General features: G+C 40.4%; 1 protein-coding gene across 1 annotated transcript; it reads left to right on the top strand.

The window, feature by feature from the left end:
- Positions 1–19,305: 19,305 nt before the first annotated feature.
- On the top strand, positions 19,306–67,573 carry LOC126457880 (eukaryotic translation initiation factor 3 subunit D-like). The gene is made up of 10 exons (XM_050094549.1): positions 19,306–19,531; positions 19,635–19,680; positions 19,958–20,180; positions 21,220–21,402; positions 24,349–24,629; positions 27,565–27,695; positions 35,279–35,491; positions 37,495–37,637; positions 39,799–40,067; positions 67,439–67,573. The coding sequence occupies exons 1-10, from the start codon at positions 19,373–19,375 to the stop codon at positions 67,465–67,467; spliced, it is 1,677 nt and encodes a 558-aa protein (XP_049950506.1). The 5' UTR covers positions 19,306–19,372; the 3' UTR covers positions 67,468–67,573.
- The last annotated feature ends 4,516 nt before the right edge of the window (positions 67,574–72,089 follow it).

The following is a 72,089-nucleotide window of genomic DNA, read 5'->3' as shown; positions in this document are numbered from 1 at the left end:
GCAGCCAGCTGCCCCGCGTGTTGGTAAACATTCCCCCTCTCTCGCACACCAACCACGTGATTTGGTGGCCATCACTGTTCCCCACGCGACACGAATGCTTCTCTCGCCCGGTCGGTTACTAGAGGCAAAGCGAACAACAGACAGTCGCTGTGTGCCCTGATCTGCTCCATGCTGTGTGAGCAGCTGGCCTCTCCATACAAGAGAACGCCGCTCTCACACAATAGGCATGCGATTTTCATGCTGCCTTTTCCCACTCGCACTAAAGGCTACGCCTCATCTGCCCCACTCATCCCAAAACTTCACATCAGGACTTTACTCAGTCTCGTGCGCAGTTCTCAATCTCTTCCGCCACTGACAGAACGACACACAAGATAATTACCACTGCCAGCCCTCCTATTAGGCACAAGGCTAGATGCCTCAACCCCATCAAGTTACGCGCGGCCTGGCAAAAGATTAACAAACTTCTGGAGGCAGACATTCTACAGCCATCAGACAGCAATTGGTCTTCACCGATTCACCTCATCACCAAACACGATGGTTCTTTTAGAATGTGTGGTGATTACAGACGCTTAAACGCTCATACTGTCATTGCCAATTACCCAGTGCAGAAAATAAACGATTTCACTTGTATGTTATCGGACGCCACAAATTTTCAATGTGATTGACTGTAAATGTGCCTATCACAAGATTCCTGTAGTGCAGGAAGACATTCCAAAGACTGCTATCATCACGCTGCTTGGTTTGTTCCAATACAATTTCATGCCATTCGGCTTAAAGAATGTGGCACAAACGTGGCAACGTTTCATTTGACTCAATCTTACAACAGTTGGAGTTCTGCTTTGCATACCTGGATGACATCCTCATTTTCAGCAAGTCGACTGAGGACCACAAAGATCATTTAACCCAGGTCCTCCAGACCTTGAACTCCAATGGTGTTGAGGTCAACAAAGATAAATTCCAATTGCGCCATTTTTCTGTGACATTTTTGGGTTACACCATCTCTGTAGACAGAGTACAGCCTCCTAAATCCTGCGTGCAGACTATCACGTCATTGCCACCCCCGGCTACATACAAAGAACTCTGACTTTTTGTGGGTACTATAAATTACTACCGCTGACATCTACCTTCTGCCGCTGCCGTGCAGGCCCCGCTGATGGACTCACAGTTCGGCAAACAGACTTCGGGTCTTAAGCCAGTCAGTTGGACTGAACCTATGCTAGAGGCCTTCAGGGCTCTAAAGACAGCATTGGCTCATGCCGTCATACTCGACCACCCCGATCCGTCTGCCGAGTTGTTCATCACTACGGACGCCAGCGACATCGCGCTTGGGGCAGTATTACAGCAACGCAAAGGCGACACGGTTTCACCCCTTCATTTCTTCTCTAAAATACTGTCTACAGCACAGAAGAAATATTCCGCTTTTGATAGAGAACTTCTGGCGGTCTATGAAGCCATCAAACACTTTCGCCCTGACATCGAGGACCGTTCTTTCTTCATCCTTACTGACCACAAACCACTGGCGGACGCCTTCTGCAACACTCACAAGGACCCAACCCCTTGGCATTTCCGCTACTTCGACCTGGTCTCTCAATTCACTACCGACATACACTACATCAAAGGCACGGAAAACATCCCCACTGATTTCTTTTTGCAGATCAATGCTGTCTCATGCATCGTCGATTTATCCAACCTCGCCACTGTCCAGGCCTCTGATGAGGAATCTCAAGCTATCCTCACAGATCCTCAGACATTGCTTGTGTTTAACAAAGCCAAGTTCCCTGGCGTTTGGGACGAAGTGTGGTGCTACTCTTCTACTGGCACTATACGGCCGTTGCTCCCTCCCACGTTGCGCTGACAAGCCTTCGACACCTTGCATAATCTCGCCCACCCTGGCGTCCATGCCAACACACGCCTCCTCACTGAGCGTTTTGTTTGGAAAAATGGTAAGCAGGACTGTCAAACCTGGGCATGCAGCTGCATTTCCTGCCAACGCAACAAAATTGGACGCCACACCTCTCCACAACTTGGCAAGTTTGACATTCCACAAAGATGTTTTCGTCATGTACATATCGATCTCATCGGCCCTCTGCCACCGTCAGAGGGCCACAGATATATCCTCTCCTCAATCGACCGCATGTTTCGTTGGGTGGAAGCAGCAGAAACCATGGCCACGTGATTTGTCTCATCATGGATCACTAGGTTCAGTTGCCCGTCCAGCATCACCACTGACCAGGGTCGACAGTTCGAGTCTGCACTTTTCACGATTCTATGTAACTTTTGCGGTGTTAAAAAAATTCATACAACAGCCTACCAACCACAAAGCAACGGTTTAGTGGAAAGATGGCACCACACCCTTAAAACAGCACTCAGGTACCATGACTGCCTCTGGTCTGAGGCGCTTCAGTGGGTGTTACTCGGTCTCCAGTCGACCTTTGAACCTGACGTACAGGGAACCATCTCCAAATTCGTTTTCAGCGAGAACCCGATTCTACCTGGGAAACTTATCCTGCCTGAAGCAGTTGAAGATTCCCCCACCTCCCCAGACTTTATTAGTAGAATGCGCACTCACTTTATACATGCATGGCTACACCTGTCAACAGCACTCATGACATGCTACCACTTTATGCTCAAGGACGATTCCGTTAGATAACCCCTGCAACCCCCATACCTCGCTCCCTTTGAAGTACTCCGGAGGGGTGAGACGACGTTCGATATTATGGTTAAAAATCGCCCACAGACTGTTTCGCTACACAGGCTCAAGCCTGCTTTCATGGACTCTGACGCCTCTCTGCCGTCCTAGTCCGACCATCCAGACGAATTTGCCATTGCTAAGTCTGATAATGAGTTAGCTCATCCCATGGTAGAGTCTTCTCCTTCTGATAATTCATCACCGCAGTTCACAGGTTTCCCAAGCATGTCGTCATCAATCCCATGCGCAGGTTTTGACGATGTTTCATCTACTGGAGGGACTTGCTCCCCGACTTTCAACTTGCGCTGCAATGTACCACCTAACCGCGTCGACGACGTGTTGATTGTCGCTTTCGACAACCGTGTGCTAGTGCTCCTTACAGACACTGCAGACTCGACACTCAATCAGGAACTAGATGTCAAGATAGTGCATAGCCTGTCCCTCTCCCGAGAGTGCGATCTATCAAGAGTTAGTTGTTCATCTCCCTCAGATGGCTCGATCTGCATTAGGGGCAGGCATGCTCGCATGCCGCACCCCTCCCCACACCTCTACTCCCAGGCCGTCTGATGCATCGTCCGCCCCTGCTGGCTGTCTGATTATGATATGGGCCTGCAGCCCATCACCATGGCTTCGCACGCCGCCCTGACTAAGATGAAGCTTCCAGTCGTGCGCCTGCTGCCTGGCATTACTCACTCTGATGCCAACGCCCACATGAGCTCCCTTCAGGTCTCACAGGCTGTATTCCGTACTGCGGGGGAGGGGCTGCGGTGGAGGCGGGTGAGGAGGCGGTGGAGGGGGCGGGAGATTGTGTGGCGTCGATAGGTCTCATCGACCATGTAAAGCATGATCTTTGAAGTCTAACTGGTCTGACGAGTCACCATGTTAATGTCCCAGTGAGCCTTTGTACCTTGTACAGTGTACATGTGTATCTTTCTTTGTGCTGAAATATATGTATGTATAGACATTTATGAGAACAGTTTGTTGCATATACAGTTATATGTATTCCCATTTCCCATAAAAGTAATTAAAAGAACAAATGCTTTCATAAACAGCTAGTATAAAAGAAAGTCTACTGGCAAAAAAAGTTTTTTCTGCGTTTATGAAAACCTGCTTACTAAAGAAAAGACGTGGAGAATCCCCAATACGAAAATTGAAATTAGCTACTAGGCACCGAACAATAAGCAAATAACAAGCAGAAAGCAGTGAGGTACCCTCTTCATCGCATGTGCGAGTTACTGCTACCTTGTGCGCTTGTGCAGATTGACGGCAGTTTAGAACTGCTGTTTATTCTGGTCCATGGATAATGTGTCTACTAATTTCGTAGTTTCGCCCGCTCTACAGCTAGATGGCTGTCACGCTAGATAGTACCATTAACGGCAGGTCGTCATGTAATACCCGCTTTACATTAACAGTGTAAAAGAGGTATTGTAATGACATCTGTGGCGTTTAAATCTGTTACCCTTACGACATCAACACAATCAATCATCCACTGGAATTCTCCACACAATAATGCCAAACTTAAGAGATATGCAACAAAGTGGAGAAATGTACTTTAGTCTTTCTCCCACCAAAAAATTAAGTCTCTTGTGGAAGCTGAAGAAATCTAGCAGTTTTACAAATCTCACATAAAACTTGTGTAAGCGTACTCACACTTTCCTCAAATGGACTATCTCATACAAGAGTAAACAAATCTATGACATTAAGTATATTTTTGTGTTGTATTACAAGGCCATACACTTATTCTATGAAGTGAACAGCACAAGAAAGTAAGCTTCGAATTTTACATATAGAATTTTTTAAGCTTATGTATTAGTTCATACTACGAAAGACAGTTTTTAAAATTTCACATAAACAGTGCTGTGGGGAAGTTCTACGTACTTCATGCTGCAGCTGCAAGGATAATATTAGCCACCGATAACCTACATACATATAGTTTGAAACACAAATAACCGTCCAAACATCAACTGAAATGTACCAGACAGTGAATTAGCTAAGGTTATGGCACGATTCATACGAAATTCCTTCCACTTTGCACTAATAACAGTTATAATTATACTGATAACTAAACTCATAGAGTCTACTTACTTCATTATTTGACTGTAACCCCACAGTCTAACAGAGGGCTGGGCAAATACTTTTTCTCCAGTGCGGGTGCTCGCAGATGACTGCAAGGCCTGCCCGCGCCTCTCCCCCAGTCAGCCAGCCAGCAGTACCCCCACCATCTAATCAGCTAGCCAAGCACGTCATTACATCACATGGAGCCCCTCGGTTCGTTTACTTCCCGTCATTTCTATTGTCTGTGAAGATATCCCATTCGGCGCTTGTGATAAAACAGAACTAGTAGGTAGAAAATGGCTGAGGAGGACTTGAAATCCGTGAAGCGAAAGTCCTTTGAACCCATACTCGTCAATCCGCAGTGGGAAGGAGAGAAATTTTTTTTTGGAACGCAAAGCAGACCTCAGTGTTTGATTTGCAACGCAACATTGTCTTCATGAAAGAAGTACAATATGAAGTGATATTATCAACTGCTTCATGAGAAGGATATAGTCGGTTTGAATAATAAAGAAATAAAAAACAAACTTATCGAACTGAAGCAGAAAAAGGAGAAAGACGTATGTATACATGTAGATAATTATGACATTATTATTATTGTTATTAATAATATTTTATGCGTATTTTCTGTCACTTTTACCTTCTCCTGTACATATTTACAGGATGAATACCTCATCATCCACAGTGATGCAGCGATGCCAGAAAGCTATCATGTGACTCTTAAAATAGCTAAAACAGCACAGCTCTTTGGCAGTGGAGAATTTGTGAATGACCACTCCCCTTTCACAGAGAACCGTTTTCAGGCATATTGAAGAAATAGCACACGATGTGTAAGCTCAATTGAGAAACAGTATCAAAGATTTGGTTTTCTTTTCATTAGCATTGGACGAAAGCACTGATGTACGTGATGTTGCTCAACTTGCAGTCTTTTTGCAAGGAGTTTGATGCTCAGTGCAATGTGATTACAGAACTCCTCAATTTAGTGTCAATGCATTACACAACAACAGCTGAAGACATATTTTCATGCATAGAATGTATAATAGATAAATACGAGCTATGTTGGGAAAAACTTTCATCGATTACAACAGATGGGGCTCTTGCAATGATTGTTCATAAGTCTGGTGTCGTTGCTTTGATACGAAAAAAGTTGAAGTCAGTGTCCGAAAGGAACTACCAGCAATACATTGCAGTCTTCACCGTATCAATTTTCTAGCAAAATGTGCCAAACTAGTTGCCTTCATGGATGTGGCTATAAAGACAGTTAACATTCTCAGATCGCAAGGTTTGGGGCACAAACAATTCAAATCGATACAAGCAGATCTCGAGTGTGAATACAGCGGTGTTCCATATTTTTGTGAAGTATGCTCGTCGAGTCTAGGTGTAGCTGTAGAGCGATTTTTTAATTTACGTAAAGATATAGCGGTATTCATGGATGCGAAAGGAAAACCAGTAAAAGAATTGGACGACCACAGTGGATTTTAGACCTTGCGTTTTTAACTGACGTAACCAAGCATCTGAATAGCTTGAATGTAGCTTTGCAAGGTAGAAGTAAGATAATTATCGAAGTGTTCATTTAGAACTCATTGACTCTCAATGCAGTCGTGTGCTGAAGGAGAAGTTTCACACTGCAGAAATCTTGGAAAGCTTCTACACATGAACAGTTTCCATTGTTATTTAAAACAGCTGCTCATGTGTATAGTTTTTTTGGAACAAAATACCTGTGCGAAACTGACAAAATCGAAGCTTAGGAGTAGTCTTACTGATGTTCATCTGACTGGTGCAGTTAGTTAGTTAATTAGTTAGTTGCATGTTCCACTGATCAATCGCACGGTATGGTAGCCATTATGATGTGGAATGTGCCAAGTGCACAAGAAACGCACATATGAAACAAGATATTTTAATATATATATATATAGTTAAGATTAATATTTCTATTATTTACTCCATTCCCTTAAATGGCCCAAAATGCATATACTACATTTATAGATTTATTTATTTCTATTCAAGAATTCATCTACTGTATAGAAGGAGTTGTCAAGGAGATATGACATCAATTTATTTTTGAAGCTATTACTGGTGTCTGTCAGACATTTTATTTCATTTGGTAATTTGTCAAAAAAATTTATAGCAGCATATTTTACACCTTTCTGTGCTAAAGATAGGTTGAATAAAGGATGGTGTAAGTCCTTCTTTTTACTGGTACTATAATCATGAATGTCACTGTTGTTTCAAACTAGTCCATGTTGGTGAGAACAAATTTCATTAGCGAGTAAATGTACTATGAGGCTGTTGTAAGAATTCCCAATCTTTTAAAAAGATGCCTACAAGATGTGCAACTATGAACGCTGCACATTATTCTAACCACTTCCTTTTGAATAGTGAATACTTTTTGTCTAAGTGTTGAGTTACCCCAAAATATTATTCCGTATGGCATCAGAGAATGAAAGTACGCAAAGTATGTTAGCTTACTAATTTCTATATCCTCAAAATTGGCAATTAATCTGATTGCAAAAGTTTCTGAACCCAGTCGCTGTAGGAGAACCAAAATATGAATTTTCCAATAAAAATTCTCATCTATGTGTACACCCAAAAACTTAGTATTCTCTACCCTGTCTACTGACTTCTGTTGATGAGTTATATTTAGTGAAGGAACTGTACTTTTTGCAGCAGAAAATTGGATGTACTGTGTTTTCTCAAAGTTTAGAGCAACCACATTTGCAGAAAACCAATTAATGACTTTTCCAAAGACCATATTTGTATCATTTTCAATTGGAGTTTCTTTTACTGGATTAATAATGATGCTGGTATCATCAGCAAATAGTGTCAGTTCAGCTTCCTGTTTCAGATAGGAAGGGAGTTCGTTCACATACATCAAGAACAGAAGGGGACCCGTGATTGAACCCTGTGGAACACCTAATGTAATTTCACCCCAATTAGATGAAGTGGCAAACTTATTGAAATCACTTGACCCATATAAGGAAACTTTTTGCTTCCTGTTATGTAGGTACAGCTTAAACTACTCATACGCTATTCCATTTATACCACAGAACTGTAATTTCTGAAAACATAATGTCATGGTTCACACAATCAAATGCTTTGGACAAATCACAGAAAATTCCTATTGGTGACATTTTGCTATTTAAAGACTCTATTATGTGGACAGTGAAATTGTATATTGCTGTGTCAGTGGAACAGCAGTTTTGAAACCCGAACTGTGATTTACTAAGTATCCCATTACTGTTGAGATGGCTAACCACTCTTAAGTAGATTACTTTCTTGAAGATTTTTGAAAATGCTGCAAGCAAGGATACTGGATGATAATTATTGATATCTGTGGTGTACCCCTTTTTATAGAGTGGCCTGACAATGACATATTTTAACCTGTCTGGGAAAATATCTTGATTTAGTGATGCATATGGAATTGAAACATGAACGATAAATAGTTTGGACAAGAAGAGAATAGAAGCTATCGAAATGTGGTGCTACAGAAGAATGCTGAAGATTAGATTGGCAGATCACATAGCTAATGAGGAGGTATTGAATAGAATTGGGGAGAAGAAGAGTTTGTGGCACAACTAGACTAGAAGAAGGGATCGGTTGCTAGGACATGTTCTAAGGCATCAAGGGATCACCAATTTAGTATTGGAGGGCAGCATGTAGGGCAAAAATTGTAGAGGGAGACCAAGAGATGAATAAACTAAGCAGATTCAGAAGGATGTAGGTTGCAGTAGGTACTGGGAGATGAAGAAGCTTGCACAGGATAGAGCAGCATGGAGAGCTGCATTAAACCAGTCTCAGGACTGAAGACTACAAAAACAACAGTGATGCATTACATATGTGACTCAGAACATCAGCTGTAATTGCTCCACATTGTTTTAATATCTTATTAGAGATGTCATCTACTCCAGCAGAACATTTAATTTTCAAAGATTTAATAATTTTACTTATTTCACAAGAGGTTTTTAGGTGAAACTTAATCTGACTAATTTTTTTCAAAACAGATTCTTCCATGTACTGCCTGGCCTTTTTTTAACTGTTCTCACCAATTTTTTCTCCCACACTTAAGAAATGGTTGTTAAATACATTAGCTATTTGTGTACTGTTGGTTAGGATGGTCCCGTTCTCCTTAATAGTAATCCTACCTTTCCCAGTGGTTACTTTTCCTGCCTCCCTTCTAACGACATCCATATTGATCTGATTTTATTGCTGCAGTTGTTAGTTTATTCTCTAACACAAATATTTCTTGATTTCCTTATAACTTTTCTCAGTGTGTTACAATAATTTTTATAGTGTAAAACTACTTCCGGATCTTTACGAGTTCTTGCTGTCTCATAAAGTTTTATTTTTCTTTCTGAAGACACATTAATACCTGTAGTAATCCAAGGTTTCTTTGAAAAGTGTGTGGTGTTACATTTAGTAATTTTCTTTGGGAAATAATGTTCAAAAAGGCATATAAATTTATCAAAAAATATGTTGCATTTATCATTAGCATTTGGCTCATTGTATACATCTTCCCAATTAACATTTCTTAAGCTTTCTTTGACAGGCTCTATAGATACTGGATTGAGCGACCTCACACTTTTACTTAATTGTTTCTGAACTGTACACCCTGTTAGGTTTTGTAAGTTAAACAGTTGTGCATCATGGTCTGACAATCCATTTACCACAGGGAAAGCATGTGTTTCTTTTACATCCTCTCTCTGTACAAATATATTATCTATTAGCATGTTACTGTCTTGATCTATACGTGTAGGGAAATTGATCACTGATACTACGTTATATGTTGTTAATAACACTTCCAGTTCACTTTTCCTCTCAGAATTATTTAGAAAGTTGACATTGAAACCACCACAGATTAATAACTTCTTCTTTTTGTTTGACAGACTGCATAATAGGGAGTCAAACTTTTTTATGAATAGCTCCCAGTCTCGTAATGGGGACCTGTACACTGTTACTAATATCAATACTACATTATCTAGCTGAAGTTCACGTGCACAAACCTCAAAGTGCTGATCAACACAAAATTTGCTTACTTCTACAGTTTTGCAATTATACGCTTGTTTTATGAAAATGGCAGCTCCTCCTTTATCCATCCTAGATCTGCAAGTGTAAGATGCTAAATTATACCCAGTGATACTGACACTATCCATGTCCACAGTTACATGGTGTTCAGACAGACAGAGTATATCGATTTCATTCTTATTTATGAGATCATCTAAACACACTAATAGCTCATCTACTTTATTTTTTATTGCCCTGATATTTTGATGAAGTAAGTTGATACTTACCCCTATTTACTGTGCATGAAGTTTGTTTTATTCTATTTATCTTGATTGTCATCTGTCTGGAGTTTGACTTTAACCTAATGCGCCTAATGACAAGTAATTTCACACCAAATATCAAGATGCTAGTTCATAATCATTGTAAAAACATCCAGGATTATGTAAATTAATGCCTATGTCCTATTCGTATGTAGTACCCCTCCTCTGAACTACACACTTCTGTCTAAATAGAATGTAACTTTTACAGTACAAATGTGTGTGTTTCTTAATCCTTTATGTCTGTATCTTATTTGTGGCGTGAAAGTAGAACTTGTTACAATGGTTCGAAACTGTGTTTCATCAGTACATGGCCAACCGTTGCATGGCACAGTATACACAACCATAGGGTAAGCTCATTTTACACGTATGTACACGTGAAATGACCTCGGATGTATGTGTGTTTCACCTGCACTACGTACATTAGCTTGTCCATACTCAGCTGTGTGCATGAAGACTCTCACAGCGGCATGGTTGTCTCCCCATGCAGTGTGCATACCCAAGTGCCAAGCCACATCGCATAGCTCTGCTACCCGCACTACGTACCCTCACAGCTGCTCAGTATTGCTCCGGTGGGTCATGGTGCCTGTAGGCACTCTCACTCACTCTCATTACTTTATTTCCCCTCTTTGGGGTAGTGTGTTGGGGATTTTGTAGCCTTTTGGCTTTTACTCCACGTGTTTACTTGTGTGTGTGATTTCTCTGATTTTTGGGTGTCTTCGTAATGTGATGAATGTTCTGTGTGTGTCTGGTACTTGCCTGAGGTTGGCGAGATCATTGCTATTATGGGGAGGGAACAGGATTAGGGACTGGATATATGGATTTTCCCTTCGACTTATTCATTAAAGATCGTCATTTGGCGTTTGTGTTTGTCGCAGGAGATGTCATACTGACCTAGGGAGCGGATGAGGTCATTTCCTGATCTAGAAGAGCTCTCATAGAAGGCCCTTGCCAGTTCTTGGAAACGCTCTTTCAGGAGTGGGATTTCAGCTGTGGCGTCCAGGTCGTCGGTGGGGAATACCGTCAGTAGATGCAATGCCCTCCTGAGGGCGTGGTTCTCCAGCCTCTGGAATTTGTCCAGATGCTGCTTCACCTTGTATCCCCAGAGAGGGCGTGCATACTCCATTACTGGCTGTCAAGGGCCTGATATACATTTACACCTGCAGAGCAGGGAAGGGAGCTGCTTGTGTTGAGGACTGGGTACAGGATGGACACTCTTGCACAGACCTTCCTGTTGACCTCGTCTATGTGGGGTTTCCATGTAAGATGAGAATCCAAGGTTACACCAAGATACTTTGCAGTTCTGCGTCAGGGGAGTTAAGTTCCATTTAGGTGTAGGTGGAGGGGGGGGGGGGGGGGGCGTTGAGAAGGTCTGTGCCTTCTCAGCCTCCAGGTAATCAGCACAGCCTGCGTCTTCTCAGAGTTGATGGTGATGTGCCAGTGGAGGGCCCAAGTTTCTGTGTCATTTACAGCCCTTTGTAGCCTACAGATGATGAGGTCCTTGTTCGCATTACGTGTGTAGAAAGCTGTTTCATCTGCATATTGTGTGGTGTGCACCAGGGGGGCTACTGGTGCGTCCGCAGTGGACAAGCTGTACAATACGGGCCCCAGAACTTATCCGTGCAGTACCCCAGCACGAATATGTCTTTTGGTGGAGGTGGCTGTTTCTACTTCAACAGAGAAAGTTCCATCCGTGAGATAGTTTTTAATCTGCTTAACTATGCTCCCAGGGAACCCTTGTGTGTATAACTTGTAGAGTAGCCCCCTATGCCATACTGAGTCGAAGGCTTTTGTTACGTTTAGTAGCACTATCTTGCAGTAGCCTCTGTGGTTGAAGCGCTCTGTGGCTGCTACAACCTCTCTCATGATCCGTTGTGGGGCAGAGTGGTTCTGCCAGAATCTGAACTGGAAATCTGTTAGAAGTTTCTCTTTGGTAAGATGTTCCTGTTGGGTGTTAGCAGGAGGCGCTCATAGAACCTGATGAGATTTGGCAAGAGGCTAATCAGCCTGTACTGCTGTGGGAATAGAGGGTCATTCCCTGGTCTGTGCATCTTGACCACTTCTGCATGTTTCCAGCAAGCTGAGAAATTGTGGAAACGAGTAATATCGTTGAAGACGTTCGCGAGGCGTGGTATCGCCGAGGGTGGGAGGTTTTTAACTAACTGATTGGTGACACTGTCATCTCCTGGCACCTTTTTTGTTGGAATGGATCTAATTAGTTTTGCCACGTCTTGGGGGGGGGGGTGAAAAGTGGGAGTTCTTCTTCTGGGTCTTTCTCAGCATTGAGGAAGACACCCAGTTGATGGTGAACTATCATCGTCTTTGGGTTCTTCTGCCTGGAATTTCTTCTGGAAGGTATCAGCAGGGCGTTGGCCTTATCAGCATGGCTGTAGACCCTCTCCCGCTCACTGTGCAGAGGCGGCATTCTAGTGTGTCTTTTAGGGAATTGTCTGGTAGATTGCCAGAGTGTGTGATCGTCTATTTTGAGGCTGAAAGGTGATTTTGCCATTGCTGGTTTCTGTGCTCATTGAGTGCTGCCTTCAGCTCTCTCTGTAGACGATTGAGCAGCCTCCTGGTGGCCTAATGTCTTGTGGCCTTCCACTGCTTTGCTGCTCTATTTTTGTGTCGAATTTGAGCTAGCAAATGTTCCAGGAGCTGTATTTGTGGGGGCGCCTGTCCCTTTGTGGGGGGATGGTCTCTCGGGCCTACCTCCATTTTTAGAAAAGTGAGTGGACTTGACTAGACCCCATCCTGCAGAGTGGTGGTTGTGTGCTAGTTGTTGCAGTTTGACACCTGATATGAGTGGGAGCAGGGTTGGGGAACTGGTGGGGAGAGGTTTATGCTCTCTGTTGCAGTTTATGTTATGGGTTCCCTATAGCTTTCTCTGTTGGGGACCTGGTCGTTATTGTTTTGTATTAGCTGGTGTTGTTCTTGTGTTTGTGGTTGATGTTGCGGTGATAGGGCTATACTTTTGTGGCTTCTTTGTGGAGAAACCACTTCAGTGTACTCGTATGTTGGCCTTGGAATGTCGAGTCTTTGGTTTAACCCAAGTCTTGTCTGAGTGTGTTGATGTGTTTGGTTTCTTTGTGTGTCTAGAGGTGGTGGTGGTGTTTTGTTTTTTTGTGTGTGTTTTTTTATGGACCTCACAATCTTGGTAACCCACAGCGTTCTTTTTGCCACACAGCACACACCTTATTTGTGGGTCTGTGGGTTTGAGTGTACAGGACCTCGTTTCGTGGGCCTTGGCGCACTTCCTGCATCTTACTGCCATTGTGCAGTGTGCAGCGATATGGTTTAGTCCCTGACACCTGAAGCACTGTACCATCTTGTTTTGCAGCACAGTGGCTTGGTGATGAGAGGCGCAGCCAGGAACATTTTTATCTCATTTTGTTCTGGGGGGTATCCAGCAGTGTGACTTGGAATAAATTCCACTTGCTTTCAATTTTACCCATCTGCTGAACTGCCTTGACGATGGATCCCTGGGCAGTCAGGTCTGTTTCAATGTCCTGTGGGGACAGTCGTCTTGGGAGGTTTCTGATAACAATGTTTTTGTTACGTGTTTTTGTTGTAGGGAACGTGTAGTGGGGTATGTTTTTGCTGGTAAAAAGGGTCTTGACTGTATTGTAGTCTTCCAGTGTGTGTAGAGTTATTTTTATCTTGTCACCACCAGCACATTTTGCTTTGAAATTGTCTCCCCCGATTTCCGTTTTAAACAACTCAAAGAGTTCCTCGTAATTTTGAGGAACCTCCGCGACAATCAGAGGGTGGGTGACCTGTTTCTGTGTTTGTGTTGCTGTTATGTTGTTTTATGTTTCCTCTGGGTTATCAGACACCACCTGAAACCAGTTCAGGGTGGATTCTACTCCCCAGGCTGCCGGAAGCTTTTCCTTGCCAACACGAAACCATCTGAATCCTGCCCGGTTATGCAGTTCCCTTCCAGGGCGGTGGTTTCCTGGTTCCCTCCCAGGGCGACAATGGGTGCTGTTGGGGTCATGGGCTCCTTGGAGATTGAGAGAGTCGTTGAGGTAGGGTTGGTGACCTCTTCTTGCCCTTTGTGTGTCCATCCTTGTGCTGCTTCTTTGCACGCCACTGTTTGGATAAAGTGGACTTGTGGAGGGGGGGGGGGGGGGATTTTAGGTATTTGGATTGGGTGGAGGATTGGGTCGAGGTGGTGGGTTTGAGGAGGATTTCGATCGGTTGATGAGTCATCTGCTTTCCTTTACTCAGGGATGCTATGTAATTTTGGGGGGTTGTTTGTGGCATTGGCAAGCAGGAGCAGACATAGGACAAAGGGAAGAGGGGTGGGACTGCAAGTACTGACTATGTGTGATGATGTTGGTGTTTTGTGGATTACAGCATTAGGTGTGTTTGTAGCAATGTCCAGAGCAAAAAAGGGGGCTGGTGCCAGTGAAGAGCCAGTTACAACCGCCGTTGACACCGTTAGGTTACCTGGGTGCATTGCTGGCCCTATCGCGCTGGTGGACACAGAGGTCTGGATGGCAGCGACAGAAACCTTCTCGTGGCCGGCTCCCAGGTGTTAGCCCACAATTTCCCTAACCTGGGGGGTGGGGGGGGGGAGGGGGGGGGGAAGGAGCAGAGCCTGATTCTGTGGCAGCTGGGATGCTCGAAACGGCCGGCGATGTGCCCCTTGGCAACAACAAGACGCGCCTTTTGTTGACAGTGGTAGAGCGTTGCAACCCCAAGACACCACTAGTGCACAACATTCCAAAGTGGCCAAAAGATACAACAGTTCCGCTCTCAAGGCTTCCTCAGGCTGCCTTGCCCTCAGATGGTCTTCCTGAGCGCCAAACTGTATTTTAATAAAATGCAGTTGGTCGCTCCTGCGTCCTCAGTATGCCAAAGTTTCAGAGCTTTGCACACCCTCGAGACGTAATCTGCAAGCAGATCCCTATGGCTTGATGCAGTTTCGTATGCACTCCCGCAGCTCTGCATATGATCCACACAGTACCACTGTCACCAAGCGACTGCTCGTGGGAAACCATGTGGGCAGCTCTCGTGCCTACCCCTGGTCTAACATAACAGTTGCGACACTTCAACTCGCCTCAATTTTGTTGCCTAATGTGCCAGCAGCGAGCCAAGCGGTGGGAAAAAAAATACTTACGACGCATCTGGCGTTCTCTTTTCTCGCTGCTTGGAGCACTACTGTCGCTCCAGTTGTCAAATGGCAACAACTTTTACAGCAGTGAGTGTTGCAACAGTTATGTCAGACTGTGGTAACCCTGTCTGGAGTAATCGGTAGTGATAAGTAACTAATAGTTATTTATAATCGTTAAAAATAAAGGTTATAAAAAATAACTGTAACAGTGATAACGGTTACTCCAAAATAACCGTTATGTGGCGCCATGGAAAATAGTAAAATCAGCCCCAAAAAAGTATTTCAAAGAAGAAACTTTCAGATGACAATATTAGGATTTTTAACTTCCAATTAGCTAAGGAAAATTGGGACAGTGTTTACATGCAAACAACTGTTGATAATATGTTCTTAAGCTTCCATAACACCTTCCATTATTACTTTAATACAGCATTTCCTTTTGAAACAAAAACTTCAAGCAATCAAAATAGAAAGTCATGGGTAGCTGACTATTGTAAAGCCTACAAAAAAACTTATCTTAGAGTGATTAGACAGGCAAAATTTTATGGAATGACAATTTCATAAGAACCTCTTCAAACAAAATGAAAGCTATGTGGAAAGTTATTAAAAAAAGAAACTTGTAGTTCAACACCTAAAAAGGAAAACATTTCTCTAACACTTAATGACTCTAACGTCACAGATCCATACACAGTTGTAAACAAGTTCAATGAATATTTCATCTCACTAGCAGAAGATCTCATTCAGGCAAACTGCAAGGTATCGTTCTTCAATTCCACCAATACGTCAAACAGCACTAATGTTACAATGTTTGTTTATGAAACAAACCCTGATGAAGTTAGGAACATAATAAAATTGTTACCCAATAAAATCTCTAGTGGCTATGATGAAGTACCTGACCTCATATTAAAGGTGTGTGCTCCCCATATAGTAAAGCCATTATCAACCATCTACAACCAATCATTAAAAACTGGCATTTTTCCAGATGCTCTCAAAATAGCTAAAGTCTCACCATTACTAAAGAAAGGTTCCCCTGATTTAGTATCCAATTATAGACCATTATCCATATTAAGCATCTTTTCAAAAATCCTGGAAAAACTTTTTTATGACAGGCTTATAAATTTCATAAAAAAACACGCACCAATCAGCATTCAACAACATGGTTTTAGTAAATCTTTATCCAACCAGACAACAATTTTTGAACTGTTGGACCACATACTGAAATCAATTGACCAACATAATATAGCTGCAGGTATCTTCTTAGACCTCTCTAAAGCCTTTGACGTACTAGATCCTAAAATACTGCTTGCTAAATTGGAAAGAAGAGGAATAAGAGGTGTGGCTCACAACTGGCTATGCTCTTACCTACAAAACCGCAGACAGAAGGTATCACTTCAATACGATATTAATGTACAGAATAAAATAAATAACACAGTTTTCCTCTCGGAGGAAAGAACAATGAGATATGGTGTTTCCCAGGGTTCTGTTCTAGGGCCATTACTTTTCCTCATTTACATAGATGATCTTGTATGAGCCCACAAAAAACTATCCTGTTTGCTGATGATACAAGCATAGTGTTGACTGGATCTAGTCCTGAATCCCTTCAGACAATATCCGATAACTCTATGAAAAAACTTTCTGAGTGGTTTAACAAAAATGGCCTAATTGTTAATTGTGGAAAAACTGTATGTATCAACTTCCATCTAGTTCCCACATCCAATCAAAAAACTATCCAAGTAAAGTTAAATAATGATAAAATTGAAAATGTAAATGCAACAAAATTTTTGGGTCTATGGGTCCAACAAAATTTAAAATGGGACACACATATAAACAACTTATCAAAGAAACTCTCATCATTGTGCTATGGACTAAGAATACTAAAATCTACTACAAGTAAATCCACACTAATGCAAGCATACCATGCGCAGTTCCACTGATTCCCCCGCTATGGAATCATCTTTTGGGGAAATTCAACTCACAGCACAAATATATTTAAACTACAAAAAAAAAAAAGCACTGAGGATAATCTGTGGCATCAAAAAGCTGGAATCCTGTAAATGTCAATTTATAAAACTTAATGTTCTAAGCATCCCATCCCTATTCATTCAAGAAACAATCCTATTCACCAGGGAATACCTCTCAAGAACAGGCAAATTAATCCAAAACAATGATATACACGCTCATTATACCAGAGGGCAATCTAATATCCATCAAATTTTTTAAGAACATAATCATACCAAAAATATATAACTCACCTGGGTGTCGCATTACACAATAAAATTCCAGAACAAATAAAAACTGCTCCATATCCAATATTTAAAAATAAACTAAAGGCATTTCTGACAAAGCACTGTTTCTATTCAGTACAAGAATTCCTGGAAATGAAAAACTATAAAGTCCTTTGTAAAATACTGTGATTAGAGTAAAACATTCTGTAGGCAAAATAATAACTTAATTTCTACTATACACAACTATGTTTCAGTTTCACTTCCCAAAATTTTTTAACTCGCTTTTTGAATGTACAAGTACACATTCTATTAGTATAAAAACTTAATTGTCTGTGAAATCTCAATGTTAATTTCATGTTTAATGTAGTTTTTAAATGACATTGTCCTTCTGTTGTGTTTCCAGTTGACATTTTCACTATTCTGTAATCTCAGTGATTATTTGTGTAAATTTAAAGTAGCACTACATTGCCTACATGTTTTTTAGTTCCCCATGTAAATTGTTTGTATTCTCTGTATGTGAAGTTACTATATTCATCAATGAACAATTTTGTGTACATTTTTTTCAATGGCAGTCCATTGCCTATGTTTTTTTCTCCAAACTACATATTTGTTAAGAAAAATGACTTGTCCTATATCATGTGTACTTTGTGCAATATGTGATCCACAGGATAAATAAATAAATACAATACAAATACAATACAATACAGCTTTTGACAATGTTGACTGGAATACTCTCTTTCAAATTCTAAAGGTGGCAGGGGTAAAATACAGGGAGCGAAAGGCTATTTACAATTTGTACAGAAACCAGATGGCAGTTATAAGAGTCGAGGGACATGAAAGGGAAGCAGTGGTTGGGAAGGGAGTAAGACAGGGTTGTAGCCTCTCCCCAATGTTGTTCAATCTGTATATTGAGCAAGCAGTAAAGGAAACAAAAGAAAAATTCGGAGTAGGTATTAAAATTCATGGAGAAGAAATAAAAACTTTGAGGTTCGCCGATGACATTGTAATTCTGTCAGAGACAGCAAAGGACTTGGAAGAGCAGTTGAATGGAATGGACAGTGTCTTGAAAGGAGGATATAAGATGAACATCAACAAAAGCAAAACAAGGATAATGGAATGTAGTCTAATTAAGTCGGGTGATGCTGAGGGAATTAGATTAGGAAATGAGGCACTTAAAGTAGTAAAGGAGTTTTGCTATTTGGGGAGCAAAATAACTGATGATGGTCGAAGTAGAGAGGATATAAAATGTAGGCTGGCAATGGCAAGGAAAGCGTTTCTGAAGAAGAGAAATTTGTTAACATCGAGTATAGATTTAAGTGTCAGGAAGTCATTTCTGAAAGTATTCGTATGGAGTGTAGCCATGTATGGAAGTGAAACATGGACGATAAATAGTTTGGACAAGAAGAGAATAGAAGCTTTCGAAATGTGGTGCTACTGAAGAATGCTGAAGATTAGATGGGTAGATCACATAACTAATGAGGAAGTATTGAATAGGATTGGGGAGAAGAGAAGTTTGTGGCACAACTTGACCAGAAGAAGGGATCGGTTGGTAGGACATGTTGTGAGGCATCAAGGGATCACCAATTTAGTATTGGAGGGCAGCGTGGAGGGTAAAAATCGTAGAGGGAGACCAAGAGATGAATACACTAAGCAGATTCAGAAGGATGTAGGTTGCAGTAGGTACTGGGAGATGAAGAAGCTTGCACAGAATAGAGTAGCATGGACAGCTGCATCAAACCAGTCTCAGGACTGAAGACCACAACAACAACAACAACACAGTACTTGCCTGCTTGAACCCAACGTTAACGCTTAACGACTTGTGACATTGCGATATTCGGACGTATCGATATATATGATTAGGTTTATCGATAGTGATGCTCCTATATCGAATAGTGCATCGATAGTCGCAACGCGATTGTATGCTCTATGCTGTGTGTGTGGATTCCATGGGTACGAGTTTGTGGCGGACACAATTATGATAACTGAAGATATATCATCAAACGGGGAAGAACTCCCTCATTTTGTACCCCCTGTTATACAGGATAATCCAAAGGGATGGGGTCCTTGCGATCTTCCCGATCAGTTCAAAGATATGCCGTATCAACCATTTTCGAAAGGGGATCGCCTAGGCAAGGTATGACACGTGAAAATTACTGACATATGTATAAGTTAGCTGTATTAAAATGATTTGTTTTTCTTTAATGTAGTGTTAATTTCGTTTTTATTTGCGTTCATAGATATCTGATTGGACTGGTGCGGCTTTCCAAGACAAAAAATACACTAGTAAGTACATATACTATCTGGTTTCACTCATTAGTGCGAAGATGCCCGTTATTCTCGCGATCGTGCAAAAAGTTTATTTTAATTTTCATCTGTATTTGTCGGCATTAGTTTGCCGCCCAAGTGATTGTATAGCGTCATTTTTCTTTCCAGCGTATGCAGCGATTAAAGATGTAAAGTTTGCAATATGTAGTGTCTCCCTCTGTCTTTACAATTTATGTTCAGTACATAAGAGTTAAGAAAGTCTTTGCGATGTTGCTGTAATCACTTTTTATTACAGACAAGTACCAGTCTCAGTTTGGAGGTGGCAGTCAGTATGCGTATTACCATGAGGAAGATGAAAGCACATTTCATCTGGTGGATACAACTCGTGTGCAGAAGCCACCATATCAGCGTGGCAGATTCCGGCAAAACCAGCGCAATCTCCGGGGTCGTGGTGGTGCTAGAGGAGTTATGCAAGGCCAGCTGCAGCTGCTTGGCAAAGGCTTGAAAATGCGAGATAGGTAATTTTAAGATTTGTGTGAACTCTTTCTGGGTACTGATTTCTAACAGGTATAGTTTGTTCTTGACACCGAGAAGCTATGATTAAGTATGATATGAATATGGAGCTTACAATAGTAAGTAGGGAGACTGTTCGTCAAACTACATTCATGACTTAGCAAATGCTGTATTTACTAAAGGAAGGAAGAAGTCGTAGGAATATGGTGCATGTCGAGAGGAGTGTACAAGGTGAACTGGAACTGATAAAATATAATGTTTAGGGATTTTTTCCTCCCTCCCCTCCCTTTAGAGTATTTTGGTATAAGTGCCTTATTAGGTGCTGTGGCTCATCAAAGCTTATTTATGCGGAAGGGTCTATATTGTTTGTTACCCAGTTGGCTTTGTTTCTATGAAAATACAATTACAACATGAAAAGCCTGTAATATGCAGTTTTAAAAACACAAAACAGTTAATGCACCAACTCTGACACAAAAGTATTTTTATGTGATTGCTGTCTCTGCAGGAACTGGTCAGCATAGTGACATGCATTCCGTAAATCCCACGCCTGAGACTCTTATCAGCCCGTCATTACTGCTGTGTATCATGTAAACTGACATATTTGATACTAGTCATTGACCGGTGGCAGCTGTGATGTCATCTTTTGATGTGTATATTCACAGTTTTGTTGTCTTTTGTGAACAAGGAAAAAGATCCTGGTTGTTGCGACAGACCGGCATTTGAAAGTCACTGCTGATATTATGTAATGCTCACGATGATTATGATATTTGTCACGTGTTTCTTAAGTCGCTGCTCCGAGATGAAGACTGGTATTGAATTATTTCCATTTATCTGGCTACAGGTCACTTTTTTCAGAATACTTAAGTTTTGTTAGGGTTTGATTGTTACATTGTAGGAATATTAGTTTTTGTAAATTTTTATGTCTAGTGCAGTCAAAGACAGAAACAGATTCAAATGAGAACTTTTGTTGAAATTGATATTTTACGAAAAATCTGAGATGAATTAATGTTTGTTAATGCAAAATGCGGACTTTTGCTGTAACAGGAATCAACGGGCACAGCGCAAATGGCCATTACGACAAGGTATGCGGAACAGTAAGAATCAGCCACCCATAAAGAGTCGTGATGCGTCTGTGACAGTACGTCCCGACTGGATAACAATTGAAGAGATGGATTTTCCACGATTAGCAAAGCTTTCATTGCCCAGTGTAAAGGATGGGGAAGACATGTGAGTACTAACTACTTAGTTACCTTATCCTTGCATGGTAATTGCTATGTAATTCCTCAAATTTAGTCAGTGATAAATTTCAGTGCTTCAAAGTGTGTGTTACTGTACATGACAGTGATTGCAATTGAAAGCAGATAGCAGTCAGTGCTTTCGTTTGTGGTCTGGAAATTTTGGTACTGTATTCTTTGTTGTTTTGGATTTTGTTTATTTTATATTTATGTTGAAGGTCTGTATGATTGTGTTTGTTGTATTTTTCTTTGGTGTCTTGAAGATGCCGTGTGGGTGGTTTTTATTGGGTGCTTGTGGTTTAGAGGGTTGGAATTAATTAGTAGGATTTAGCGCTTTTGCTTTAAGAGGAAAGGGGACCTCACTCTGAAAAACTGAAGCATTGGGTCATTCAAACACATACAAAAATGTAAGAAAACCCACTACTTTGAGGTAAATTATTTCTTGTAGTAGTACCCCCCCCCCCCCCCCCCCAATCAACACAGACACATTAATATGTTCAGATATTTGTCATACATGTGGTCGTTCAGTTAACAATGTATTAGTATCTAGTATGTATTATTAAGTCACACCACTTACATCTAAAGTTGCATGTTAAAATGGGATAGAGATATTTACAATACCATTGTCACATTAATCCTTTCCTAATATTTTCTTCAGTTGAAATCCTATCTTCTTGTTATGTAGTCACTCGGATAGTGCTGTAAAACTAGCTTCATGTTGATCAGTTATGCATCCCTAGGCTGGTACTTTACCTATAGGTAGCCTTGTGTTACCTGTAGGGTACCTATATTATTTGCAAACAAATTAGTGAAAATGGGGCATGATAAATTATTGTTAATGATAATTAATTTAGAGGGTAGGACATCATGCAGAGAGTTGGAAAAGTGTGCTACTTGATATTTTATTTCAGTATATATGCTTATTTTGGCTTTATTGCCTTCATCAGTAAATTTCCTGACATTGTAGATTGACATATGTCAACTTCGAGTAACCCATTATTGTTGTCGATAATTTGTCACACGTATATTACATTTTTTTAATATCTGACAGTTGTAGAAAATAAAGTTTGACAGCTAGTTGTTCATTCAAGATATTTATCTTTGAGTAAACAACTAGCTGTCAGGCATGAATTTCCAGTGTGGCTCTCCTGTTGTGGTTGGCATTTGTATTGGCCTGCTGCCCAACAGTGGACAGTTTGAGTACAGTATTTGTTCTCAGTTCTCAATGATTATATTATTTCTGTTTAGCTGTTCCTTTATATCCCACTGACATGTGGCTCATCTGTGGTTTGAAACACACATAACGTGCAGCCTAAGAACATTGACAAACACTTAAACATGATAAATATCTGGTATCAGTTTCCCTTCATTCCAGCCAGCTGGGGTGGGCTAAGGGATGGAGAGAGGCAGAAGGCAGGGAGGGGGTAGGTAGGCAGTGGCTCATGGGAAAGTGGGGAGCTATCTATGGGCTAGCTGGGGGTGCAGGTAGAGGAGGCAGGTGGCAGGTGGCTGGGCATGCAATTTCACAGACTAGGGCACTAGATGGCAGCACACAACTAGCTGACACACATTGGGCGGGGGTAATGTGACACGGAATGGATTGTGCACCCACACACACATGCATGCACCCGAAGGCACACGCCCACATTATTGTCAGGGGGGACAGTGATTTACCGTAGGTTTAGGCCAGGGAGATTAAGGGAGTGAGGGATGTGCTGTAAGGATAGCTCCCATCTGTGAAGCTCAGAAAAGCTGGTTGTTGTTGGGAGAAGCCAGATGGCACAGATTGTGAAGCATCCACTGAAATCTCACGTGTTGTGCTCTGCTACATGTTGCAAAAGCTGCTTCAGAACCTGTGTCATCTGGATCTTCCCCACCACCACCGAGCGAGGTGGCACAGTTATTAGCACACGAGACTCGCATTTGGGAGGACAACAGTTCAAACTCGCATCCAGCTGTCCTGATATTGGTTTGGTTCAAACCCGCGTCCAGCCGTTCTGATTTAGGCTTTCCATGATTTCCGTAAAAATGACTTCAAGTGAATGCTGGGATGGTTCCAAACAGTTCCCCACTTTCCCACAAGACACTAGACGTCACGTCCGCCCCCCCCCCCACAAAAAAAAAAAATCCCACTCCCTGCCCTCCTGCCTCTCCATCCCCCACCCCACCTTGTAACCCCCACATTCCCACCCCGCCCTGTACCTCATCCCACCTCAGTACACTCACTGTGGGCCAGGAAAGAGCTGGCAGTTGACTGAGCACAGTGTAGGGAGACAGGTGTTTGTGTGGGGGTGAGGGACCGGGGGAGGGTGTTTTTCTCCTACAGATTGAGAAAGGAATTTCATACGGAAAGCTAGCAAAGCAAAGCTCTGTACCTTTTGACATCTTCAACTTTTGTAGTCCTGTCTTCCTCAGCTGCATGTAATATTGCGGTATATTGATAATTTTTACTTATGGACCGTCTGACAGCAACTGAATAAAACACCATTTTAGTGCCATATGCGTTTCGCCTTTATTTTCTGCTAGGCATCATCAGTGGCAAGTTGCATGGACAATTTCTTACATATTAAGCACCTTTTGCATTTTTGGTGTTGTTCTTCTTATAAATGCTAGTTTGCAGCTTTTTTCCCCACATTCCACTGCACTATGAACTGAAATTTTGTTTCAATGCTCTGTACCTTTTATTTGTGTACCTGTCGACAATGCAGCACTTCTGCATTTCAGTGAGCTGTGTCTTTTATTTATAAATAAATCATCACTCATTCCTCTTGTAATCTCTCATACTTCAAGGAGCAATAGGTATTTTCCCAAGTTATTCTTTATTTGTCATCATTCCTATATATTCTTTTTATTTGATGCATCTCTTTGTATAAACATGTCTTGAATTATGTTGCATTATATTAATTACAACGGAACTAATAAAATTGCATGTTTACAGAATTTGTTGCGGTTCTCTGGAATATTATGATAAGGCATATGACAGAGTGAATGTGAAGAATGAAAAGCCATTGCAGCGAATTGACAGAATTGCTCACACTGTAACAACAACAGATGATCCCATCATACGAAAATTGTCGAAGACTGTTGGGAATGTTTACGCCACCGATGCTATCTTGGCAACCATAATGTGTTGTACTAGGTCCAATTACTCATGGGATATTGTTATCGAGAAGATTGGAGACAAGCTGTTCTTTGACCGCAGAGACAACACAGAATTTGGTTTGTATATCGCTCATGACAGGCATGTACTGTTTTATTTCCAAGCCATCTCTTTTTGTGTTGCAAGAATAATAATTTTTAATAAAATGACATTGCTTAGTTTTGAGTGAATTGTGTATACAAACTACTTTAAAGGAGACTAGTACTTCGTACTCCATGTGCCGTAGGCAGTTCTGAATTTTCCAAACTTTCTTGTAACACTTCCTATTTTTTGTTACATAAGTGACCTCATAGTTCAACTTAGCAAGAAGAAAAAGTTTCCTACTGTTTTCTTCATAACAACAACAACACTTCTTTCTAACTTAATTTGCAAATGTAGGCTATAGTTTAATTTAGCTATCTTGTTTTAGACCACTTTTCATAGAAATAACCTGTTAAGGAACTGTCCACTCCTAAATTAACTGTTACTGAAAGGAAAGTTATTAAGTGTATGCAGTTTCAGGGTATCTATTGTTAGTTTATTATCTACAGTCATAAAAACATCTGTTTTTTAAAATCCATTTACTTAGGCAGGTAGGTGAGCATCTCATTCTGGGTAGAGAGGGAGGGGGGAGAGGAAGGGAGGAATGAGAGAATATGATGCTGTTTCCAGGTGTAAACTATATTCTCAGCAGTGCCGTGCAGAAATTGCACAAACCTCGATATTGTAAGCAATTGTTGCTGCTATAAACAAGAAAAATTCTTGGACAGTACCAGTCCCTGTAGGCATCCTCTGTGCTTATTGATCTTTCAAGCTGAAGAAATGGGTAACTTTATCAGGAACCGTTTCATTAATGAACTACAAAAAGGGAATTTTCTTTTGTTCTGAAATCAACTTATAATACGTACTGCATTATGATTTACATACTTGGGTGCAGTATGTACACAGGATCGAGTGTGCCTGGCAAAGAAAAGTGCATTATTATGAATCTAAGGATGATTCCTTAATGATAATGCAGCTGTATTACGTTCTCAAAGACCTAAGTAACTCATTAATACTCCCATAGTTCACTGTAAGTAAACCCTCCCGTCATCCTCATCTGACACACAATGACACTTTTGGAGATTATGAAATACTCCATAACTTTGTTACTGCAAATTTGTCTTTGGTAATTCTCCTCCTGCAGTCTTTACTGTATGTCATGTGTAAACTGTCTCCTGTAGATGTCCTGACACTGTTGATTGCCTGCCAGTATATCCTATGCTAGCAGTTAGCAGTAGCAAAGATTTGGTGGAGATAGTATAACTGTGTCTATGCTGCTTCACAGTTTCATCTCTTAAATTCAGGAGAAAGTTTCTTTAGTGTTACCAGTAAGCAGTTCTGCTGTTGTCAGTATGGAGTAATCTGTTAAGAGGCAACTATGTAGCCATGTCAGTGTTCATAGTTGTTTTGTTCGTTGCACAGAATGGATGTTTGTATTGTCCGTAATAATGACATACATGCAGGATGATAGAGAAATAATTCATCATTGAACTACCATTTTAGACACTGTACATAATTTCAGAATTGTTAGTCTGGTGTTTCCAAAATAAACATACCATCAGAAATAAAGGCAGTCTTTGTTGGTCACACATGAAGCACAGTATTTCTGCTCCTTTTTCCATCCATAACATTCAGACTACTAACCCATAACTCATTTTACACCACATTTTCATTGTATTCTTTTGCTGTACATAAGCTTCAACAGTGCAATGCAATAAGGAAAGCCTTCCTATCTTTCCTTTTATGATGCCTGAAACCCATGTCTTTCAGTATCCTCAATATGGTTCATTTACTTCCATTAAAATTTCCATATAGAAAACTTTTTCTTTTCTTCCCCAGTTGAATGTTCACCTTTAGCACTTGTTTTAATTCTCTGTGTTGCAGAGTGCTTCTTGCATAGGTGTCCAAGCTGCTCACTTACTTGAGCTTGTGTTGCTTGCCTGGGAACTTGAAATAACTTCCATATGGGTGGCAGGAGCTTTCTCACTTCAGTGCAAGTAAAGGTAGTCAGAGCCCTTTCAGAGGATGAGGTTAAGTAGTTGCAGTTTTGTGACTATTGGGCAATGAGACGGTTTGCCTCTTTGCAGCTAGTATATGGGGTGGTTACTTGGGCTACTTGTGTGAACACGCACACACAGTGACCTGAAGTACATAAATATTTGGTGTGTTTACTTCTCCAGTATGTATAATTTGACATTATTTTTCTCTGATTGCTCCTTGCTTCTTGTTCACTAATGTAACTAGCACTACCAATAACACGCACCTTGCAATTATTATATATATGTGGAATAAATTTGTATTTCAGAACACTACCACAAACTATTTGGTAATGATTGGTACTATTGAAAATATATTGCAAACAAAGATATTATCTGTGAATGATTTAAGTTATTCAAACTATTTAAATAGTAACATAAGTTGCCCAAAAGTATACAGTAGTTTTATTCTAGAGAGGGAATATATCGGAGATTTGGGTATTTCATGGTTTTCTTAAATTGCAGAAGGCTTATCTGTGGGTGTTCCTTTGAGAAGGACATTATAAATTTCTGTCCTTGCTTTGTGCTCGTGCTCCATTTCCAAGGATATCATTGATGGCATGTTTAATTCTAAATATTTCTTTCGTACCAGAGTGTAGCACTTAACTTATACCAGTTGATCGACAGAGTTCGTTTGTTTGTAGTTGGGCTCCTGATGTGAACAGTTCAGAGTATTTGTGAACCTCGTTCACAGAAACAATATGTTTCCAATTTTTGGGTACTTTTGTGCTTGTCCTGTGAAAATACTTTTACAAAATATTCCGGTGTGTATTCCCTTTTGAAAAATGGGGTTGTTTTTGGAAAAAACTCTAAACAATAATCTGTTTGAAATGTTTGCTTTCGTAGTGATATTGCCACTTGAGAAGAAATAGTTTCTATGCAGAAGACAACCTTTTATGCTTCGACATGTACATGAATAATACTTTTCTACCGACAGATCTGCTGACAGTGAATGAGACCTCCGTAGAACCACCTCAAGATGATGGAAATAGTCTAAATTCTCCAAGAAACCTTGCTTTGGAAGCAACCTTCATTAACCACAACTTTTCGCAACAAGTGCTGAAAACAGTAAGAATTTTGTCAAGATTAATTTTTATTGTAGTTTCTAATGATATTTTAGTCTGTTTTTTTAGTGATTGGAAGCAAAAGTCAGAAACCAGTGTGGCCAAAGTTCATAGTATAGTCTTATATTGGAGATTATATAGGTGCTTCTGCATCTGCACCAGTAAGTCTTGAGTTAAGAAGATACAATTCAATGCGTTTGTCATAGAGTTCAGGTGTGCTGTTCTTATTATTTCTCATTTTGGTCTAGGACAGCTAGACACCTAGGACAACAGTCTTGGAATTATTAATATAATGAGTAAGAGTTCAGTAATTAAAAATATATTTTCTAAAAAGCTGTTGTAAGTCTTGCAGTTTGGTGACACTTTAGCAACTTGCAGTAAGTTTTGCTTCTTATTTAATTCAGATTTTATTTGGCTGCATGAAGCTAGTACAGCTTTTTACAGTCTTTCACTCACAGAAAAATCTCAGAGGATTGCTGGTAATCACACCCAGAACCTCTCTCAGTAGCCAGCAACAGTAACCACCAGGCTAAAACAGTCTAATGACAAGTTGTGGACAAAGATATTGCACTTGGAATTATCAAATTCTGAAAACCAGTGTACTGTCACAGTAGTTAGCATGTTGGTTTTGTTTTGAATTGACACCTGTCAAGTGCAGAAAATTTACCTGGAGGATATATCTCTCTTCTCAGCTTCAGGCATTTCTTACAGAAATAAAGAAGCCCAAACTTGATGATGTAAGCAATTAAAAGATTTGTAAAGTCATCAGAAGTAATAGTAATATCAGCACATACAACCTGTGTTGTATACTTGTCCAGAGTGATATGGTAATGCCTGTTTTACAATCTTTTTCTTGGCAGCATAAAGATGTTAAATCTATTGTTGACTGCATACATAATTATTAAAAAGAAAAAAATACTAATGTGGTCTGTGTTCCTATGTGTAATGTGACAATCAAATTTCCCGAGATTTGATGCCAGTAACAGTTGGGTCTTACGCTGAAAGTGTAAAAACAATATTGTAATCTGTAAATTCAAATCTTTTGTTACCGTGAAAACAGAAATGACATCCAGAAAACGGTAGAAGACTGGCAACAAGCAGCCTGTGCAGTCATGACAGCCTACAGAGATGCAAATATCTAAACACCGACAAAAGTGGATTTAATAAGGAGACGACTATGGGCCGCACACTTGCAACTAGAGGTTCTAAAAATTTTTGTAGGGATTGTACGGTCCTTTCACAAGACAACCCATACATTCACAATTATTCAGTTGCTTTCACAGATGGCAAATTTGTGCCAAAGCTGTCTGTTGTCCTTCAAGAGCCACATTCTTTGAGTACTCGTACACTTCAGTCCATATTCCCAGCACCAAATTTAATCATCCTCTTTCACTCCTCCAGCAAAATGACCAAAGAACTGTTCAAGATGTTTCTACAAGCAGCAGTAGTGGAACAAATCAATTGAGAGAAACTTCTGATAATATGGGATTCTTACAGCCCCACAAAGATGCTATTGTTCTTCGTGACCTGCACATACAACATAAGCTACTAAAAGATATCACAGTTCATATAATTCCAGCAAACACAACCTCCTTTTGTCAACCACTTCATCTTCATTTCTTCAGAATGTACAAGCATACGATTCATAAAGTGTGCGATGTCGCTAGAGTTTCTTCAGAAGAGATTAGTCTGCAACAACAGAATAACTTTATTAAGCTGCAGTCCCTCACATAAAATCAGTTTCATTTTCCATGTTTCTATAATTCTCACTGTCGTGGGTGGGTAATGGCTAAAGTCGCTGACGAATGCAGAAACTTTGAAACTTTGACGAAGTTCTGTTTCAGCCACTAGCTTTCATTTTGCAATCTAAAAGTTGCATAAGCAGATGTGGGATTCATCAAATGTGCTTGTTGTGCAAAAGTAATTTGCTTGACACACTTCTGTTTTGAAGCCATTGTTCCTGAATGAATGACGCTGTGTGTGTGTGTGTGTGTGTGTGTGTGTGTGTGTGTGTGTGTGTGTGCTGTTTTGATTGTATATCCTGTGAAACTACAAATGTATTCTATAGGTTTACTACTTTCAAATAAACGAAGTGAAAGCAGACTGCCAAGAGAACGTTACTGTAAACTCAAAACAGCCCTTTTACATGTCATAAACATGTTGTCCCATATAACACTTTCATACAATAAAAAAATTATCATTGGGGTTTGAACCGAGAACCCTTGGTACAACAGTCTACCAACTTCCCCACAGAAGATATTCGTATTAGTTATTCAGTTATGTTTTTCAGGTACTCCGTAGTTCTGGTGTAGCTTTGTATTAATGTTTACACCTGTTCTGTTGGTCAGCAGCCACAGGTGCAGACTTTGTGTGGCCTGAGGGGGCCCGAGCCCCCTCAGAAATTCATTTGGGAGGGGGGGGGGCAATAATTTAAGAAAATTATTAGTTATAATATGATTTGTAAAATCACAAAATTATGTTGGAATTTTTTATTTTTCTTGTTTGTGATAGTTACGTTCCAAAATACATTCAGTAAGGAGTTAAAACAAATAATTATGGTAGTAAGCAGGTTAACTGAAAAAGTGGTGTGCGTCATGATAGTGTTACGGTGCTGCGGGCACATTTAGAATTTGTCGTGGTGCACGAACCTTCGGGTAAAGTCTGGTGCTGGCGGGCCAGCCCTGCAGCCATTGCGACATCAAAAGGACGTGAGCAGAAGCGCCTGGAACCCTCCGCCTTGCATCACCTTGATGCTTAGACATTACGACACCATGGCTATATAAAGTCCACCATGCTGTCGCAGTTATTCAGTGTGGACAGTTTCATTCATTGCTTGGTGCAGACTTGTTCAGTGTTCTGACTTAAGTATCTAGTGGACTATTCTATATGACCATATTTTATTCATTTACTTTAGTCTCTTAGTGTATTGTAAATTAAGTTTGCAATGGATAAATTTGTTACCAAAAAGGCGTGCTTGGAAGTTGATGATACTGCAAGTCAACCTCCAACAATTACTGTGTCATCAATTGCTTAGTCTTCCTCAGGCGAGAACCGTTCACAGCCGAAACCTGGACAGTCTGGTAAGGGAAGATTATTTCAGAAGCCTTGGTTGATCAATTATACATGGCTAGAGAATGAAGCATCTACTGTAAAAGTTTTTTCCAAAACCTGCGAAGAGGCTGACGCTAAAAATCAATTGCAATTTTGTTTGAAAAAGATGATGCATTTACTTCTGTAGGGTTTTCTAACTTGAAAAAGGCTTTGGAAAAATTCCATCTTCATGAAAATATGTTTACACGTAAAGGTGTTCTAAAACTAAATTGTATCACTAACCAAAGTGTGGTCTCCCAATTGAATGAAGTTAGATAGTGATATGAAGGAAGGCCATTTAGCTCTTGAGACAGTTTTTACTACCGTACAATTTCTAAGCCGACAAGGACTAGCAATTAGAGGGCATGAAGATGTAAACTCAAATTTTTTTTAAATTGTTGGAACTCCGAAAGAATTACGTACCTGAGTTTAAAGATCGGTTAGGGCGTTCGGGGTATAAGTGGACATCCCACGATATTCAAAATGAGATTATTGATCTTCTAGGAAAGTGTGTGTTTAGAAAGGTATTGGCTTCAATCAAGAACACTGAACATTTTTCTATTATGGTTGACGAAACAGTGACTCTTTGTCATGAACAAGTGTCATTTTGTATTCGTACTGTCGATGATTCCTTAATCATCAATGAAGGCTTCGTTGGCTTATACGAGACCCCCAAAACTGAATCACAAACTCTGTTTAGTATTTTAAGATGTTTTTGCTCGTCTTGGTTTGTCAATGCATAATTTAAGAGGACAGTGCTATGATGGTGCCTCGAATATGAGAGATAAGTTCAAAGGACTAAAGTTAGTTTTGGATATACAACCAAAAGCACCTTATGTGCACTGCACTGCTCACAGTTTAAACTTAGCAGTTGTAGGCAGTCTCCCCCATCTTAAAGTCTGAGGGATATTATGGCTTTAGCCAAGGACTTAATAAACACCGTAAGGGGATCCAACAAAAGGATGGGACTTTCCAGAAGCATACGCTGTGAGTGTGCCAACGACCAAGCTGGTCTATGACCCCTTTGCCTGACTAGATGGATTATGCAAGCTTCTAGTATCTTGTGAATATTGAAAAACTTTTAAGAACTTCTAGACTTTTGAAACATTTTCTGCAGAGGACAAAACACAGGTTACAAATGTGCAGCCTACGTTGAGTCAAGACTTATTTCTTTTTACATCTTTATTGCCATGCAGTGAACCCAGTAGAGGATGTCAATGAAAAAATTCAATGCCCTCATTTAAGTGTTGCTGATCTGGAAAAAATATATGAGGGCTTGATTGTATATTGAATGGAAGGCGTGATAGTTTTGAACACTATCGGGAATTGTATTTAAAAGAGAGACCTTCACAAGTTGATGATCCGTCACTTTCTCGGAATCGAAGTATACCAAAGAAGTATGAAAACAATGAAGCCAGCTCACCGCACACTTTCAAAACCCCCAAAGGTATACTACAAAGCTATTTACATTGAAGTTTGTGAAACGGTGCAATCTTACAGTACTGAGTGGTTTGCTTCAACTGGACTAACACAGGTCGTTGCAGATGAACGAGAGTGCTTGCTTTTAGTAAACATAGGTGAAACAAATTTGGAAAAATCAATTGAGTTTTTCAAAAATGACCTAGACATTGAGAGACTGCGCTTACACTTGAATATGTTAACCGATATTGCTAATAAAAAAACTAGTTTTAAAAAACTTGTCATATAAGAAAGTAAATTACACAATAGCCTGCTGTTGGAGAAATGTTATGTGGAGTAGTGAAGTGCATTAAGCTTCTGCAGGTAGTTCCAATCATGATAGCAACAGCAGAACGGTCATGTAGCACCCTTAAGTGTCCGAAGTCATATCTCTGATCAACAATGGGACAGAAGTGATTGAACAACTTGGCTGTTCTTCATGCTCACCGAGATGTTTTGGATGAATTGGATATGCAACTAGTCATCAGTGACTTCATATTCAGTAGTCCACAGTCTGTTTGCACCTTTCTAAACACACTCTAGCCCTAATAATGGCATTTAGAGGAATAATAAAAATCTTTATAAAATAGAGAATTAAATACATACATAACATTAAATTTTCAGTTTCAAAATATTAGTACTAGTTTAGTACTGTATTACTCTATTACTATAGTACTGTATTACTCTACTACTATAGTACTGTATTAGTTATTCTCAAATACCTAAATATTTTTAGGGTGTAATACCCAATTAAAACCTACTATTTACATACTTTTTGAGTGAAAGAATTAGGCATACAAATGCTATTACTGTGTGACAGCAATATTTTATATTTTATTCTTTTAATGATAGTTTAGGATTTATTTAAATATAATTTCAGTCGTTACAGAGCTATGTATTCACAGCTTTGTAATAGTCTATAAGCATGATTATTACTGTAAATTAAATTAGCTTCTTATGAAAATACCGTGCATGTTTGTTTTGTTTCTTTTTTCAAAGCCAAAAAAATGTGTTCGGCTTGTCGAGTTATAAAGGGTCCAGTTTCCAGGGTTCTAATGTTGATCGTATGACTCTAAAATGCTTTAAAGAACTTTAAACTAACTATTTTTCTTCTAAAATTTAGAAAATTTCCTGGGGCAAGACCCCCAGTATGCCCCCCCCCCCCCCAATATTTTTTATAATTCAGTGCTCCTGTCAGCAGCACACAGTACAAACTAAATTGGAATTTTGGTTGATACTCTATCGACATACAGTGTTTGGTACTGATCTGAGTGTCTGACATCTGGAGGTTTGGGTGTGAGAATAGAGCAGCAGGTAAGAATGAGCAGAAATTTTGGTGGTGGAAGAGGTAAGATTTCGGCAGCCTTCTGCACTGAAGGTGAGCATGCATTGCTTGGTTGAACACTACAATGAACTCTAACATATACACTGAGATGCTAGAGACAGAATTGATTAGAATGTATGAGGACCTAAGGAACAAAAGTGTAATGTTTCAAGGTAATGCATCTGTGTATGTTTCTGCTACAACCAATAAGTGGTTTACAGATAAAAATATCAATGTCTTACCCTGGCTTGCACATAGCCTGCATATCAACCCCATGGAAAACCTTTGGGGAATACTTGCAAGGCATTTTCACCGCAGTGGAAGGCAATGTGAGGCCTTATGTGAACTGAAAAGTGCAATATAAGAAGAGGTGGTGACAATTTTACTGCAAGAACCCCAAACTGTAACAAAATCAATGTCAAAGAGAATTTTTGGGGTAAGTAGGAAGAACAGAGGTTGGACAAAGTGCTAACATCACAACAACACAACAGGACAGTGAGCGCCATTATACCAATTTCCGCCCAACCGAAGCAAACGCTTAATTTTATTTGTGTTATGAAAGAAACTGCGTAATTCCATCATGATTGTTTGTTTTATATGTATCTGTTGTGGTGGTGCTAAATTTGTGATCCCTTGATACCTCAGAACATGTCCTACCAACCGATCCCTTCTTCTAGTCAAGTTGTGCCACAAACTCCTCTTCTCCCCAATTCTATTCAGTACCACCTCATTAGTTACGTGATCTATCCATCTAATCTTCAGCATTCTTCTGTAGCACCACATTTCGAAAGCTTCTATTTTCTTGTCCATACTAGTTATCGTCCATGTTTCACTTCCATACATGGCTACACTCCATACAAATACTTTCAGAAAAGACTTCCTGACACACAAATCTATACTCGATGTTAACAAATTTCCCTTCTTCAGAAATGCTTTCCTTGCCATTGCCAGTCTACACTTTATATCCTCTCTACTTCGACCATCATCAGTGTGTGTGTGTGTGTGTGTGTGTGTTGTGTGTGTGTGTGTGTGTGTGTGTGTGTGTGTGTGTGTTCCAGCTATTCGGAATGACGCCACAAGAACATTTAATGAATAACATGGGGTGGGTTTAACATTTTTGTGTTGTTAATGTCATGAACTACCATTGTTGGAGCATGTTTTCCTTAGTAGTGTAGGCGGGAAAACATGGTATCGCCCCAGCAGCATGTTGTATGGGGAATGTTCCAACATTGCTTTATTCATCTGTATTACTATTGTTATTTCTGTTAAAATTGCCACCGACACTGGATGTCCTTATCTTCATTGAAAATACACACATCAGTGTCCAGCAATATTACTTGTTTTTTATTTAAATTTCATTCTCTCATGGTGCACTGCTTTTATTTAAGTGGTGGGGTTTCCAACACAGTCAAGTTGACCAATATCAGTTTTATTTGACTGTTTGTCCTGTGACTTCAAATGTGTGCTTCCATATCTCATAATGACGTGTGGAGCAATGTTTGCTGCAGAGTGTATATGTTCTCGTTGTTTGTTTTGATTATTTCTTTATTTCTTTATTCTTTTATTCTGGACATCTCTTGTCTCGCTGTGCATTTTAAATAATGAAAGGCAGGTTTGTGAATAATAGGAAATGCATCTGTTATTGTTATGGAATAGTGCTAAAATTGAGACATTTTAATGCTAGTAGCAGTAGTATTAATATTTTTGTTTTGCAGGGTGAACCGCGGTATAAATTTGAAGAGACAAACCCATTCATCTCGGAGGAGGAGGCTGGAGAAGTGGCATCAGTAGGCTACCGCTATCGCAAATGGGATCTGGACAATGGAATTGTGCTGGTTGCTCGGTGTGAGCATGATGCTGTAATGCATGGCCCTAATGGAGAACTTCAGTTTCTGACAATAAAGGCTCTAAATGAATGGGATTCAAAGGTGAAGATTGTTTTCATAAAATATTGTAACTACTAATACAGTGGGATCTCATTAACATAGTAAAGAGGAAAATTTAACATTGTTTATATGGGCTTTTGGTCGGGACCGAAAAAAATGGGCGTAATATAGAGGAAAACATTATATGGAGGAACGTTATAAAGAGGTCTCACTGTATTACCTTTCTCGTTGCAGCATGAAGAGAGGCCAACCTCTTCTGTATTTTTGTTGCAGGAGTTTTATAATGCCTCGGTTGAAAGATGAAGTGGGCTTGTACAACTGGGAGGAAAAAGCACTACATGTATATTACATAGAGGTCTTTTTTGGGGATGTGCTGCACACTGGTCAATAAACAAAAGGATTTTATTATTTCTATTACCCTACCGGGTATCCCAGGAATGTTGGAATTGTTCGAATGTAGTTGTTGTTACACATGCTTTCACTTAACTGTGTATTTATGTGGAAATATCTGCACATTTTTAAGGCATTGTGGATTCTTTGCCTTTCCCATTGTTAGTTGCACCAACTTTTCTGTTCCACTTTCATTACAAGATGTAAGACAGTTAGCCCTTCTTCACCAAATTTTCCACCATGGCAGTTCTCTTGAACTCGCGTTTTGTCGTGCAGAAAGTGAAAAAATAAGCCAGTTTCATCTGCATTAAAAACAGCATTGTGCCCACTTCCAACCTCTCCTTGAACACATTTATACATCAAATTAAGTCAGTTCTTGAGCATTTCGATCCAATTGTTGGGTGCTTTGAAATATGAGTGTGTCAACTTTTGTACCAAATGTATTGCTTTAGCATAAACTGCAGTACCATCAATTGCAATATTCAAAGTATGAGCTTGTTTTCTCCAATTCAGTAGCACATTTTCCAGTTCTGGAAACTGGCCATTGTCCGTTCATCTTGAACATGGCATATCGGTACATCATTCAGCTGCACAAAATGTCATGGACTGAAAGTCAGATACTAAACATGAACAAAGAACACCAGTGACAGAGTTACACGCTAATTAATAGTTTGTAGTTTGGCTGCTAAAGTCAGAAGTTGTCGGAGCTACTGCCGATCTATACGAACAAATTTTGAGTGTCATTTCTACCCTAGCAAATAACCTGTTGATGTGTGAAGTTGCCAGCACTGAGCAACACTGTCTTCCACACATTTCCTCACCATATAATATCTTACTCTCACCACTTCCAGAACTCTGTGGCAGAAGTTGCAGTGGCCGAACAGTATCAATACTGCCAAATCTTAGCTTACTAAGTGACGAGGGAGAATGTATAAATGAGTCATTTTAACGTGCATTTTATGCAAAATGGACATATATGGGAAAATGCGCTAATGATTGACACTGAGATTCCACTATATGTTGTACTATTAGTATAGATGAGCAACAAGCATTCAATATATTTACAAAGAGTGAAAATGTTAACTAAGAACAGAGAGTTAATTCTGACCAGAGCAAGCAACAATTCCTATTGAATCATTTAATTTCCTACTAATAGTGTTCTTGAAAAATGGTGTTTATCGTAATGTTTTGTCAATTTGATTATATGACAGCTTAATTATAAGTTCTATTGAACCAATAATTATCTTATTGAAGCACTGATTATGCAGGGTTTATTTTCACTATTTAAGAGAGTTGCTGTTCTCATGACATTGTACCTTTTTCATTATATTAGTCAAGCTGCAAATGCCTACTATTGTAACCACCATTGTGTCTTTGTGTTAATGTTTTGTCTCTGATCACTTTCTGACACTACAGCAGTCCATAAACCGTTGTATTTTGTGAAAACAGCTTCAATTGCTTGCATAAATTTATCACTGATTTCAAACCTTGATGCAGACTAATCAGTTCCAACTACTTGAATATGTGTCACATTTACTATGTGTTATTCATGTGTCAAAAAGTGACCACTTTAATCTCTTATTGTCCATCTTTGGAAATATTGTGCTTTTTAGTGTCTTATACCTCTCGTGTGTTTATAATATGTATATTTTCAGTTATCAGGTGGTGTAGAGTGGCGCCAAAAGTTGGACACACAGAGAGGTGCTGTGCTTGCCAATGAGTTAAGAAACAATGCTTGTAAACTTGCCAAATGGACAGTGCAGGCATTGCTTGCGGGCTCTGACCAGATTAAATTTGGGTGAGTTGTTAATGTTTTACACTGAAATTTATAAAGTGGAAGATGTTTTACTGTTGGAACAGTGTAAGACTTGTTATGCAGAAGAAATACATCTACATGTACATAAGTACTCTGCAAGCCACCATTCGGTGCGTGGCAGAGGGTGCTCTGTATCGCTACTAGCCATTTCTATTCCACTTGCAGATTGAGTGAGTGAAAAACAGCTGTCTATATGCCTCTGTATGAGCCCTAATTTCTCATTTCTTATCTTCATGGTCCTTACGTGCAATGTATGTTAGCAACAGTAGAATCATTTGGCAGTCAGCTTCAAATGCCGCTTCTCAAAATTTGTTCCTCAAAAAAACATTGCCTTCTCTCCAGGAGTTCCCATTTGAGTTCCTGAAGCATCTCTGTGACACTTATGTATTATTAGGACCTACCGGCAACAAATCTAGTAGCCCGCCTCTGAATTGCTTTGATGTCGTCCTTCAATCTGACTTGGTAAGGATCCCAAAGACTCAGCCAGTATTCAAGATTAAGTTGCACAAGTATACTTTCTCCTTCACAGATGAACCACACTTTCATTAAATTCTCCCAAAAAACTGAAGTCGACCATTCAACTTCTCTACCACTGTCCTTGCATGCTCCTTCCAATTCCTATCGCTTTGCTATGTTATGCCCAGATATTTAAACGACATGTCTGTGTCAAGCAGTACACTACTAATGCTGTATCTGAACATTACAGATTTGATTTCTTGCTCGTGTATATTAGTTTACCTTTTTCCCACATTTAGGGCTAGCTGCCATTCATCACATAGAGTAGAAATATCATCTTAAGTCATCAAACGTAGATACCTTATTGTGCACCACAGCATCAGCAGCAAACAACTGCAGATTGCTGCTCACTCCATCCACCTTGACAGTAGGCACTTCATCCATTGCAGCTGGTTTCCTCCAATCACTGCATTCAGCACCATGCCCGAACCATTCACCATTGTCAAACTGCCATAACAATCAGTTCACTTCCAATTCCTTGTCTAGCTTTCTTGATGTGTTTGGATCCCAAATTCTGGGTCTCTTATTTTGTATTTCATCTCTCTCTCTCTCTCTCTCTCTCTCTCTCTCTCACACACACACACACACACACACACACACACACAAACTAAATACACGTTTCATGCACAACACTAACCGCACTACTTCTTCCACCCAAGTCGCAATTCAGCACCATTTATGTAGTCACTTCAATCACAGAGATCGGCATACATTAGATAAGTTTGGCACAACATTGGGTAAATCAGAAATTTTCTGAAGGATTTAAATTGATCGTTGCAACTGAAACACCAAAGTCATAAATAAAATACCATCATACAATGAAATCCCATACTCTTAGTGGTTAGCTTATAAACCTGATATAGAAGGTCGAAGGTTCAAATCTCATCGAAAGCAGCAAAATTTTTTATTTTTCTAAATCTAATCAAGCCTTTGACTTGTTTTTATTCAGACAATTGGTTGAAATGTAATTTTTTATTTGTAATAGTTTGCCGCATCATTCTCATCATCATATTGACTTTCTTTGCTCTTATTTTTATTTCTATCATTCTTTTTTCATTTGGAATCTGCTTGTGTTGTCTAGGTTGTGGTTAAGTCTGGACAGAAGTTTAAATTCAGGGCTACAAAACACGTTGTCTGCCGTACATAGTTCAGTCACTTGGTAATTTAAAAACCAGCTGTCAACAGAGCATCTCCCATTTTCGTCATACCTCGCAGTGGCCGCTTCCATCGTTGCTGTGTTACACATCAACAGTATTTATGGAGTGACTTGGCATGTTTGTGTGACACCTGTAACGGAGTGGGGGGTGGCTGTGGCAACACTGTTGTGGCAAGTGATAGACGTTAACTACCAAATTATTTTAATCGGACTATAATCTTGTAAGTGTTTGTATCCAAAACAGATCATGAGAAAGACTAGTTCAAAACTAAAACTCTTAAATGCTTGGATGTTAAAATTATAACACATACTTTTTGTGATTGAAGCAGTAACTGGACGGTTTATAGACAACATTTGATGATAAACTAAAATCAGTTTTTATTCATTTTTCATTTTTGTAAAAACTTTTGCTCTTAAAAATATGTAATCAAAAATTTTTTGCAACCACCAAATTTTTGATAATTGTTTCAGGTATGTTTCTCGTGTGCACGTCCGTGATTCATCAAAGCATGTAATCCTGGGCACTCAACAGTATAAACCTAATGAGTTTGCAACACAGATAACACTTAATATGGATAACGCATGGGGAATATTAAGGTGCATAATTGATATTTGTATGAAACAAAAGGATGGAAAGTACTTAATTATGAAAGATCCGAACAAGCCAATGATTCGCTTGTACGACATTCCTGACAACACATTTGAGTCCGAGAATGAAGATGCGGATGAGGAGGAAACAGGTATGTTTCAGTACTGTAACTGTTTTACATAAAATATGTACTGGAATATAACACAGGTCTTCAAAATAAACCACAAAATAATTGTGTTGTAAAAGGAATAATTTGAGCAATTAAACAAGACCAAATGGAAACAGCTCTAATTATTTGTTGCATGAAAAGAAGAAAAGTAGCAGTCTGTAAAACTGCCCCTCATATCTTCTTCCAAAACAAAGAAAAAAGCAAAAGCTAAAATGAACACACACTGTAGTATGGCATAGCTTAGTTGAACAAATACAGGATGTCCCAGGGAATATGGTCACTATTCAGGCATACAACAGGAATGGTCTTTTAACGCAAAAAAGCATAGCAAACAAGGGCTCTGAAATGCATACTTCAAGAGCTGTGAGCATTTGTTGATCTTCACTCCTGTGAAACAATCTTTTCTACTATAAACAAGTACTTATAGCTCTTAAGGCATGCATTTTAGATCCCACGTTTACTAGACGTGTTACTTTAAATAACTGATCCTGTCATATACTGAATTTTGACCATTCCTTGTGGGATACCATATATATTCCTACAGTAGGTAAAGTGAAATACGTTAGTCAGAAATATGGTCTACATAAATATTAATTTAACAATCGAAAATCCAGGATGGAATGTAACAATATTATGAAAAGGATAGTTGGTATTCACCATTTAGCAGAGATGCTGAGTCGCAGATAGGCACAACAAAGACTGTCACAAAATAAGCTTTCGGCCAACAATGCCTTTGTTAAAAATACACCCACTCACTCAAACGCAATCCACGCAAACGACAGCAGTAACTGGCAGCTGAAGCCACACTGCAAGCAGCAGCAGTGCATGATCGAAGAGGCACCTAGGTGGGGGTAAGGAGGTGGCTGAAGTGGGGAGGGAAGGGATAGCAGGGTGGGAGTGGAGGACTGTGGTGGTGGTGCTGGGGAACAAGCAGGGACCAGGTGGAGAGAGGGTAGGGCAGGTAGGTGCTTTTGGGAGGTTAGATGGAGGGCAGGGAAGAGGTGGGGGCACCCGCATGGCACCATCCTATGCCAACCTATTCATGGCCCAGCTAGAGGAAACCTTCCTAAATACTCAGAATCGTGATTCATTGATACTATCTTTGCAATCTAGATTGAGGGTGAGGACACCCTATCCACATTTCTCCAAAACCTAAAACACCTCTCCCATTTGCTTCACCTGCTTGTAGTCGACGCAACAAGCCACCTTCCTAAATGTTGACCTATTCCTCAGTGGTGGTTGCATCAGTACCTCTGCCCACATCAAACCTACTAACCACCAGTAATACCTCCACTTTGACAACTGCCATCCGTTCCATACCAACAATTGCCATCCGTTCCATACCAAGAAGTACCTTCCATACAGCCTAGCCACCCATGGTTGTCGCATCTGCAGTGACAAGCGGTCACACTCAAAATATTCGGGGCTCTTACTGAGGCCCACAGACTGTAATTATCGCCCCACTGTGTACAAGAACAAAACTTCTATGTCTTATCTTTCCAGTCTCCCCTCCTCCCAAAGTCTCACCATCCAGCCACAGAAGAGCATTCCCCTTGTAACTCAGTACCGCCCAGGACTGGAGCAACTGCATTACAGTCTCCGCCAGAGTTTCGACTACCTCTCGCCGTGCACTGAAATGAGGAAATGTCGTGCCCACTATCCTTCCCATCTCTCCCGCAGTGATATTCTGCTGCCTACTGAGCCTACACAATATACTCGTCCATCCCTACACAAGCCCTGCTCCCAACCCCTTACGTCATGGCTCATATCCCTGTAATAGACCTAGACACAAGACCTGTCCCATACATCCTCCTGTCACCACCTATTTCAGTCCAGTCGCTAACATCACCTATCCTATTAAAGGCAGGGCTACATGTGAAACCAGTTCTTGTGATCTACAAGCTAAGCTGCAAACACAGTGCTGCATTCTATGTGGGTATGACAGCCAACAAGCTGTCTGTCCACATGAATGGGCACCAACAAACAGGACCACCCTGTTGCTGAGCACACACCCCCAACATGACATTCTTCATTTCAATGACTATTCCATATGGATCCTCCCCCCACCAACACCAGCTTTTCTGAATTGCACAGGTGGGAAATCTCTTTGCAATATATCCTACGTTCCCGTAACCCTCCTAGCCTCAGCCTTAGTTAGTCGTTGTACTCACCCATCATCCCTTTCTCTGTTCCTATTCCAGCACTACACAGCTTTTTTATTCCACCAACATACCCAGTCTTCATACTTCTCTCCTTTTCCACTACCCCTCCCCCCCCCCTCCCACCTCTCCCCTGCCCACCATCTAGCCTCCCAACTACATCTAACTGTCCCACCCTCTCTCGCCACCTCATCCCTGCATGCTCCCCAGCAGCACTTTACCCTCCCCTATCTCTGCTATGCTATCCCTACCCCCTCCCTGCCCCATCCTCCTCCTTACCCTCACTCAGTTGCCTCTCCCATCATGCACTGGTGCTGGTGCTGCTGCTGCTGCTGCTGCTGCTGCTGCTCGCAGTGTGGCTTCAGCTGCCAGTTATTACAGTCGTGTGTGTGCGCGTCTCTTCGGGTATGTATGTGTGGGTGGGTGGGTATGTGTGTGCATGTGTGTTGGCGCACGCGCTCTCTCTGCCAGTAATCAATTTTTGATGGAGGTCTTGTTGGCCGAAAGCTTATTTTGTTAGTCATTTTGTTGTGCTTATATGCAACTCAGCATCTCTGCTATATGGTGATTAGCAACTATTCTTTTCATAATACTGATAAATATTTAATTTAACCTTATACAGTCTTAATTGATAATGCAATATATAAATTGTACACAGTGTTATAATTGTCATACAGCTGCAGTTGTATGGATTTCTGTGTGTGTAAACACTGTTCTCTCTTATGTGTTGCCTATGTGCCACAAATCAATATGATATAGGTGAGTGGTGGCTTTTTCCTTCTTTTCTGTAATGGTGTAGTACAGTCTGCATGTAATGTTTGTTGGCTCTTACTGGTGCCACAGCAGCAATCAGTGATGTAGACTGTGCCATCATAGATCCCATTGTCCTCACTCCCATTCATAGTGTTTGGATTTTATCATGTTCATCACTTTCATTATTGCAGTGAATCCACTTTGAGATAACACTGTGTGGTCAAAGCATACATTGTCCTTTGGGTCCTTTCTCTCGCCCCTCCCCCACTATACTTCACACTGTACTGGGTGACTAGCATCCCTGGGAGAAAGAATGTGGGACGAAGTGTGACTTAACTATAAGGGTTAGTACAAATGTGAGAATTTCTTGCTATAAGACTGTTTGGTACTTTTTGATAGTACTCGCAGAATCGTTTACAATGAGGGAGACTTTTCACTGATAGTTACTCTTACTTGCAAGTATTTTCTGTAACTATCTGAGAGTCTTGAGAGAGCAGATGTCAGAAGCATTTACATACAGTGGAATGAGTGTGTCTGTGAGAGCTGAGAGATCACTTTACATTTGATTTTTGTCACATTTCTATGTATGGAGGAAGAGGTTGTGATGGAAGACCACTTTCAGTGTCTGTATTGGGTATGAGAGTGGATTAGGCGGTAGAATGCTTTTGGAGCATTCTAGTGTCCCATTATAGAGCTTGTGATGGAAGATCCACAACAATATAAAAATTTAATAATAGAGATGGAAGAAATGCTCCTTATAATTTGCCCCAAAATTTCCAAGTGATGAACTCATTGGTGTTAGACTCCTTATTCTAGTATCAGGTACATTTAGTCACTTTAATACTTTGTAAAGTAACAATTACAATGGAGCAACGTTACATCACATTGCCTCTTGATACCGTTTCTTGTTCAAATGCCAATTAGGGCAGATATTGAGTAAATGAAGCATTTCCGGACATATATTTTTTCAAAGTTTCTGTGTGTATTGACTTGAGAAATCACTTGTAAATTCCTTAAGGTCTGTCGTTAAATTTCCAATATGATGATGTAATCAATATATACTATGTTAAAAAAATTATGGATTCAGCTGTATTTCCTGAAGTTAAATGGCAGTTTTGTGCATTCCAAAACGATTACTTGCAAACATAACTTTGTTTCTCTGTTTTACATGTTGCGAAACTTTGTTGCCTGATTTCTTCAATTGTGGACAAATTTATTTTGCGGGAATGCAAAAAACTGTAGTCGTTTAGGCACACAAACCTAGTTTCTCATTTCAGTGCTGTAGTCTCCTTACCTCCTCCTTTCCCTCTCCTTACCTCCTCCTTTCCCTCTCCTTTCCTCCTCCTTTCCCTCTCCCTTCCCTACCATAGTGCCCCCTGTCCCGCCAAGTCTCCAGCATGTGTAGCCAGTCTGTGTGGTGGGGCTGCTATGTATCCATGTGGCTGAGCCCCCTGACAACACAGGGGTTATCCTACTGATACCTGAGCTGTTGTCTCCCCATGATTGGCTAGGAGTAGTTGCTTGTATTCAAGGGTACAACTCCTGGCAGTGGCCACTGCGCCAGACAGCCCTTGCTGTGGCTGGGTGGCGCCCATGGGGAGAACCTCTGATCAGAGTGGGTGGTATCAGGGTGGATGCTTTGTATGTGGAACATACCAAGCTCCAAATAACTGGCTGTTCTTCTGTGGTCATCTCTTGTGTTGGTAATGGATCATTTAATGCTGCTTCTTATGACTCTGTGACAGTCCTTTCCCCAGCCAAGGCTTGCCAGCTTGGGGTGAAACATTTCCCTGCTACCTAGTCTGTACTAGGACAGATGGGGACATGTTCGCTGCCACAAAGCTGTTATTCTTTGTAGTTAACACCGAAGACAAGTTTGGCGAAGTGGAGTCTCGTGGTAAGATGCAGTCAGGTTTCCTGTTAATTAAAACTTCTTCTGCCAACCAGTTGGCAGCTCTTAATGCTTGTGATTATCTTCGGAAAGTCTCGGTGTCCATTGCACCTCACCATTCTTTGAATATGGGTCAGGGAGTCAGCTTTCATAGGGATCTCATTCTTTAAACTGATGAGGAACTCCAGGCCAATTTGGAACATTTTGGTCAGCATGTTCAGAAAGGCTGTAAGGACAATCACACTGATACCTATGCATTTATTCTAGCATTAGATAGAGATAACCTCCCAGAGGAGGACAAGGTATGTGTTATCAGTGTGACGTGAAGCAATATGTCCTGTCACCCATAAGATGTTTTTGCAAGCACCGAAAGTACCTCATGGGTGGCAGGACGTACGGCCTCACGTCACCCATCTTCCCAATATTTGGCAGACACTCTCTGGTGAATGTGGACACAGACTCCATGAGGGGAGCCCCTCTGTTATGCCACCCACATGTGTTGTCATGATCGTCGCTCTACACTCTCTCCAGATCACCTAGGTTATAGGAAAGAAAAGAAGATACAGGAGTATAAGTCCCTTTATCGTTTATCCTACACTGAGGCTCATCAGAAATACTAGAGACTTCATCCTGTGTTGATGACTTCTAACTTTGCCTCTGTTATGTCCTGTCCCCTCCTCCCTCCTCCTTACTGCATTCCCAACTCCCTTTCCCACTCCCCTGTGGTTCTGATGCCCTCCCCTCTTTGTGCTTCTCCCCCTCCCTGGCCAGAAAAATGTATCTTTTCTTCAGTGGCCATTAGTGATGAGGCTCCCTCACGGGGTCCCTTCTTCCGGTGTTTCTCCGGCTGGAGGCCTACTGCAGTCACTTGACTGTGGGACCCGTAGTCGTTGCACCCCAAGTTCGCCCGCTTTAATTCCATCCTGGATGTTGTAGCAGCCTGCTCTCCATCTGAGACCTGCCCTTGTTGACATAGGAAAGAGACGAAGCAACATACCGTATTTACTCGAATCTAAGCCGCACTTTTTTCCAGTTTTTGCAATCCACAAAACCGCCTGCAGCTTAGATGAGAGTGCAAAGTAAGCGGAAGTTCTGAAAAACGTTGGTAGGTGCCACCCCAACTAACTTCTGCCGTCGAATATATATGTAGCACTACACAGGCATGCATTGCAGGCACAATGATAAATACTGGTGCCAGAACCTCTGCGTCAGTAAATAAATTTAAAAAAAAGGTGGAAGACGAGCTTTTTTTCTCCGCCCCGAGTTTCGACCACTGCATTTTCATACATTACCCAACGAAGTAAATACATTCCGTTTTGTTCGTCATCGAATGTAGCAGCATTTCACTGTACTACGGAAATCCGACTGGCAAGACTGTTTGGGATGTTTGCCAATATGGCCAACTGAATTTTTTCCTACCTGTGAGAAGAGATGGTTGCCAATAGGAACTTTTATGAATTGTGAATCACATGCAGTATTCTCTTCACCATAAGAATAATACGAATATAAACATTTTGCCATGTATTCTTCTGTGTTTGCTACTATCTCATTTAAATCCTGTCTGCCTAATAAACCACGAAACTAGAGTGAGACAACAGCAAACGTGGAAGAATATACATATCATGTCACGTTTATATTCATATTATTCTTATGCCTGATAGTGATAGTCAGAAATGAAGCATGGCAATTGACTAGATTTTTAAATCTAAGATGACTCTAATTTCTGAGCAGAATGTAATGTACTAAAGAGGCGTCTGCAAAGATTTTCGAACGGAGAAAAATTTTTGCTAAACTCTCGTTCAGAACATTTTCTATCATAAGCAGTCTATTATTCAGTTCTTGTTGGTCATTGTCAAATAAAGCAGCAGTGCAAGTAACAACAAACAGCAGCCTCTTACCATTGTTTCGCTAATGAGACAATTCCTCTTTTTTTTTTTTTTTTTTTTTAAAACAGCAGCAGCGCGCACAAAATAGTCATGCTGCGAGTGGCGACAGGCCGTAAACACTCATTATCAGAATGCGTCAAACACTGCATGACACAGTACAGTAATGAATTTTCAGCTTAGTGACATAAACACCTATAACAAAGAGAGTGGCACTTATCAGATCAAAGAAAATAAGCTATCAATTCAAACCAGACGAAGCACGTGGAAAAGGAAGGGTACCCATATAAATACGGACGGAGTGCTGGACGCATAGCAATGGCTACCTGGTAAAGCTTAACTGCTAAGCCTACGACTCTAACCAAATTACTGTAGCTGTATTGTCATTCATTCGACCTAAATTGTGTCTCATATTACAATGGACCAATTTTGTTTCAATTTGGATGTGCGGCCTAAAACTTTTCTCTCCCCTTGAATTTCGAGTTTCAAATTTCAGGTGCAGCTTAGATTAGGGAAAATTTTTTTTTCCTTGATTTCGAGTTTCATTTTTCAGGTGCGGCTTAGATTCGAGTGCGGCTTAGATTCGAGTAAATACGGCAAGTCCCAGGCCAAGGTGTCCCCAAAGGTACCATCTCCCCCTTGCAACCTGTGACCTCTTATTTATGGAAGTCACTCTGTAAATGCAATGTGTAACACTGTCACTTCCCAGGCTTGCAATCCTTTATTTGCTTTTACTTGGCAGCTTGTATCATTCTCCAGGAATCTCATTTTGCTGATACTCACTGACCCTTCATGGGTTTCATGCTTCATGTTGGAAGTGAGTTGGCCCTTAGAGGGCTTCCAGTGGAATTTGCATGTTGATCCATATGGACGTTCTTAGTACATTTATCCCCCTTTGTACCCCCATGTCTAACAAACTTTATGCAATCAAGGATACTACAATCTCATAGCTTGCTTCCGTTTGCCTCTCCTGGTGGGAATCTAACTTTCCTGGTATCTTTTCAACCCTACTAAGTTGATTCTGCAATGAGCAAAGTCCCCCCCTCTTTGTAGTTGTGGGACACCTACTCACAGTGATTCCGGTTTTGCTGGACTGCCCCCAACTAGTGGCCCTTCGCACTAAAAACACCCTCACACCTTCCAATTTCCCAGGTGTTAGTGGATGACCATTACATGGTAATATGTCTATCCTCAGTTATTTTCACAAACCTGTTGTGTCCTCCCAGGTTTAAGTCCTTGAATCTCCCTTTGTTATGGAAGCCTTGGACTTGCCTCTACACCTGCTGGCCTCTTCCCCCTTTTTCTCTACATTTTGTTTGCTCGTTTGCACCATTTTGTTTCCAGCATAGTCCATACAATTCAGCCAGACTAGGAAAAAATCTTACCTTCATAGTCTCGGATGTTATTGAATTTAGCATATGTTAAAATGAAGGACTAAGTAAGGAACACATTTTTGTTTTCTCCTAAAAAAATTCTGCTGGGAGATAGAGCACTCCAAAGATACCACTACACATATCATTTTGAAGATGCGACTTTTGGAAAAAAATTTTAAAATTATTTCTGGATACTTTGTTCTTTTTTTTATTTGAAAGATAATTGCTTTTTGATTACAATGACATCCTCTATTTGGGCTTATCTGTCAGCATTCAGAATCGCAGCTGTATTTGGTCTGAAAAGATTGTTTTGTAGCATGGTGCTTCAGCAGGCTGCCTAAGCCATCACAAGACCCCTTCCCATGACCAGTAGCACTTTATACCCAGTTAGTTGGCACGAGTGACTTACTCAATTCAAACAGCTGGTAAAGATTTTTAAAATGTCTAGGAGCACCAACAGAAATAGTGACGATTTTCTCTGCCCCTGTTTGCAGTTGAAGAATTTTGTGCATTGCTAGCAAAGCATGTGCTAAGTAACTTCCTGTGATATCACATATAACTGCAGCACTTGTGGTCTTGTTTTGAAAATGTACTCCTGTAAAAATTGAAACCTGGTTATTACTCGAATTATACCCTTGTACTTCTTGTGGTAGAATTACAGACCAGTTCTCAGCAAAATTGCAGTGGAGCAGTAAACATAGTTCTTCAGCTTGCACACACCCTTCAACTTCTGCAATGTGTTGTTGTTGCAGTTTTTTTCAGATGCTGATGTATCACCGCTTTCACTGACCATTTACAAAGTTCATCAATGAAACTGTCGAAGGCGACAGTTTCCTTAATTAGTTTATTCTCTTCCCATGTTGCATATGTAATTTCTGCAGTTATCTGCTACGTCTTCCAGGCCAAGTGTCTGTAAAGACAGTCCTCCCTTTCCAAGGCAGTCACCACATTCTTCAAACAAACAAGTCTCTTGCTTTATGTCAGACTACTAATGACTTCACACGCCCAACCAAGGTGTCATGTGCTCCAGTAAGTTCTTCAAAGTTACCACACCAACTTCAAGCTTCGCGCAGTACGCACATAAACAAACATCTCTAGGTGGGTGTGGAACTACCTACTTAGTCATAGTGCATAATATTTTGATCTTCCAATATGTGAAGTTCTATAGTTGCTCTTATAAATTGCAAAAGTTTCTTTAATTCTGCGAGTCACTTATCTCTTCACTTTCACAACTTTTTGACTTTAAACTGTTACAGTTATAATGTCTTCTTTGTAGGCACACTGGTGAGAACAGTCCCATTTACCTTCCAGATTAAATGACTGCACTATTTGAACTTGAGCTGCTTCTACAGGATGACCATAGTAGTGATCTGGTCTTCCAAAGGCCCCTTTTTCGGGCCTCTCATTTCTTGATTTGTCTTTCATGTACTTTGTTATTGGTGAAACGTGGTTCAAAATTGTTTTCTTTGAAAATGTCTGTGGAATAATAGTTAAAACTTGCTCTTTTTCAATGTATGATGCACAGTATTCAACAGCTGAATTGATATTTGTGACACATTCCTGGTGAGAGGTGCAAGAGTGCTTTGGTTTATTTTCTTCTGAAGATGGAATTTCTACTTTGAAGAGTGTGGTCAGCTGTACTGCAGTGTATTCATGCATAGCTTTAGTAATTTCTCTGAGCCTTCTTGATGCATAGAACTTATGACATGACTTCACTGACCACAGTTTCTTAAGAGGACTAACACCTACCTCTGTAGTTGACTGATTCAGGGTATTTAGTTCTTCCTCTATTTATGCAAAATCTGCACCTTGCAAGGCTTCACCTTGTTCAGATACTATCATTGTTGTTGTTCTGTTGAAACATTTAGAACACTAAGTCATCACTGGGAACATCTTCATTTTGAAACGGTCTTCAAATGCGAACACTTATTCCCGACCTGAAAAGTCTCTTTTGTTTGTCTTGTATATCACTCATTTATGGATATGCGAATATTCAGCACACTTCACTCTCCTGTGGCTCAGTCAGAAGACATTTCAAACAGTCCTTTTCACAGAACACACTGCAACTGTGTCAACTGGTGAATTCCTCACGAACACACACAACTCATTGGACGGTCTGATTTCTTAGAAGCCTTTTCAGTAAACAAACTAGTACTGAACAACTATAATACAGAAACTTGCAATGAATAACCACAACAAAGAAACTGAAAAGAAACTAAAACAGTCTAAGAAATATCTGCAACAGTGAAAGTGAAAAGTAACTGCAACAAAGACAATAGAAATAAACATTGTAACAAAGATATTAGTAAGAAACAACTTCCGTAAAGACATACATTACCCTAGAAATATATTTTTAAAAAAATGTTTTTTTTTTTAAAATAAAGCCTGTCCAACTTAAAAGTGGAAGCTCTACTTTACAGAGAATATAGTACTACATGTTACTGATGAACAGGAAAAACATCCCGTTTCTGGATTGGTAGTTTTGAAAACAAATTTTTCTGTAAATAATAAAAGAATTCAAAAGGCGACAGTAAAAGAACTTCGACAGATATGTCCAAACAGAGATACCATTGTAATCGTAAAGCAATTATCTTTCAAATAAAAAAAACTAACAAAATATCTAGAACTGTTACAGAGATATAGCATTTTAAAAATTTTTCCGAAATTTCCATCTTCAAAATGGTGTTCGCAGTGTCTTTGGAGGCCTGTATCTTGGGGCAGGAATTATTTTGGAGAAAACAAAAAATGTTTTTTTCTTACTCCTGAATTTTAACATATGCTAAATTCAATAACATCAGTGACTATGAAGGTAACCCCCCCAGCCTGAAGTGATACGGATTATGCCTTCCCCTTTCCTGGAGTGTTCTTCCCTTATTGTTGCCTCGTTCTCGTGATGGCATGATGTGGTGTGGGGACTTGGGAGGGTCAATGGCAGGGCTGGTGCTCCAAACATGCCTAGAATTTCTGGCGTGCCTGTTCTTTCCTCTTCCTTCTATCCCAACATTCCTTTTACTCTTTTGTTTGCCTGTTTTCCCTTCCCCTTGATTGGACTGTGATGTTTGTGTTCCGCCCTCGGTTTCTGCCAACTTAATCATGGGACGAATGACCTCGCTGTTAGGTCCTCCCCCGCAAATCAACCAACCAACTAACTGTCCTCGTATAAACTAATTAAATGCACAATTTCATCCTGAGTTCACTCCCCAACAGTTTTCTTCATCATTTTTTTGCCAACACATCACTGATATTCATTTTACTTCGTGTGTCAATCGCGGCAGTAGTCACAGCTGTTCTTACATGTTACAGAGTGATCAGTTGCAGTGTGTGTCTGGTGTAATGGACAACACACTCATCTCTGATTCATATTAACGTAGGACAGTCTCTCGTAGGTGACTGTTTTATTAAAGTCTGGTGCTGTGGATGTTCATACTCATCCTACTGCACTTGTTCCCCAGTTGCTGTTGATGTGTATACACACACTGCTTGCTCAGTGAATAAAGCATTTTAGGGTATTTTTCATATAACATGGCATGCTCATTATGTGCTATCATTTGTAAAAGCCTCACTTCAATATCTTGAATCGTTTAATAGATGTGATGATTGTTATGACAATATGATTTGCAATGTATAGGGACGTGAGTGGCATGTTGCACACAACAATCCTTTCGATATAAAACCCAGTAACTTGGAAATGAAATGAGATGTCGTTCTGCTCTCAGTTTTAAATAAAATTTCAATGTTGTGTCTATGTGGCATTCACTGCAATGGATGAGCTGAAATAAACTGTACACAGTTTTCACAATACATTTTTACCTCTGTGAAGAAGTCTTCAAAATTTTACACAATGTTTTACTTATAAGGAAAACTCCCCATCACCCCCCCCCACCCCCCCCCCCCCCCCACCCCCACCCTCACCCCAAAATCAGATTTTGTGGTAAGATGGCCCTGTGGATAGCCTGTCAAAAAGTGAATACAGATAAGCATGAAAATAGGAAGAACGTGTACTGAACTGTGAAAAAAGCAAAATAGAAACAGTGAACAGTCCAAGAACAATAAAGAGCAGCCCAAAACAGTAACGGTGTCATGAGGAAGTGGTAAAGTTGTTGAACTGCAAAGTGGGAGAGCCATGTTCGTAACTCGCTCATGCTTTTTTTTCCCATGACGTTATGAGATGTTTGCTCTTGTTCTGTAGTCTTGGCAGTTATTATACTATACCTTGGTTATAGAATATGATTCATGGGGTAAAAGTATGTTACTGACACAAGTAAATGTGATGAATAGTGAGAGCAGGCAAGATACCACATAGACATCTCACAGAAATGAAAATAATTGGGTGTGAACTTCTGCGGTTGTTACCCAAAGAAATTTGAGTCATGACTTCCAAAATGAATCCAACTCCAAAACGTTAAAAACATATGTTTTGATAGAGTGCAGTGAAATTGTATGAATGTGAAACTGTTGCGTTCATTCGTTGCAGCTTACGTGAGAAACTACTATGTTTTCATCATTTCCTTGGGAGTGATCATTCACTTTCATACGAACACCTATATCAGGCAAGGAGGCAAAACTCTCACGCACTACCAGTCATACAAATTAGGTGCATCAGAAAGAGATTCCTATTGTATGACACATGTACTGTCACTAATGCTGTGTATCATAACCAGCTTTTTTTCCCGGTGATTCGGTTGACTCATTGCCTTGTCACAAATGTTCGCAGTTCCCATTTGAAAGTGGCTGCCTTTAGGCTGCTAATAGAGTAGTTGTGAGAATTAACCATCATTATACGGGATGTATATGCCCCGGGAAATCTGGAAAAAACCCAGGAACTTTTTCATCTGGGAGAAAACTGGAAAAAATCCAGGAATTATTTGGAATACAGGGAATTTTTCATGTTTTAATTTTCAGTTAAATTTTTGTAATTTTGACTGGTGAGAATTGATAGCCTAACAAAGAATATTACTGCACCTTGCCACTGCAAAATAATAATTCAGCAATAAAACATAAACGAGAGAAAAATACCAAAACAAAACTGTAATTGCAAAGTAAATGCACCATTTACAGCAACAAAACACCATGCACACACAAGCATCTACAAACAGCAAAATGTGTTGAAGACCTTAGGACGAAGACTGTACAATACTTCATAACAGCAAACTGCTTCCAATGAGTGTGACGTCACAACTGTTTACATTAGGTTTATTTGAGCAGTTGCTCCCTACCACCGTTGGATAAGCAGCTGCCAGCAGCAAGTTGTATACTCTTAGCTCACTTATTTGTTACATAGTTTAATTCTTAATTTCTTTGCGTGTTTTTGGGTACTTGCATTGTTTAATTCATAAATTCCAGGCGTATTATAGTATTTGAAAGTTGTAGCATCGTGTTTTAGTACCTGAATAGTGTAAAATCGCGCAGTCTCCTTCTGCTGCCGAGCAGTGTGCAAGTAGCAGCATTACTGCATTTACTAGGCAATCTTGTGTTTTAATACCCATTTAAATTTTGTATAGAATTATTTGTGCTCTCTGTAGATTAGTTCAGAAATTCTTCGCACAACAGTATTTAGCATGGATAGGGACTGCAACTGCTGTGTTCGGATGCAGGCTGAGTTGGCATCCCTTCGCTCCCAGCTTCGGGCATTGTTGGCTTCGGTCACATAGCTTGAGGCTGTTGCCAATGGGCATCACTGTGGGGGTCCGGACAGGGGTTTGTTGGTGACGGCCAGCTCGTCCCATGCATCCCCCGATCGGACTAAGGCTGTGGCTGCCCGAGACACTGCCCGCATTGAGGCTGACCCCTCACCCGTGGTAGAGTGGGAGGTCGTCTCGAGGTGTGGCAGGGGGCGAAAGACATTCCGGAAGGCTGAACGAAAGGGCTCTCCAGTTTGTCTGATGAACCGGTTTCACACTCTGTCTCCGGCTGATACTGATCTTCGGCCGGATATGGCTGCTTGTCCTGTTCCAGAGGTTGCCCCTCAGTCTGCAAGATCCGGGCGGTCGCAGAGGGTGGACTTACTGGTAGTTGGGAGCTCCAACGTCAGGCGCGTAATGGGGCCCCTTAGGGACATGGCTGCAAGGCAGGGGAAGAAAACCAATGTGCACTCCGTGTGCATACCGAGGGGTGTCATTCCAGATGTGGAAAGGGTCCTTCTGGATGCCATGAAGGGTACAGGGTGCACCAATCTGCAGGTGATCGCTCATGTAGGCACCAATGTGTGTGTCACTATGGATCAGAGGAAATCCTCTCTGGCTTCCGGCAGCTATCTGATTTTGTGAAGACTGCCAGTCTCGCTAGCGGGATGAAAGCAGAGCTCGCCATCTGCAGCATCGTCTACAGGACTGACTGCAGACCTTTGGTACAGAGCCGAGTGGAGGGTCTGAATCAGAGGCTGAGACAGTTCTGCGACCGTATGGGCTGCAGATCCCTCGACTTGCACCATAGGCTGGTGGGGTTTTGGGTTCCGTTGGATGGGTCAGGAGTCCACTACACCCAGCAGTCGGCTACACGGGTAGCAGGGGCCGTGTGGCGTAGACTAGGCGGTTTTTTATGTTAGATGGCCTTGGGCAAGTACAGAAAGGGCAACAGCCTCAAACGGTGCGGGGCAAAGTCAGGACATGCGGGGACCAAGCAGCAATCGTATTGTAATTGTAAACTGTTGAAGCTGCGTTGGTAAAGTACCGGAACTTCAAGCGCTGATAGAAAGCACCGAAGCTGAAATCGTTACAGGTAAGGAAAGCTGGCTGAAGGCAGAGATAAATTCTGCCAAAATTTTTACAAAGGCACAGACGGTGTTTAGAAAGGATAGCTTGCATGCAATCGGGGTGGCGTGTTTGTCGCTGTTGGTAGTAGTTTATCCTGTAGTGAAATAGAAGTGGATAGCTCCTGTAAATTATTATGGGTGGACGTTATACTCAACAAGCGAGCTAGGTTAATAATTGGCTCCTTCTACTGACCTCCTGACTCGGCAGCTTTCGTGGCAGAACAACTGAGAGAAAATCTGGAACACATTACACATAAATTTCCTCAGCATGTTATAGTCTTAGGTGGAGATTTCAATTTACCAGATATAGACTCGGACACTCAGATGTTTAGGACGGGTGGTAGGGACGGAGCATCGACTGACATTATACTGAGTGCACTATCTGAAAATTACTTCAAGCAATTAAACAGAGAACCGACCCGTGGAAATAACGTCTTTGACCTACTGATTACAAACAGACCAGAACTTTTCGATTCTGTAAGTGCAGAACAGGGAATCAGTGATCATAAGGCCGTTGCAGCATTCCTGAATATGGAAGTTAATAGGAATATAAAAAAAGTGAGGAAGGTTTATTTGTTTAGCAAGAGTAATAGAAGGCAGATTTCAGACTACCTAACAGATCAAATCGAAAATTTCTGTTCTGACACTGACAATGTTGAGTGTTTATGGAAAAAGTTCAAGGCAATCGTAAAATGCGTTTTAGACAGGTACGTGCCGAGTACAACTGTGAGGGACGGGAAAAACCCATCGTGGTACAACAACAAAGTTAGGAAACTACTGCGAAAGCAAAGAGAGCTTCACTCCAAGTTTAAACGCAGCCAAAACCTCTCAGACAAACAGAAGCTAGACGTTGTCAAAGTTAGCATAAGGAGGGCTATGCGTGAAGCGTTCAGTGAATTAAAAAGTAAAATTCTATGTACCGACTTGACAGAAAATCCTAGGATGTTCTGGTGTTATGTTAAATCAGTAAGTGGCGCAAAACAGCATATCCAGACACTCCGGGATGATGACATTGAAACACAGGATGACACGTGTAAAGCTGAAATACTAAACACTCTTTCCCAAAGCTGTTTCACAGAGGAAGACCGCACTGCAGTTCCTTCTCTAAATCCTCGCATAAACGAAAAAATGGCTGACATCGAAATAAGTGTCCAAGGAATAGAAAAGCAACTGGAATCACTCAACAGAGGAAAGTCCACTGGACCTGACGGGATACCAATTTGATTCTAATTGGAAAATAGCACAGGTAGTCCCAGTTTTCAAGAAGGGTTGTCGAGCAGATGCGCAAAACTATCTCTGACATCGATCTGTTGTAGAATTTTAGAACATGTTTTTTTGCTTGCGTATCATGTCATTTTCTGGAAACCCAGAATCTACTCTATAGGAATCAACATGGATTCCGGAAACAGCGATAATGAGAGACCCAAATCGCTTTATTTGTTCATGAGACCCAGAAAATATTAGATGCAGGCTCCCAGGTAGATGCCATTTTCCTTGACTTCCGGAAGGCGTTTGATACAGTTCCACACTGTCACCTGATAAACAAAGAGCCTACGGAATATCAGACCAGCTGTGTGGCTGGATTGAAGAGTTTTTAGCAAACAGAACACAGCATGTTATCAATGGAGAGACGTCTACAGACGTTAAATTAACCTCTGGCGTGCCACAGGGGAGTGTTATGGGACCATTGCTTTTCACAATATATATAAATGACCTAGTAGATAGTGTCGGAAGTTCTATGCGGCTTTTCGCGGATGATGCTTTAGTATACAGAGAAGTTGCAGCATTAGAAAATTGCAGCGAAATGTAGGAAGAGCTGCAGCAGATAGGCACTTGGTGCAGGGAGTGGCAACTGACCCTTAACATAGACAAATGTAATGTATTGCGAATACATAGAAAGAAGGACCCTTTATTGTATCATTATATGATAGCGGAACAAACACTGGTAGCAGTTACTTCAGTAAAATATCTGGGAGTATGCGTACGGAACGATTTGAAGGGGAATGATCATATAAAATTAATTGTTGGTAAGGCGGTGCCAGGTTGAGATTCATTGGGAGAGTCCTTAGAAAATGTAGTCCATCAACAAAGGAGATGGCTTACAAAACACTCGTTCGGGCTATACTTGAGTATTGCTTATCAGTGTGGGATCCGTACCAGGTCAGGTTGACAGAGGAGATAGAGAAGATCCAAAGAAGACCGGCGTGATAGAGTTACGGAGATGTTTAGCAAACTCAAGTGGCAGACTCTTCAAGAAAGGCGCTCTGCATCGTGGTTTAGCTTGCTGTCCAGGTTTCGAGAGGGTGCATTTCTGGATGAGGTATCGAATATATTGCTTCCCCCTACTTATACCTCCCGAGGAGATCACGAATGTGAAAGTAGAGAGATTCGAGCGCGCACGGAGGCTTTCCGGCAGTCGTTCTTCCCGCGAACCAAACGCGACTGGAACAGGAAAGGGAGGTAATGACAGTGGAACGTAAAGTGCCCTCTGCCACATACCATTTGGTGGCTTGCGGAGTATAGATGTAGATGTAGATGCCAGTGGGCTCATGCGCAAGCACTGTTCAGTTCTCCTGCTACTTTGGCTGCTTGAAGCCAGATACTAAGTTCAAGGGGACTTATGACCTAAGATGTTGAGTCCCATAGTTCTCAGAGCCATTTTTTGAAGCCAGATACTAACTAGAAAATTTTTTCTGGTGCACCCAAGCTGCCAGATCCTCACATACGCATAGCACTCTGAATTGTACAGGGGTCATGGGTAGTCTCCATGCAACCCATGTTTACGTTTAGTGGTTTTGCTGTTTCCTCTTCGTGCACAGCTGCCACATCGAACGAAAACAAAACGGATTCCTGTGGCTGGGAACTATAAAGTGAATTAAAATACAATCACATAATTATGAAAGGCTGAAATATATTATTAGATTGTTTTCTGATTTTATTCCGTTTCTACGTTTTTGGCAGACAAGTAATGAAGTTACATTTGTTGGTTTGCTAGAGAAATTTTGCTTTTATTAATGTTTTCCACTGAAGCAGTGAATTTATTTGAAACAAAATATTTCATTCCACAGTACAGGGTAGTTCCAACTGTTCACTGAATTTCAAGTGCACATTTTCATCTTTTAGCACAGATGGCATTTTGCTATAATGAAGAACCAAACATGAGATAGTACAGTACTGGTACTCTGAGAAATTAGGCATCATGGAAACCACACTGGAAAGTGTAATGTCAGGTTAGGGTGTACTTCATTGTGAATCTGGACATATGAATGTGCAGTTCAAGCTGAATTATATGTTTTAGTATGGTTTACGAAAGAACTTTATATTGATATCAACTTTTAATCTTTTATAATTAATTCAGGCTGAATCACCAGATGCCATCAGAATTGTAAACTGTAATTTTTTCAAGATGTCTTTCTTTCACTCAGATGAATGTAATGTATTACAGAACATATGATAAATCACACTTCCTTAAATAACATCCACATTAACCTTCATCAAGATTTTCATTCATTCATTATCTGTATAAATTGTGTGCTGGTGAATTGTGATCTTCAGACAGACTGAACTATTACACGATAAAGTTGATAATTTTTGCTTACAATAAATGTCTGACATTTTCTCATTGTTGATTAAGAGCAGCTTTCGTGACACTGATTTTCATTGGCCCAAAACCATGGTGTGACAATAAACAGTGAACTTAAATTTTGTACTTGATTGCTTGAAGTCGCCTCCCCAGTGCCCGGGATCACATACATACCGTACAAGCCATATTTTTTATTTTCTGCAGATCATGGCATGCCTCACTCAGTTATAGAGGACTCTTGTCATAGTTCTTGCATTTGTGAAGTAGTTTATCGTATGCAATTTTATATTATGACATCATGAGCAATTTTATTATGACATTGTTGGCATGAATTTTTTTCACCCTCACTCATTATCAAAGCTCTTTCCTTCTTGGCTGAAAACTGACTGATCCTACGTCTGTGAAAGAAACCAGAAAAAGCTGATTTTAGACCTGTCAGACAAATAGTAGAAGCAGAGGATATTAGCTGCCCTCTTTGCATTATTGCTGCAGAGAGGAGAGAGGATTGGGGTACCATTTAGTGTTGGATTTGTAATCTTAAAAATTTAAGTTTTATTATGTTTTTAGTCCACCCCATGAACCATGGACCTTGCCGTTGGTGAGGAGGCTTATGTGCCTCAGCGATACAGATGGCCGCACCGTAGGTGCAACCACAACGGAGGGGTATCTGTTGAGAGGCCAGACAAACGTATGGTTCCTGAAGAGGGGCAGCAGCCTTTTCAGTAGTTGCAGGGGAAACAGTCTGGATGATTGATCTGGCCATGTAACAATAACCAAAACAGCCTTGCTGTGCTGGTACTGCGAACGGCTGAACGCAAGGGGACACTACAGCCGTAATTTTTCCCGAGAGCATGCAGCTTTACTGTATGGTTAAATGATGATGGCGTCCTCTTGGGTAAAATATTCCGGAGGTAAAATAGTCCCCCATTCAGATCTCCGGGCGGGGATTACTCAAGAGGACGTCGTTATCAGGAGAAAGAAAACTGCCATACTACGGATCGGAGCGTGGAATGTCAGATCCCTTAATCGAGCAGGTAGGTTAGAAAATTTAAAAAGGGAAATGGATAGGTTAAAGTTAGATATAGTGGGAATTAGTGAAGTTCGGTGGCAGGAGGAACAAGACTTCTGGTCAGGTGAATATAGGGTTATAAATACAAAATCAAATAGAGGTAGGTATAATAATGAATAAAAAAAATAGGCGTGCGGGTAAGCTGCTACAAACAACATAGTGAACGCATTATTGTGGCCAAGATAGACACGAAGCCCACGCCTACTACAGTAGTACAAGTTTATATGTCAACTAGCTCTGCAGATGATGAAATTGATTAAATGTATGATGAGATGAAAGAAATTATTCAGATAGTGAAGGGAGACGAAAATTTAATAGTCATGGGTGACTGGAATCCGTCAGTAGGAAAAGGGAGAGAAGGAAACATAGTAGGTGAATATGGATTGGGGCTAAGAAATGAAAGAAAAAGCCGTCTGGTAGGATTTTGCACAGAGCATAACTTAATCATAGCTAACACTTGGTTTAAGAATCATGATAGAAGGTTGTATACATGGAAGAACCCTGGAGATCCTAAAAGGTATCAGATAGATTATGTAATGGTAAGACAGAGATTTAGGAACCAGGTTTTAAATTGTAAGACATTTCCAGGGGCAGATGTGGACTCTGACCACAATCTGTTGGTTATGACCTGTAGATTAAAACTGAAGAAACTGCAAAAAGGTGGGAATTTAAGGAGATGGGACCTGGATAAGCTGACTAAACCAGAGGTTGTACAGAGTTTCAGGAAGAGCGTAAGGGAACAATTGACAGCAGTGGGGGAAAGAAGTACAGTAGAAGAATGGGTAGCTCTGAGGGATGAAGTAGTGAAGGTAGCAGAGGATCAAGTAGGTAAAAAGATGAGGTCTAGTAGAAATCCTTGGGTAACAGAAGAAATATTGAATTTAATTGATGAAAGGAGAAAATATAAAAATGCAGTAAATGAAGCAGGCAAAAAGGAATACAAACGTCTCAAAAATGAGATCGACAGGAAGTGCAAAATGGCTAAGCAGGGATGGCTAGAGGACAAATGTAAGGATTTAGAGGCTTATCTCACTAGTGGTAAGATAGATACAGCCTACAGGAAAATTAAAGAGACCTTTGGAGAAAAGAGAACCACTTGTATGAATATCAAGAGCTCAGATGGAAACCCAGTTCTAACCAAAGAAGGGAAAGCAGAAAGATGGAAGGAGTATATAGAGGGTCTATACAAGGGCGATGTACTTGAGGACAATATTATAGAAATGGAAGAGAATGTAGATGAAGATGAAATGGGAGATGCGATACTGCGTGAAGAGTTTGACAGACCTGAGCCGAAACAAGGCCCCGGGAGTAGACAACATTCCATTAGAACTACTGACGGCCTTGGGAGAGCCAGTCCTGACAAAACTCTACCATCTGGTGAGGAAGATGTATGAGACAGGCAAAGTACCCTCAGACTTCAAGAAGAATATAGTAATTCCAATCCGAAAGAAACCAGGTGTTGACAGATGTGAAAATTACCGAACTATCAGCAAAATACTATTACGAATTCTTTACAGACGAATGGAAAAACTGGTAGAAGCCGACCTCGGAGAAGATCAGTTTGGATTCCGTAGAAATATTGGAACATGTGAGGCAATACTGGCCTTACGACTTATCTTAGAAGAAACATTAAGGAGAGGCAAACCTACGTTTCTAGCATTTGTGGACTTAGAGAAAGCTTTTGACAATGTTGACTGGGATACTCTCTTTCAAACTCTAAAGGTGGCAGGGGTAAAATACAGGGAGCGAAAGGCTATTTACAATTTGTACAGAAACCAGATGGCAGTTATGAGTCGAGGGACATGAAAGGGAAGCAGTGGTTGGGAAGGGAGTAAGACAGGGTTGTAGCCTCTCACCCATGTTATTCAATCTGTATATTGAGCAAGCAGTAAAGGAAACAAAAGAAGAATTCGGAGTAGGTATTAAAATCCATGGAGAAGAAATAAAAACTTTGAGGTTCGCCGATGACATTGTAATTCTGTCAGAGACAGCGAAGGACTTGGAAGAGCAGTTGAACGGAGTGGACAGTGTCTTGAAAGGAGGATATAAGATGAACATCAACAAAAGCAAAACGAGGATAATGGAATGTAGTCAAATTAAGTCGGGTGATGTTGAGGGTATTAGATTAGGAAATGAGACACTTAAAGTAGTAAAGGAGTTTTGCTATTTGGGGAGCAAAATAACTGATGATGGTTAAAGTAGAGAGGATATAAAATGTAGACTGGCAATGGCAAGGAAAGCGTTTCTGAAGAAGAGAAATTTGTTAACATTGAGTGTAGATTTAAGTGTCAGGAAGTAGTTTCTGAAAGTATTTGTATGGAGTGGAGCCATGTATGGAAGTGAAACATGGACGATAAATAGTTTGGACAGGAAGAGAATAGAAGCTTTCGAAATGTGGTGCCACAGAAGAATGCTGAAGATTAGATGGGTAGATCACATAACTAATGAGGAGGTATTGAATAGAATTGGGGAGAAGAGGAGTTTGTAGCGCAACTTGACGAGAAGAAGGGACCGGTTGGTAGGACATGTTCTGAGGCATCAAGGGATCACAAATTTAGCATTGGAGGGCAGCGTGGAGGGTAAAAATCGTAGATGGAGACCAAGAGATGAATACACCAAGCAGATTCAGAAGGATGTAGGTTGCAGTAGGTACTGGGAGATGAAGAAACTTGCACAGGATAGGGTAGCATGGAGAGCTGCATCAAACCAGTCTCAGGACTGAAGACCACAACAAAACAATGTTTTTAGTAAAATTGGCAAATAATATTTAACAAATGATTAAATATGTAGTTGATACTGAAACTGCAGACACTGAAGGGGGTGCTTTCCATTCATTTGTAAAGGAAAGAAACTCCATGTGTCAGAGTTGACTGATGACATTTGAAATGTTTAGACACAGCCTTGATTTCAATATGCACTATATGGATAACTTGTGATTATCGAACTTTCTACTGGAATGTGTGTGAGAGGTCCTTGGAGATTTTCTATCCGTGTCATGATTCTAAACTTACTTGTTAACATTGTTTAGAGTAGATTTCCAAACCTTCTCATTAGAAAGTAGAGTGTGTGAGTGTAGGTACACCTCTACAATTGAACTATTTCGAATGTTGTTTAGTATGTGGAAGTGACTTAAAATTATGGTTATTGGGTGTGGAACTTTCTTTGTAGTAAGCTTGTTTTCCTGTGTGGTTAACTTTCATTACAGTGGCCATTTTTGTGATACGCAGTAATAATTTTTAATGATCTCTCAAAAGTTTTTCTTGTGTGGATGTTTTTTAGCTCCTGTGATTATCTACATCTGCATTTACATACATCATCCACAAGCCACTATACGGTGGATAGTGGAGGACACTTTACACAACTGTTAGTCACTTCCTTTCATGTTCCACTCACAAATGGAGGGAGGGGAAAGCAAATGTTTGTATGATTCTGTACAAGCCCCAATTTCTCGTCTTGTCTTCGCGGTCCTTGTATGAGAAACATGTTGGTGTCACTAGAATTGTTCTGTAGTCTGTCACAAATTTAAGTTCTCTAAACCTTCTCAGCAGTGTGTTGCAAAAAAAATGTTTTAAGCCCTCCCTGTATTACCATTTGTGTGCCCGCATCTCGTGGTCGTGCGGTAGCGTTCTCGCTTCCCACACCCGGGTTCCCGGGTTCGATTCCCGGCGGGGTCAGGGATTTTCTCTGCCTCGTGATGGCTGGGTGTTGTGTGCTGTCCTTAGGTTAGTTAGGTTTAAGTAGTTCTAAGTTCTAGGGGACTGATGACCATAGATGTTAAGTCCCATAGTGCTCAGAGCCATTACCATTTGTGTTCAGGGAGCTTTTGCTTAATCAGGGTGTATACGCTCTGGGAAAAACCCGGGAATTTTTTCAGCCAGGAGAAAACCGATGAATTTTTTATAATTCTGGGAATTTTTCATTATTTTAGGCTTAGTTAAATTTTTTTAATTTTGAGTGGTAAGAACTGATAAACAGCAAAATGTGTCAAAGAGTTTAGGGCGAAGAGTATGGAATACTTCATAACAATAAACTGCTGCTGACGAGCGTGATGTCACAACTGTTTACTTTAACTTCGTTTGAGCAGTTGCCTGTGGGCTCAGGAGCATGCGAATTGGAGTTGCGTGTGGGCAGTACCTTCTCCTGCTTCCGGCTTCTTGAAGAATGGCTGTTAGCTGTATCAGCAGTAGCAGTAAGCAGCCGGATGCTACCTGGTAAAATTTTTCTGGCACACCCAAGCTGCCAGGTTGGAGCATGTGCGTAGCAGTCTCGGGTGTAGTGGGGAGGGGCTTAGTGTCCACATAAGCCGTGTTCCCATTTAGTGATTTTGCTGTTCCCTCTTCATTTACACTTCTCACATGAAATGGAAACAAAATGGATTTCTGTGGTTTGGTGCTGTCAAGTCAATTAAAATACATTTACATAATATGGAAGGCTAACATATGTTATTAGTTTGTTTTCTGATATTATTTTATTTCCGTGTTTTTCGCAGTTGATCATCTTGCAGAACAGTGAAGTTATTTTTGTCGGTTTGGTAAATAAATGTGGCTTTCATTAATCTTTTCCCCAGAGACAATAAATTCCTTAGAAGTGAAGTGTTTCATTCCGCACTATTGGCTAGTTTCAACTGTTCACTGAATTTAAAGTGCACCTTTTCATTTTCTGGCATGTATGGCATTACGCCATAGTAAAGAACCAAACGTGAGATAATACAGTACTGGTACTCCAAGAAAATTTGCATCCCGAAAACCGCACTGAAATCAGAGTGCATGCTTTAAGCTCAATTATGAATTTTAGTATGGTGTACGAAATTCCAATGCTCTTGGAGTATCCTAGTTCTTTTATGATGTCATGTAACATTCCTTAATACTATATATGTCCAAACAAATGGGCTTCCTACGTCATTGTACCTGCCCACGCGCAGTAATGCCTCTTTTTCTGGTGCTCTCTGGCAAATACTGAAACAAAGCTATTTTTAACAGGTTGTGGGAAAAAATTGTGAATGGTTCTCTCAAAAGCGTTAGTTTAAAAGTAAATTTCCTTTTACGCAAGATGAATTATGTTGCATGGATGAATCTGCAATGAATTTCTTAAATCGCAGAGCTTTTGACTCTTTCACAAGTTAACACATTGAGGACTAGCTACTTAGAATATCGAGCCCAGAAAGACTAGAGATTGTCATTATTTAAAATTTTACTGGCACACACAATTATGTGAAAGCTTAGCTTTTCTTGTAGCTTTATTAATCTTAAAGACCAATATTATATGTGAAAGCTTAACTTTTCTTGTAGCTGCAGTACATACATTAATTTAATCCATTCTTTTCGTACTTGCGTGTTCACACAATTTAACTGTGATGTTATTGGCTGACTACGTCATATGTCCTATACTTTGAATATCGGCTGTCATTGGCTCGGTGAGATCACATGACATGAGTTACAACTGGCTTACAAAAGTGCATTTTAATCTTGATTTCAATGCTTTGTAAAGTAACGTGCTGTTTTGAATCTATACTTTCGTACCATAAATACACAAATTTGCAGTTTACTGCAATATAAAAATACATAGCGTAGATGTTCCTGCACATCACAGATCTTTTCAACAAAATCTTTTTGGTGGGTTATTTGTTCTCTGAAGTTCCACACTGGTGTGTACAACCTTTACCATTCAAAGGATTGATATTTTTGTTGCTCCAAGGGAAAGTATACTGTAACTTAGGGAAAAATGTATTTCTCACCTTGGAGGAAGTGTTTTTTCATGTGGAAAAAGTGCATTTTTAACCGGGAAATCTGGGAACTTCCTTCTTGTCCGCGTATACTTGCTGGTAATAAAAGTTGATCAGACCTGCAGGTAACAAATGTAACTGGTAAATCATGAAAATATTTCATAATATTAATCATTGTATCTGTATAACTATGTGCTCTTTTGTCAAAGGCTTGGATTATGTACTTGTTTTGTGTGAAATCAATAAGAGAGATATATAAGTTATGGTTCTTTCACATGCTCATTATTTCAGGAGAACATTCAGTAATAATCATGTTAAGAGAGGTGGAGGATGCAATAGCAGTTATGGGACTTTGTTTTTATTTATCTGTCAGATTTGGGTATGTCACTGTCTAACCAAGCTGTTACTAAAAAACCTTTGAGCACAGCCCGTCCTGTGGTGTACAAAGAAATAGGCTTTCCTTGTGCAACATAAAATGCAAGCAATTACCAACCAGGTGGCCTGTTTGTTTGTTTTGTGTGGTTGATTTGGTTGGTTCAGATACTGGGCTGCCTTGTGAGAGATGTATTGGATTGTAAATTATTTCCTTGATAACATACATAGTTCTCGGGCTACAAAAAAACTTAGTCTAAAGTGGTACTTTGAACCAGGTACTTTACACAACCAAAGTAATGTCAGAAGTTGCATTTACTTGGAAGTGTGTACAGTCTACAAATGTTTATTATTGAAGGTGTCTTGCAGCATTTATGTAGTTGATAAATGACACTTCTTATTTGTCTATAAAGAGAAGGCTGCTAGCTTTTTATATTTTGTAATGTGACGGAGTATCAAGAAATACGCTCTTTGTCAGTGGTTGTATAGAAGATATATAGAATATAGTATGATGTAAGTGGATAGATTAAAAATCTACTCACCAAGTGCCGGCAGGAGAACATGCATATAAAAAAATTTTTACTTATGCAAACTTTGGAAGCAGTGGCCCCTTCCGGCAGAAGGGGTGAAGGGAAAAGAACTGGAGAGCTCTCTAGTTTCTTCCCCATCACCCCTCTTCCTTCCCCTGCAACCAATCTTGTTCTCGTGCTGATCCCAGTGAGTAGCTTTTTTATCTATCCAATTACATTATGTTGTCAAAAATTGATTATTTTTGTTGTTACAGAATAAAATATATTATACATGTTATACAGTATATGCTGTGGGAGACAGTAAGTATGTGTATATTTAATGTTAGACTTGTTTAGTACTTACGTGAATTTTATTTTTAAGCCTTCGTAAAAGTTTCTACACATTTTCTATTAATTTAATAAATTTTCTAGCACATTCTCCTGTTCTGATAAATGAAGCTATCATGCTTTAAAAGACCAGTGACATTTTGTTACTGTATAATTAAAATGTAAAGAATGAAAAATTGTACATTAGTCTAATGGAGAAATTTTAAAAGAAGAGTTTGAGAACAGGTGAACAGCATTGAAAAGAAGCCATCAGCATTGAATTCATGTTTGAAAGAGCAAAATCACAAAACTATGTAACAGAGTGCACGTCAACTCTACGCATAGCTGATACAGGCAAATATCTAAATATTCTTGATGAACTAGAAAGTTTTACTCCCATGGTGAATGATCTTAGTAGTATTCTACACACACTACTTTGTAAATGAACACTGAAATTGCACACATTACGTAAACAGAAGAAAACATTACACAGGGATCAGTATCTTGAACAACAAAATATACCACTGGTCTTATAAAGCACTATTAACCTCATTTCTATTAATAGGAGAAAGTTCCAGAAACCAAATAAAATTAATAGAAAATCTACAAAAACCTCATGAAGACTCAAAAATAAAATTATAGTATGTTGTGAAATAGTCTAACACAAAATAATACACACATAGTAACTCCCAACCATATTTCCCATGGTGTGTAATATATATTATATTCTATAGGACCACTGACAGTAAGCATGTGCTTGATACCAGTCTAGTAAATCAAAAATATAAAATCAACAATCTCCAGACCAACTAGAGCTGGAAATAAAGACGTATGTTATTTTGTCATGTGTCTGAGATAGTGCTATTTGTGCTATAGTTGTTAAAAAAAATGAAAAGAATTTTTCCAGTCAATTCCTCACCTTTAAAAACTTTAATTTCTTTCTTCTTTTATTTTGTTGCAGATATTGAACAAATTGTGAGTGGCCCATGAATGAAAATTGGATTTCATTGAAACTTCCAACAAACTGAAGCACCTTATTTCAGTGTGCTGCTTGGTTATGACTAGATATTGAATACAATAAAGACTTTATAAATAACTATTCTTTTAGTTGGCCATTCTTATCTGAAACAAAAATTCTTAATAGTTTGTTCTCTTTCGAACAAACCATGTTCTACTAATACAAAATTCGTACATAAAAATGTGGTAGTTGAGCAGTACAGTATTATATTTTCTATTTGTTCAAAGTTTGTATAAACATTTTTGCAGTATTAATTTAATTTCATGAAAATATTCATAAAAACAATGTTTAAAATTTTTGTGAATTATGTCCATTTTCCAGTTTTCAAACAAACAGATACATGCAGAAGTGTCCCAAAATAGTGCTTGCTGTCTGGCTATGCAGAACTGGAAGACAGATGGGCGTACCCATTACACTCATAGTTCTAGTGCTTGCTGTTGAATACAAACTTTATTAGTATGACAGGGTTGCCCCAAGTCCTGGAACTCAGGGAAATCAGGGAATTTCGAATGTGTCAGGGAAACTTAGAAGGAAAAAACTGGAAAAATCTTTCTTTGTCTCAGTAGAACAAGTGATTTGTTTACCTAGATGTCATGCATCATCACTTGCTGGGCGCAGCTGAGTACGTGCGCCGCTTCCCTACTCCCTCATTCCTACTGCTGCACCCCTTCCTACAACTCCCCTCAGCTTGCAGTCAGTGCTGCACTAATATTTGTTGCTAGCCTAGCAGCTGCTGTCGAGAGACAGGCAGGCATGAGATGTAGTTTGTTTGGATCTGATTCTCAGATTGTTGACACAACGGCTGGAGGCGGCAGTCATGTCCATGAGTTGTCTGAGTGATTGTGTAAATGAATGTGTGTGTGCTCTTGTTTTCTGACAAAAGCTATAGCCGAAAATTTAGTTCTGAGAGTGTGATTGTCTTCTCTACGTGCCTGTCTGCAACTCATCACTTGATTCTCAGACTATTATCACACGTTACCTGTTGGATGGATTGCTCACTGCAGTCTCATTTCTTCAACATGGTGTCAGTGACACATGAGTAGCTGGCCACATGAGTGGATTTCCGTGACAGTACAAAACCGCAGGCCATTTCTCTGGGTATCTATAACGGATGGGGCCTGCTGATGTGAAGCCCGTCGTTTCCCACTAACATGCAGGCCCTACCAATTGAATCTAGTCTCACCAATCTGCCCGCAGGCTGTGTCTGTCTGTCTGTGTGTGTGGCATAATGAGGCGGATTTTTGTGGTTTATCCATGGACTCAGGACTGTGGTGCTCCTTGGCAGGCCAAAGGCCAAGGGGAATGGATTTTAAGGAATTGCGACTGTCACCACAAATGCATTGTACAGTGCAGATTTTATTTATTGTAGTACATTTTGGCACTTCGAAAGTAGTTTATATATTAGAAAATATGGACGATAATATGAAGAAAATTGTGGCAGTTGGCTGGCAGTTTGTACACTATGTGCTCATATGTTTCCCAAACAAAAATCACACAGTACCTGTAAAATAATAGATATCAAGTGGGTAATAACTGACAATAATGATCATAGTGGAATCAACATATTGCTGGTCATCTATAGTGTTTGTTTACACAACTCTTCCCTGCATTCTACACTTAGAGTGTGAGGCCTACTGTTTTCTGAGGTTATTTCTGAAAACAGTGAAGGTATTTTAAAACTGTCTTGCAGCACCAAGGAAAAGTGTATTTTTGTCAAGAGATGTTCTATTTTATTAAAATAAAATAGTGGTCTTAATGAAACCCACAAACCATTTGAATTGCTTTCTCCATGTAAAAACAGTTAATCACAAAAGATGTTGATGTTATTACTTAAGGCTTCTGCTCACATGAGGGAGAAATACAGAAATACTTACATATTTTTGAGATCTTCAAATTTGTCAGGGAAAAATAACTTGTCTGGAAATCAGAGATATTTCACTTCAGAAAACTTGTGGCAACTCAGTATGAGGAAGGAGGTTGTCATCGATTCACTTCTGATGTCATCACTGATCTGGTGCAACATTCTTTAGTAGATGGATCATGTCTTCAGAAAATGTTGACATGGAAAAAACAGGGAGGGGAAGTCGGTGCAGACTAGAAATTACAGATTATCCAGAAAAACTGCTCTTCCAAATAAAAATGAAGATGTGACTCTTCAGGCTCTCCCAACGGATATGTTGCAAATAATCTTCACTGGTGTGCCGCCGGATGACGTTGTGCAAATCCCACAATACTTCTTCGGAGCAACTGTCCGACATCATCAGGTGGTTGAACCTCGCTGGTGGCTAGGTGTGACTGGCAAGATCCGCATGTCGACGCCGCTGTATATAGAGAACGTGCGTGAAGTTTGCGCAGGCGCGGAAACAACACATGCACAAAAATTTGCAGATAGATGTCACCAGACTCAAACGCCCTCTGCCAGGAGACGCAGAGCGGCCGTTCTGCGCATGCACTGACGCTGTGTTTACTAACATGCTGCCAAAGTTATGACGGGTCTATTATCGAAAGCTTTTTGCTTTCTCGTCGTGATTTAACAGCGGCCACTGCAGGGTTCCAGGCTGTACTCAGTTGAAATCCCGCATCCCTGTTGATAATGTTATCTGCTGCACGGATATGTATTGCCCCCTTAATGACACAATCCCAGAAAGAGGATGCTGGGGATAAAACTTCTGTCTCTTCATAAATCATGTGATGTCCTGTGCTCAGTGTTCTGCAATTGCCGACTTCTCCGGTTGGCGTAGGCGTGTATGACGCTGATGTTCATCGCAACATTCTTGTACTGTGCAACATGTCTGACCTATATATGCCGCCCCACACTGACAAGGAATCTTGTACACACCACGTTTCCTCAGACCGAGATCATCCTTAACAGAACCTAACAGGTGCCTTAGTTTTACAGATGGTCAGAAAACGCACTTGATGTCATATCTTTCGAGGACTCTTCCGATTCTTGACAACATGGCACCAAAGTACGGCAAGAAGGCCAAGGCGGTGGGTGTCTTCGTATCTTCATTGTGCTCCCTAGATTGAACTCGCTTGAGCCTGAATGCATTACGTATTTGTCTATCAGAATAACCGTTTTGACGAAAGACTGTCTTCCAATGTTGCTTCTCACTCGGCAGGCTTTCAGAGTCTGATACCACACGCGCTCTATGAACTAGCGTACGTAATGAACTACTGCATTGTGCTGGATGATGGCAGCTTGTGGCCTGCAAATATAGATCTGTATGCTTTGGCTTGTGGTATATGCTGTGTCCAAAGGTGCCATCTGCTTTCCTTCGTACTAAAACATCAAGAAAAGGTAGAGTGCCATCTTTTTCCACTTTCATAGTGAAGTTAATATTCGGATGGAGCAAATTTAAATGTTGAAGAAACGTAGGTAGAGTATCCAGTCCATGTGGCCACACCACAAACATATCGTCAACATACCGCAGAAAACAACAGGGTTTGAGAGTGGCTGACTATAGTGCTTTATCTTCAAAGTCCTCCATAAAATAATTGGCCACCACAGGAGAAAGAGGGCTCCCCATGGTGACACCGTCCACTTGCTCAAAATATAGGTCTTGAAATAAGAAGTATGTTGAAGTAAGCACATGTTTAAATAGTGCCACTATGTCCTCCTCAAACTTGTTAGTAATGAGCTCTAAAGAGTCCTGCAAGGGCACCTTTGTAAATAAAGACACAACATCGAAACTTACTAAGAGTTCCTATGATTGCAGTCTAAGAGTTTTCAAGTGACCTATGAAATCCTCAGAGTAACAAATATGATGATCGCACTTGCCTAAGAGAGGTCCCAATAGTGATGTCAGCTATTTGGCAACAAAATAAGTAGGTGCTCCAGTGTTCCTCACGATAGGGCGCAGAGGCACCCCATTCTTATGGATCTTGGGTAGGCCATAGAGTCTAGAAGGAACTACAGCTTGTTGACGTAAACCTTTAGCGACTTGTGCTGGGATCGAGCTCTTCCTGATGAGTTCCAAAGTCTTCCTCTGGATCCTACCCGTTGGGTCACTTTTTAATTTTACGTCAACATGCTGTAGTTCCTCCTAGACTCTATGGCCTACCCAAGATCCATAAGAGTGGGGTGCCTCTGCACCAGGTCAGACATGTCACACAGTACAAGAATGTTGCGATGAACATCAGCGTCATACACGCCTACGCCAACCGGAGAAGTCGGCAATTGCAGAACACTGAACACAGGACATCACATGATTTATGAAAAGACGGAAGTTTTATCCCCAGCATCCTCTTTCTGGGATTGCGTCATCAAGGGGGCAATACATATCGTACAGCTGATAACCTTATCAACAGGGATGCGGGATTTCAACTGAGTACAGCCCGGAACCCTGCAGTGGCCGCTGTTAAATCACGACGAGAAAGCAAAGAGCTTTCGATAATAGACCCGTCATAACTTTGGCAGCATGTTAGTAAACACAGTGTCAGTGCATGCGCAGAACGGCCGCTCTGCGTTTCCTGGCAGAGGGCGTTAGAGTCTGGCGCCATCTATCTGCAAATTTTTGCGCATGCGTGGTTTCCGCGCCTGCACAATCTTCACACGAGTGCTCTATATACAGTGGCGTCAACATGCAGATCT

Source organism: Schistocerca serialis, chromosome 2 (assembly GCF_023864345.2).
Source record: "Schistocerca serialis cubense isolate TAMUIC-IGC-003099 chromosome 2, iqSchSeri2.2, whole genome shotgun sequence".
In the NCBI taxonomy this organism is placed as follows: Eukaryota; Metazoa; Arthropoda; class Insecta; order Orthoptera; family Acrididae; genus Schistocerca; species Schistocerca serialis.
Note: the sequence above shows the minus strand (reverse complement) of the source record. Positions and strands in the feature narration are given on the sequence as shown.

Coding starts and splice junctions, on each gene's coding strand:
- LOC126457880 (XM_050094549.1), top strand. CDS start 19,373: ATGATAACTGAAGATATATCATCAAACGGGGAAGAACTCCCTCATTTT. Junction 19,532..19,634: donor AAGGGGATCGCCTAGGCAAG/GTATGACACGTG, acceptor TTGCGTTCATAG/ATATCTGATTGGACTGGTGC. Junction 37,638..39,798: donor TCTGACCAGATTAAATTTGG/GTGAGTTGTTAA, acceptor TAATTGTTTCAG/GTATGTTTCTCGTGTGCACG.